The 72,089-nt window shown below is 40.0% G+C and overlaps 1 non-coding gene across 1 annotated transcript; it reads left to right on the top strand.

The window, feature by feature from the left end:
- The first annotated feature begins 50,005 nt into the window (after positions 1-50,005).
- Positions 50,006-50,143, top strand: LOC119949750. The gene has a single exon (XR_005457288.1). It is a non-coding gene; the product is annotated as a small nucleolar RNA SNORA7 (small nucleolar RNA).
- The last annotated feature ends 21,946 nt before the right edge of the window (positions 50,144-72,089 follow it).

Raw genomic sequence — 72,089 nt, 5'->3', positions numbered from 1 at the left:
ACGTTGCTTTATAGCAAAGTTGGCAGGGTTTGTTTTTTTTTTAATTTTATGAAGTCATGCAAACAATTCATCTTTATTTGGAAGCTAGCCACCTCATTTAGCATGAACAGCATTGCATTAACATAGTTATTCTTAGTCCCTGGAAAGTGTGTATTAGTGCTATTCTACTTACAGTGTGCCCGTGAGTGACTTTGATATTGCTATTCCTTAGAGAAGGAGCATGGCCTAGCAGCTAGTGCATAGGCTGGGAGTCAGAAGGATCTGGGTTCTAATCCTGCCTCCACCACTTGTCTGCTGGGTGACATTGGTTAAATCACTTCACTTTTCTGTGCCTCAGTTCCTTCATCTGTATAATGGAGCTAAGACTTTGAGCCCCATGTGGCATAAGGACTGTGACCAACCCAATTTGCTTGAATCTACCCCACTGCTTAGTACAGTGCTTGGCACACACAGTACACACCTAATAAACACCACAATGATTATTGATTGTGTAAAAATAACTTGGCTTAGCATAAGGTTATTTTGTTATTTTGCTTTATAATTCATAAATTGGGTTGATGATAATGCAGTAAAAATAAGATATTTTGAAATTAAAAATATAGGAGCTGCTTAATCTGACCAGTGATTTTAAAATTGAATCTTTAAGAGATTCTGCTTAGAACAGCAAAGGAAAAATATTTCACTAGCATTACTATGTTCCCTGGCCCACACATTTGGTAGAACAAGTGTATTCCAAAAGGTTGTGGAAAAAAACTTGAAAAGATTTGCATTTTTCATGATCTGGGTACTCCACAATTCTAGCTTTTCTTAGATCACATGATTGTAACTGTTATTTAAAACCATATTCCTTTACAACCTTCTTTTAACTCCAATCACATTTTAGTAAGTAGCCTTTCAATGCACAGAGCACTTGAGCAGGTCTCTGAATAATTTAGCTTATACTGACATTTCCATGAAAGATTAGTAGTACCGTAAAGGTACCCGCCTCATTTTCATTTTTCCCATGCATAATTGAATACTCCGATATTCATTTCAGCGAACACGAGACTCTCCTCTGCCTCTCGGCAGGGAACGAGAGGCAGCGTGGCCTAGTGGGTGGAGCACGGGCCCGGGAGCCAGAAGGACCTGGGCTTTAGTCACAGCTCTGCCACTTGTCTGCTCTGTGACCTTGAGCAAGTCACTTAACTTCTCTGTGCCTCAGTTCCCTCATCTGTGAACCCCTCGTGGGACATGGACTGTGTCCAACCTGATTACCTTGTATCTACCCCAGCACTTAGAACAGAGCCTGGCAATTATACATGCTTAACAAATATCTTTAAAAAGTGCCTACAAACTCTGCTATATTGTATTCATTCATTCAATCGTATTTATTGAGTGCTTACTGTGTGCAGAGCACTGTACTAACTGCTTGGGAAGTACGATTCAGCAACAGAGACAATCCCTGCCCACAGTGGGCTCATAGTCCAGTAGGGGGGAGAAAGACATCAAAACAAGTAAACAAGCGTCAGTAGCATCATTATAAATGAAAAGAATTATAGATATTTACACATCATTAATAAAAATACATAGAATTTTAATTATAAATGTACACCTATAAGTACACAAGTGTTATGGGGTGGGGAGGGGGGCAGAGAAAAGGGAGTGAGTCAGGGCAATGGGGAAGGGGGGAGCAGAGAAAGGGGGGCTTAGTCTGGGAAGGCCTCCTGGAGGAGGTGGGCTTTCAGTAGGGAGCACTGAATACATTACTCTGCACACAGTAAGCACTCAGTAAATGTGATTGATTGATTGATTGATTGATTATATAAGCACCAGATCCTCCTTGCAAATGTAGATGGGAGAAACCTCTCCTTCTATATAGCATCAAAGCAGTCCAAATGCCAAGGTAGGTCAAATTCCCTGCCACCAGGCCTTGCTAAGTGAAGAGTATGGGGTACAAGTGTAGGGATTAGTGCTGTCCTAAATTCAATCATATTTATTGAACGCTTACTGTGTGCAGAGCACTGTACTAAGCACTTGCACTGTACTAAGCACTATCACTAGGGCAGGGAACAGACGAGTCAAGGGTCTGGATGTACATTATTTTTCCCTCAAGCTACGTGTATGACCCAGTGCTTAGTACACTGCTTAACAAACATGATACTTAATATTATATGTTTCTGGTAAGAAGTGATGGCCAAATACTCTCAACCCCTCAGATCTTTCTTACACTACAATGACATTTCTCCTTTGTTACTGCACTGTGTTGTGGAGGATTCCTAGACCACTTGCGTTTCCTAGAACTTCCCTAGTATCCTGGCCTTGTCTTATTTCTACCCCTAGACACTGGCTGTAGGCATGAAAGATGGGGCAATTTAGGTTTAAGCACTAAAAAGTGCTCTCAAAAGGGTTTTTTATCAGAAAAACTGCAGGAGACATGGCTTAGGAATTGTCCAGTGACAGTGGTTCTGCCCTGAAATAGAGATATCATTCAGGATCTCTCCTGGCACCAGATTGTTTCCTGATAAGTGAATATTTAATTCCCAACTAAAAGATTTATTTATCTGGACAACACAACTTTACCTACTGTTTCCATGTACTATAAAGATAATTCATGATACTTAGATGTTGTTCCCATATGCCTAGGTACTTAATGAAGATAAGTAGTCTGATGCTGATACCATTTTTCTGCAGCCAAATACTTACTGGCTAAAAGGTTAGCAATAATCCTGCTCTTGTAACTGAATATCCTCATTCTGAAGTGGGTGAAAAGAAGAAATTCAAGAATAAAGTGAAGATGTGAATAGTACCGCTCACGTCAAAATAGTCATACAACCTTTTTTATGTAATAAGCTTTTTTTGGATTTTTTTTGTGGTGGGGGTAATGGATATTTGCTAAGCTACGTGCCGGGAACTCTACTAAGCTCTAAGGTAGCTACAACTTTATCAGGTTGGACGCAGTCTATGTTCCACAAGGGACTGACAGTCTTAATCCCCATTTTGCAGATGAGATAACTGAGGCACAAAGAAGTTAAATTACTTGCCCAAGTTCACATAGAAGATGTCTACTGGTTTTGGAAAGGCAAATGTTTTTCTTGTGAAAAAGTCCATATTAATCTTGACAAGACTCCATTAAGATGAATTTCAGATTCCTATAGTGTTGGACACAAAAATATGGTTATTATGCAGGTGAATTATCAGCAGTGAATAAGGTTTTTATTCCAGGAATGGACACATATCTCTTAAAACTTTACATCCTGCATATCTTTAGTGTCCTACATTTTTCTGTGTTCTTGGGCAGTTTTTATACCACATCCCTGAAAGTGATGAATAAATAATCCATGGTTTCTAAACAAGCAAATAAAATCTTCTACTCCCTCGGTCGACCCTGGAATCTTATTATTCGAGATGCTGAAATGTAATCTAATATTATCAATACATACTGAGCAAACTCTGCTTTCTCAAATGGTTTCATTTGAAATGCAATAGTTCTTCGTAACAATTCTTTCAAACAGTAAAGATGTTCCTTGTTACCATATAGCTGTATGCAACTAGAGCTTTCAAACTGCCACCGAGTCCCAAAATCATCTGATGGTTGCAGAATTGTATTTATTTCATCTTCTCCTTTAAAATAACACAAGATATGTCATGAGTTACCATATCATTACCTCTTACGAGTTATCAAATATGTGATGATAGATTATCAATCAATCAATCAATCAATCGTATTTATTGAGCGCTTACTGTGTGCAGAGCACTGTACTAAGCGCTTTTATCAGAGACCTTCAGCCGGTCAGTGGGGATAAATATTTTGCAGCACAAGGAGAGCATGGGCCTGGGAATCAGAAGGCCATGGCTTTTAATCCCGGCTCCACCAACTTCATTCATTCATTCATTCGATCATATTTATTGAGTGCTTACTGTGTGCAGAGCACTGTACTAAGCGCTTGGGAACATATATAGATGGTACCTACCCAACAACAGGCTCACAGTCTAGAAGGGGGAGACAGACAACAAAACAAAACATGTAGACAGGTGTCAAAATCATCAGAACAAATAAAATTGTAGCTATATGCTGTGTGACCTTGGCCAAGTCCCTTCACTTCTCTGTGCCTCTGTTCCCTCAAATGTACAATGGGGAGTGAGACTGTGAGCCCCACATGAGACAGGGACTTTGTCCAGCCCAATTTACTTGTACCCACATCAGTGCTTAGTACTGTGCCTTGCACTTAGTAAGCACTTAACAAATACCATAACTATTATTATGATGATGTTGGCCCTCAAGGAGCCTAATTCTCTTCTCTCGGTGCAGTAGTCTCTCCTAAACCTAGAGAATCACCTTTAAAGGCATACTAGAGGGGAAACAATGATTCAACTATGGCGATGGGAGTCTAGGGTCCCTCGGTTCTATGAGTCCACCCAAAGAGAGGTTCTCTACTTGTTAGCTCCTTGAGACAGGAATCCTGCGTACCAACACCATAATACTGTTCAGAGCTTAGTTCAGTGTTATGCACTCGGTAAATGCTCAATGATTGAAGTATATGAGCCTCTTTCAAGGAGAGAATAGGAAGTAGGAGGAAGGTTGCATTCCCTTCTGCTATAGAAACTGAAATGAAGCACCCTCCAGAACTCTATATGACAGAACCGGTCAATCAGCGGCTGATGGTAGTTCCAACACCCAATATAGATCAGTATAGATCTGGAAGCCCACGACTATTCCATAGGCCCAAGGAAGAGTTTTTGCCAGTGACCAATCTTTCTATCTCTTTGGTTCCCCAGGATGGTAGATGGCTCCAGTAGGGCTGTGGCTGCTTGAAGTGGTAGCAGCATCGGTAGAGCTCTCCCGAGAGAAGCCTCTTACTTCAAAAGAGACAAGCAGGTAGCCCATGGCTACTGCTTTGTGGTATACCACCTTCACTTTTCAGAGGCCTGACTCCACAGGCAGCTGCCTGGGACTCACTGCCCACGGCAAGCCAGGCTTTGGAAGATAAATGGATGTTTCTCAAGCCTCTACAACTGCTGAATTACTGGGTCCCCCTGAGGGAAAACTAACGAACATGTCAATCACTCACTTGAAAATATTAGCCAGACCACAGTCAATTCCAGGGAAGAAGGGGGCAAGGAGACGGGGTTTGGTAATAAAATTATGAGCTTCCCAGAGCTAGGGAAGGGGTCTTTTCCACCAGGAGAAGGTGAGCCTGTAGGGCAAACTGCCAAAGATCCATGGACAATGTGATTTAGGGAGAACTGCTACGGGAACAATAACAGTATTTTGGGTGGTTGGTAATGAGTGTTAAACCAGAGATAGGATGTGTATCTGAGGATCTAATTTAATATTCCACTGTATGATAGTGATTTCTCTTTGAAATCTGTCTACCAAATGAGTGCCCATTATCTCTTTATGCAGAAAGAGACTATTTAAATACTTTGGGTACTGTCAATCATGCTAGCTCAGAGAGACAGCCTATCTTTCCTAAGCACTTGCCCAAGTGCAAATACAGTGCTCTGCACACAGGAAGCACTCAAATATCATTGATATATCGATTGAATGACTATCGGTGGAGGGCTGGGCATTGGGCATACTTAGCAAATCTCAGCAGTAGGCTGAATCAACCAGCTGAACCTCAAAATATTCCTGGGCTTTTGGGGGCATTAAAAACCAAGTAGACATGAGGTAGTGGCATGGGGCATTATTGGGATGCTCTAGTTGGAGGCCCCAAGATTTTCTTCTCTACCGATGTGAAACTGGAGTACATTAAGACCCAGGTGTTGCATCTGGTAGTCTTGTCCTCAAAAAGTAACCCACACATCATGTAACAAAAGACCCTGGTTCTAATCCCAATTCCATCCCTTGCCTGCTGTGTGACCTCAGGAAAATCACTTAACTTCTTGGTGTCTCAGACTCCTCATCTGCAAAATGGGCATTTAGTCCCTTTACTTCCTCCCCCTTAGACTGGTAGACTTGTGTGGACAGGGACTGTTGTAATCTGATTATTTTATCTACACCTGAGTACTTAGTGCAGTGCTTGGGACATGGCAAGTACTTAACAAATACCACAATTCTCATTGTTACATTATAATCATTCCTATTATTACTGTTGTAATTGTATAACCTTATCTAGAGAAGCAGTGTGGTCTATTGGATAGAGTGCAGGCCTGGGAATCAGAAGGACCTGAGTTCTAATTCCAACTCTGCTGCTTGTCTGCTGTGGAACCTTAGGTGAGTCATTTCAGTTCTGTGCGCCCCAGTTCCCTCATCTGTAAAATGGGGATTAAGGCTTTGAGTACCATGAGGGATAAGGACCTCAAACTTATTTCATTAACTTTAGAAAGCTTCTAGGCGTGGGGTGTTTTGAGTTTCTCAAATGAAACATCCTTAAAAGTACAGAGTACCACATTTTAAGAAGCCCTGTGGTGGAAAAAGCAAAGCTTCAGAGAAAAAAAAAATAACGGGATGCTGTCTACTGAAGATAATCTCACACAGTGCATATGGCATTTACCCAAGAACATTCCAAAATGCCTGAATAGAATAATCAAGCCTGATTGGATGGGCACTGTCATGTCCTTTCAGTCACCTTACTTCTGGGGTAAAGAATGGCTCAGGACCAGATCATGCTGCAGGCTGCATCCTGACTCAGATATTTTATAGTCCACCTACTTCCTGATCAGAGGAGTTCCAAATCCATTTTCGACAACAGCTTTGCAGATGCTCTCCCCTTTCAAATGCCTTTTTAAGTAGCCAGACACAGCAGTCTGGATCTTCCCCTAGATTAGTAATCGCCTCTTCTGGCTCTAAGAATTATTGGCCACCATCAGACATTTTTATCTAATAAACAGGATTATCCTAGGGATGTTTTAAATGAAGAAAGAAATCAATGGAATTCTTTCAGATAGGTTGGCAAAAATGTGCCTCTTGTCCACTGAAGAGGCTTGGCAGTTCATGAGAGGGTTCCAGAATAGGAAGCCCATTAACAAACAGAGGAAGTATCTTTGCCCCCAGGAGTGCTTGAAACCCAGCTGCACACAATGGGAGATGGGAGTCTTCCATGGAGTAAAATGAAAGAAACTAAGGAAGTCCTGGAGCAGAAGCCCTAACTGCCGTCCACATCCCTTAAATTCTCTCCTTCACTTGGGAGGCCTTGGTGTCTGCTCTCCTTGACACTCAGTAATCCAGCTTTTGGGGTCAATGGAAGATTGGAAGGATGTTTTCCATGGGTCCCGTCATTCCATTTTGAATGCAGGGCTGAAAATGGGGCAGATATTTTAGGGGGCTTGGAGCCTTGGGAGGAGACATGTTTCAAAGAGACAACAGGAAAGGTAGAGAGCCACTATTCTGGGTCTTTACAGCCCCGATTGGAAGCACTTGAATTTCATCAGACACCTGGAATGAAGAAGGTTGAGAATCTACCCAAAAAAGCTATGGGGATCTTCACTTCCTCACCCCATCACCCATGTTGTCCACAAGACTTAGGTCAGGAAATGGTGGTCCAATTATCCAAAGGAGATGCATGAGGGAAGGAAAGAAGGGAGGCTTAGGAGTTTGTCCCACTAGACTTTAAGCTCGTTGTGGGCAGGGAATGTGTTTGCTTATTGCTATATTGTACTATCCGAAGAGTTTAGTACAGTGCTCTGCATACAGTAAGGGCTCAATAAATATGACTGAATGAGGGAAGGATTCTGTTCATTCCTCATTCCCCATTCAAATGAACTTCTCTTTTTTTGTTTGTTTTAAAACTCTTCTGTCAGGTTCCAATCATATGTCTGCAAAGAAGTAGGAGAAGATTTTTCCCAACCTTTCTTCTTGCCTTGATTTGGGTCAATTTGTTTTGTTTTTTTTTTTTGAACAGGGGTGATTATGAGCCAAAACCAGCTTTGGGAATGAATTGAGAGTCAAGGGGAATTGGAAGAACAATAAACCCCCATGTAAGATGGCTTGCACCAGATCCAAAATTACCACATAAGATGGTCTTATGTAGACAGGTGCAGGTAATTAAGCAATACATTGACAATCTTTCAGTCTCTCAGCCGGTTCCAGAGGAGCTGAGATTCTGCCATGTGCAATAGGAAACTCTTCCTAGGTGACAAAAAGAAAAGGCAAGCCTCCTTCTGGAAGGTCTAAAGTGATTTGAGCCTCTAACCTGGTCTTCTCCTTTGTTACAATTCACCAACAGCATCTTTGTGTTTTGCTTTCTTCCACCCGAAATGCAGAAAGTTACCCCCGGTGTTATTTGAGGTTGGAAAATGAATAATAAGGAATTATATTTTAGCCAACCAACCCTGTTCCAAATTGGCTGGAATACAAGTCTTGGAGAGGAGAGGTGTATTGGGGTAAGAGGTTGCCACAGTGAGAGACGAAATTCAAGGTTCCAGCTGGGAACTGGTGGATCCATTCCAATAAGGATGCATCTAGTATGCTTTGTCCCAAATCTCCTTGAGAGGAAAAAGAAATCATATGTAGATCTGTGCCCTTCTGCTATTTTTTCTGCCTTCAGTTAGTCAAAATGACTACTGGCAGGCCAGAAAGAACATGGGCCTTGGAGTCTAATCACAGGTCTGCCACTTGTCTGCTGTGAGACCTTGGGCAAATCACATAACTTCTCTGGGCCTCAGTTACCTCATCTGTAAAATGGGGATTGAAACTGTGAGGCCCACACGGGACAGGGACCGCGTCCAACTCCATCTGTTTATATCCATCCCAGCACTTAGTACACAGTGCCTGACAAATAATAAGCGCTCGACAAATACCATCATTGAAAAAAATCCCGAGTTCTGCTTAGTCAATCATTTATACATTTTTCATTTTCAGATTTTTCCACCCTAAACTACTTTTGGTGGTTTAGTTTACCATTTTACAGGTTTGCCATGGAAATTCTTATTCTGTGGCACGTTACTCACTCTTCAGGCAAACGCCAGGGAGGCGGCCCCCCAAGAACAGCGCACCCTTTTATGGACAAAAGCAGAGATGTACAAAATAATTTTGGAACCAGTACAAATTATCTCTTCTAACTCACATATGAAATCTGATCACTCTTGTCTCAGAGATTAAAACCCTGAATCGTTGGTTTGATTTTTTAACAGCAGTAAGCACTGCTGAGCTCTGTTTTCCCTTTCATGCAAAGAAAAGTAAATCTGGTTATGCCTGTGTGTGAAGGGAAAAGACTTTGCATCTCACCTCTCATCCCCGAGGTATTTGTCTTTGCCAAACTGAAGAGGTGGGTGCCAGGGTTCTTAGAGGTTCCTTATTGACTCTTTGGAGAAATCAGGCTCCTCACTTAAGAAGGGGCAATGATGGGGGAGTGGGAGGAGAGAGGATAGGACAAGGAAGTATTTAAAGTTAAGCCCTCCTGTTATCTCATTCACATCAGAGTGGATACACCTGGGTGGAGCCAGAGTTTAACAATGGTAGGTTTGAAATTTGTGAAGTGAAACTCTAAGGTGTCTCCGACATGAATAGAAAGTGTCTTTGGCAGATTTTGTGGCTCTTTATTTCACATCTTTTGTACCATTATGGCAGTATAGAATATTTTAAAAATACATTTTACCAGCACTTTAAAAATTAATCCCCACACCTCCCTGCCAGTTCAAGGATGTTTCAGTAAAAGAGAAACTGCATGAAGAGATTAAATGATTTGACCACAGCTCTACTCCTCCATAGCTGTTATGTCAGGATTAGAACTCAAGAATTTCTGACTCTCAGTTCCAGAGTCATATTGGTAGACATTTCTCTTTCTTGAAGGGTTAATTCCCTACATCTACAGTTAAAATACAACTGTCCAACAATCAGAACCCACAATTATTGTTATTATCATTGTTGACTAACGCAAGTGATATACTTTTCAGAATCTGTTATTAGTCAGAACACTGTCCACTAATTTAAAGTTAGGTAAAGGATAGAAAACAGGATCAAAAGACTAATGTATCTTTTAACCGAGCATGTTGCTATCACATCATGTTCCATCTGGCGATACACCCCAGACCAAACTCAAGGTCTTTGGAGAAATTTTTGTGCTCAAACCTTCTTATTTCTGGGACTCAGAATCCTCATCCCATCTGACTTCTAGAACAAGTCCAACAGGACCACTCTTCCACCAAGCTTATTTAACAACTGGCAAATTAACATCATGAATAAAAACCTGGAATGCCTGTAATTCCACCAACATCAAAGCAATTCTTGTTGCATTACACCTTCTGTGGGAGGGGCTTGAGGTAATGACTGACAGCAATACCTCAACAGTGGGGAGATGATTAAAAGAGGGAAGAGAAAGTCTCACTAGGAGAGGCATTACATGTAAGCACAAATAGTATTCATTCTCTGCCCTTCTCTCTCTCTTTCTCTCTTTTTGTCTCTCACACACACTTAGACGCACACATTTTAGGTTTCACATTCACTCTGATATTACTAGTACTGGATCCCAAATGGACATTTTCCTGCAGGATTTATGCAGCCCCTGGCATTTGGTAAATCACTTACCAAAAGAAAGAAGAAAGGATGCTTCTTATAGACTCTCTGATTGAATAGAGCTTCTCAAAATTTTTTGAATAAAACTTTGCTTTCCTTGTCTTTCTTCTGTATAAGATCTGATTTTACTGCCCTCAAAATTCACAGGGAACCAAAGTTCAAAAGGAGTCTACATGGCTTTAGGTGAAGAGTCACGACAACATACGGCAGCTGGAAGATCACCTGGATTTCTAGAACTGCTGATGATATCAGATGCTACTTGACTAGAGAAGAATCTTCTTAGAGGAGTCTCTCAATCAGTTTCTTTCAGTTGTGTCCACAACATTTCCACTAGCTTTATGGTATATACAGCATTCTGAGGTCTAGAAAAAATGCTATTGTGTTTTTGCTTTTCATTCATTCATTCAATCATATTTATTAAGCACTTACTGGGTGGCGATCAGTATACTAAGTGTTTGGGAAAGTACAATATAACAATAAATAGTGATATTCCCTGTCCTAAATGAGCTCACAGTTTAACTTTCCTTTTATCTAACTACTTGCTGTGCCTTTTAAAATACAGGCAATTTTTCAATTTTGGGTGACATCTATTTTGGGAAGACAACAAATGGGACAGTGACTATGTATTTTGGAATGTCTATACCAGTTAAATGTTGAGCTTAACCAGATAGCTGATATTCTTTATTTGCTACTATGATGATATAAGAAAGGCCAGGGCCAGTAAGCTCCTTGATTGCAAGGATAGAGTCTACCAACTCTATCACATTACACCCTCCCAAACACTTAGTACAGTGGTCTGCACACAGTAAGTTTTTATTGAACACCATTAACTGATGGTTATTTTCTCTGGAAATTCAGCCCTGAGGTATTCAATGGACTCACCTTTATTGCATAACTTTTGGAACCTCAAAACAGGGAAGGAGCTATTGTGTGGATAATCGGGTCTAGCATTAAGGGTAACAGAAAAAAAAAGGAGGGGTGATGGATGAGAAAGGTAAGAAAGCAGTTGATACTTTGTAGGCATTCAATGAATTATGATTGAAAACCCCTTCCCGCTCCTACTCTTCACCCTTCACCAGGGTGTACTGTGATGACTCATTTCAAAAATAATCTTTTGTTTCTTCCTCAAAGTCCAGAGGGGTGGGGAGAAATTATGTGAGTGAACACTGTATTTATGAATATGTGTGTGTGTAGAGAAGCAGCGTGGCTTAGTGGGCAGAGCCTGGGCTTGGGAGTCAGAGGTCATGGGTTTGAATCCCGGCTCTGCCACTCATCTGCTATGTGACTTTGGTCAAGTCACTTCACTTCTCTGGGCCTCAGTTACCTCATCTGTAAAATGGGGTTGGGGACTGTGACCCCCATGTGGGACAACCTGATGACCTTGTACCCCCCCCAGCGCTTAGAACAGGGCTTGGCACATAGTCAGTTTTTTTTTAAATGAGAAGCAGCACCGCTCAGTGGAAAGGGCATGGGCTTAGGAGTCAGAGGTCATGGGTTCAAATTCTGGTCTGCCACTTAGCTGTGTGAGCTTGGGCAAGTCACTTCACTTCTCTGTGCCTCATTTACCTCATCTATAAAATGGGGATTAAGACTGTGAGCCCCATGTGGGACAACCTGATCACCTTGTATCTTCCCCAGTGCTTAGAACAGTGCTTTGCACATAGTAAGTGCTTAACAAATGCTATCATTATTATTATGTGTCCCTTCCCTTCATCCTGCTAGCTCCTTGAGGGCAGGGATCCTCTCTTCACCCTCTACTGCATTCTCTAAAGGGCTACTCAGAGAAGGTATACTATCAATTCATAGACCACCCGATTGATCTCTTGCAAAACAGAAGAGAAGAATTCCTGCTTCAGAAAATGTCTGATTAATCAATCAATCAGTTGTATTTATTGAGCACTTTCTATGGGCATAGCACTGTACCAAGCACTTGGGAGAATATAATTTAAGAGAATTAGGAAATCATCAGCTATCTGAAAATCTACAATTTCTAACAGACCTCACATTAGGTTTCTCTTGCATGCTGGACATTCCTTTGTTTCTTGGGATGGTGTCCTTTTAGTATCATAAACATTTCTGCAAAGACAGTTCTTAGAGACGGATGGTTGGTTGTGCTGAGTTATGTGTATCTGTGCTCACTGGATTGAATGGAATTCCCTGAATTAAAGGACAGCTGTCTTTCTCCAGCTTTGTTTTGGCAGGGGGTAAATGGAGAAAACCACAAGAGAGAAATGATATGATTTTCATATTTTGAAGAGGCCTTATTTGCATTTAAAAATCAACAGCAATTTCAGTTCCCTTAAAAATAAATTACTTTACTTAATAAGTAGGACAATCTTTGTCTTCTTGGATGAGATACTCTGATAAGCAGCCATGAATTATATTCTTTCTACTTATCTACAGGAGCTACGTTCAACTTTACATCTGTATTTTAACCATTCCTTCTAGATCCTGCTCTCAGTGAAATAAATAATAATAATGATGATGGTATTTGTTAAGCACTTACCATGTGTCAAGCACTGTTCTAAGAACTAGGTTAGATACAAGCTAGTCAGGTTGGACACAGTCCCTGTCCCACATAGGGCTCACAGTCTTAATCCCCATTTTACAGATGAAGTAACTGAGACACAGAGAAGTTAAGTGATTTGCCCAAGGTCACACAGAAGACAAGTGGTGGAGTCAGAATTAGAACTCAGGTCCTTCTGACTCCCAGGCCATGCTGCTTCTCATAATTTACTTTCTCACACAAATGATGAATGATTTTGTGAGTTGAAGGAAAACAATTCAGTAAGGTATCATCTCATTTTCAAGCTTGCAAAGGGAGTCAATGACTCTTCTTTGAAGGAATCAACCCATTCTCAAATGTCTTTTGCTCAACTTTTTTTCATTTAGAAACAAACTAATGAACTAATGAATATAGCTCATTTCTTTCCATTACTGTCATTCTATTTTCTCCTTTTTAAAAAACAGGTAAAATTGTCAAATGAAGTAGCTCTTTTCTTTCCAGAAACAATTAACAGGTGTAAAATTAATTTCTTGCAATCTATTAAAAGATACAATCAATGAGTTGGATAGCCAAGACTTAACTTCCCTTAAACATTACAGCTAGTCAAAGCTCAGGAGGCTTAAAAACTTGTCATCTGGATTTTCTGCAAGAGCCGGGCACCAAGTAAGAAAGTGTATGGCAGGAACCATGATAGGGAACCATCAAAATCTCAAAAGGTTTGCTCATTATTAATATGGTAATTATTAAGTTAAGCATGATTAGAGCTTAACTGAACCTTCTACAAACCTCTGAGGTCAGTAAACCTGGGAGGGAAATCACAGATCCATATCAGGCTGGTGGAAGTCACTCTCTTGCAAAGTGATGGAAGGTCGATTCCTGCTTTGTTGAATTCATGGGAGAGAAGTTCCACCCTTTCTCCACTTCCCCTTTCTGCAACATTCCTGGCCCTCTGCACAACACCTTGAAATTTCCCCTGTGCCACTTTCTATTTTACATCTATTCTTGTAACTTGTATTTTTTTTTCCTATGGCTGTAACGCAGAGTTGGGCTGTCCCTGCTTTCTGGGGATAAAATGTTAGGGAAAAGGGGCACAAAGGGTGGTGAAGAGGTGGTGGCAATTGATCAATCAATTAATCATACTTACTGAGTGCTTACTCCGTGCAGAGCATCGTACTAAGCGTTTGGGAGAGTACAATGTAACAGAGTTGGTAGACACATTCCCTGCCCACAACGAGCTTACAGCTAAGAAAGAGAGGGGGAAAGACTGCCCCTCTCTCTGCTCCTCTGCTGTCACTGACCCTGATTCTCCCCGCCTCAACCTGTCCCCATCAAACCCCATCCTTTGACTTTGGCTGCTCCACGAGGTGACGACTGATGGGCCCAGCAGAGACAAGGGTGAGAGTGGCAGTGGAAGTTGTCTCCTCAGCTGTAGTAAAATTAGGGAAGCATTAGGGAGTTTGCTGCTCTCATTAATAACTGGAAATCTCTAGAGAGCTCGAGTCTAAAAGTGGCAGAACTAACAGAGGTTTTAAAAGAAAAAGATCCCAAATCATATTCCTTAACAAGACCATCGAAAGCAGCCTCATCCTCAATAAAAAGGGAAATTTTTAATGGCAAATATTTTTGTTGTACCTTTTTGAGCCATTTTTTAGTGTATGCAGATGGGGTTTATTTATCTCTAGGACTGTTTTATTCATCCATGAAATTTCTGATACTTTCATATGAGTTTATATCCTGGTATCACTGTATTCTCCTTCTCCCATGAGGTGGGAGGACAAGGGACATTGAAGCAAAGCACAACTTAAACTTTGAGAGATGCTTTGGTCTAGTTCTGATAACTATCTAACCGGTTGTCTGCTAATAATAAGATTGTTTGCACAGAATTCTGTTGAAGGACAGAGGTAGATGAAGTTTATTAGTCATATCAGTTGATTTATGAAAGCTTCTTTTAGGAAGAATGACCCCTGTGAAATTATGTACAATGTAAATAATTCTCCTGTCTGGAAAGAAATGCAAACCAAACTTCTCCAAGGAGCAGTCTTCTCTACAAACATTCAGCCCTATCATGGAATCATTATTTTGCAGGGGGATTTTAGAACAAGGTCAAAAAATAAAACCTTTCCCATTGCTTCTCATTGAGAGCATAGCCTTGTCCTTATATGTAGCATTATCAGCTTAAAGCTTTTGTTAAAACAGCAGACTGGCAACAGGATAAGAGGGGAAAGGCAGGAGTTGGAGAGGTGTAGAAAAGTTTGACGTGAGTTCTGTTCATCAGAGGAAGGATAAATGACGGCAGGGTTTGGGTCATGGTTGTGTGGGTTAAACCCTCCTGGATGTTAGACACAAATCATTTAATTTGCTTATGCTGGCAAAATTGGTATTTCCACTCACAAAGCCCTATCCAAACGATATACTTTCCCATGCAAATATGACTCTAGAATTGCATATTCAAATTTTTGGCACTTTTTTTTCAGTTACAAGAAACAAACCCAGAAATCAGAGGAAGAAAACCTTCAGACAGTGTAAATAACCATTAGAGACCACGATGATCCTGCTTTTAATTTCATAATTAGCATAATGAGAATCAACTTCTGGACTCCTTTCTAAACTTCCCCAAACCTCAGAATGACTGACCTTGAGTAAATCATGTGAAGCGCATTTTGCCTCAACTCCCCAACCTGATTGTAAATCTCCAATCACCAGAACATAACTTTGAGATACGGTGATTGCCTGCAAAGGTTTCTAAAGCTAGATATTGTTGATTAGCAAATTGCGACTCCAGAATATTCTTGATTTTCTTTGCTAGTTAAGGGCAGAGTGACAAGAAGAACTGAAGCTTAAATCACTAACAAATCTTTATTTGGCACATAGTAAGCACTTAACAAATACCATTATTATTCAAGTTCTTAATTTCCATTCATTGTCCTACCTCCAAGTGCTTTTTTGTTTGTTTTGTGTTTATTTTGAGAAGAGCATTGCCTAGTGGAAACAGCATGGGTCTGGAGTCAGTAGGACCTGGGTTCTAATCCCAGATCTGCCACATGTCTGCTGTGTGACGATGGGCAAGTCACTTCTCTGTGCCTCAATTCCCTCATCAGTAAAATGGGGACAGGGGACTGGGACTGTCTCCAACCCAATTAGATTATATCTACCCCAGTGCTTTGTACAGCACCTGGCACATAGTAAACACTTAGGAATACTACTAAACAAATAAACCAAAGGTATTTTATAGAGTTACTGCCTTTAGTGAGATGGGCTGATAAGAGCTCTGTCTCCCAGACAAAGCTCTGGCAGAGATGTCATTAAGTTTGGCTTAGTGAAAAGTGCAATGGACTGTGATTCAGGGGGCCTGGTTTTGAATCCCAGCTTCGTCACAACTTCTCTGTGCCTCAGTTTCCTTATCTCAAAAATGGGGATTAAATGCATCTTTCCCACTAGATTGGTAGCTTCTTGAGGACAGGGATTGTGTCTCCCAGCTCTTATTATACTCTATCAAGCACTTTGAACAGTGTTCTGCACATACTAAGCACTCCATAGGTACAACTGATTGATTGATTAAGTCAACCAAAGTCTAGCGGTAGGGAAAGAAGACACGGAGGAGCAAGGTATCTGAAGAAACTGAAGGTAATCTGGTGTCTCAATCAGTCTACCTCAGAAAGTTTGTTCCTCAACATAGCCTTAGCTTTGCCATGCTGTGCTAGCAGAAAGAGGGGGAGGTGGAGGAGGTTGAATGCCTTTGAATTCTGACAAGCTGCTACAATCCAAGTCAAACAAAGCTCCTGGAAAAATTCATCAGCCCGCAGTCCACACCTGACTAAACAGTATTGTTTTATGGTGTAGTCCCTCGCCAACTTTTCATGTCAGAAGATACGCCATATCAGAGCACCGTATAAATGGCGGGTTTTTCTGTTAGACTTGTGAATGACCTCCTGAGGAACTTGGAAATTAGGGGGTTTTGAGCAAAATGGCACCATTGATGCCATTGGAGGTGAAAGGTAACATTCCACACCTGCATTGAGGGAGGTAAAGCGGCTTAAGTATAAGCAAGAGAGCCCAAACAGGTTTGAGTTCCATGAATCAAACAGGATTCATCAGACCCCAAAGGCTTTGCAATGTAAATAAGGTGAACTTCAGCCTGCAAGCGTGTAAAAGTTACCAGGTGCTGATAACTCTTCAGATTAGGGAGAGTAACTGACATTTCTCTCTGAAGTCCTGTAAATATACTACCTGGCCTTCAATAGTTATTATGGCATCTGTAGAGCATGGGGCTGGGAGTCAGAAGGATGTGAGTTCTACCCAAGCTCTGCAAGTCCCTTAACTTCTCTGTGCCTCACTTACCTCATTTGTGAAATGGGGATTAAGACTTTCAGCACCATGTGGGACAGGGACTGCATCCAACCCCTTCTAGACTGTGAGCCCGCTGTTGGGTAGGGACCGTCTCTATATGTTGCCAACTTGTACTTCCCAAGCACTTAGTACAGTGCTCTGCACACAGAAAGTGCTCAATAAATACGATTGAATGAATGAATGAATGAACCCAGTACGCTTGTACCCACTGCAAAACTTAGGACAGTGTCTGGCACAAAGTAAGCTCTTAACAAATAGCACAGTTATTATTAAGCTTTCCTTGTGGGCTAGGAACATGTCTACCAGCTTTATTCAATTGTACTCTCCAAAATCTTAGTACAGTGCTCTGCTCACAGTAAGAACTCAAAAAATATTATTGAGTGCTTGACTGAATACCTGCTGAGTGCAGTCGACTCCAAGTACTGGAGGAAGTACGATAGAAACAAGAGCACATCACCTGTCTGCAAGAGGCTTACACTCTAACTAGGAAGACAGACAGAAAAATATTTACCATAAGTGACATCAGAATAAATACTTCAATTCTGCAGACCCTCAGTTTGGCCTGAAACTAATACCACACTGGTATCTAGCAGTCTCCTAGAGGACAAGCTGGCTTTCTTGATCCCTTTTTTTTTTTAACTTCCTTTCTTATTGTCACATTGTCATATGGCTGACTAGGAAAAATGATTCTATGATGGGATTTTGCCAATGCCCATTTTTGGTTGCGTATTTTCTTTTTCTGATGTAGGATGATGATCTCAGTTTTCTGTAGGCTCATTCTTAGAAGTCTGAAGCAGCTGACTGACTGCGCTATTTTCTAACTCCTGCCTGTCTTAGGGTGTACTTCTAGGGTACAGTCGTCTCGGCATAGAAACAGATTCAGAATGGATAATGTTTCCTTTTGGATAAATCAGTTCTGTCTTTGGCTACAGCATTGTTAGGAAAATAGGGAACATTCTCCTGACATCATGAGTCTATCTGGGCTGAGTGCCTTGGAGTTTGCGTGTGCACATGTGTGCTGACGTGTGTGCATCTGAATTTCCTTCATCTGGGGTTTTGAAGAAACCAAGCTCCGTGTTAAAGAAGAATTTGGTGCACTGCTAATGAAACTCTACATTTAAACCTCAATTAGAAGGAGCATAACATAGTGGAAAAACCACAGGGCAGTGGTCAAGAGACTGGGTTTCTAATCCCGACTCCAATACTTGCCTACTGTTTGACTTTGGAAAGTAACTTCTTTGCACTTCAGTTTCCTCATCTGTAGAATGTGGATTAAATACCTGTTTTCCCTCTCCCTTAGACGACGAACTTCACATAGAACAGGGACTATAAGTGGGTTGGTTGTATAGTATCTACCTCAGTGCTTGGCACAGAGTAAGCCCTTACCAAATACCACAGTTATTATTATTGAAGTCATGTGGTTTTATTCTAAAAGGGAAGTGGAAAAAACACCTTTAACCTGATAGATCTCATGAAAGTTAAATGTTACTTGGGACATATATAACGTATCACTAATACATAGTACTGATCCATATGAAAATATATCTCGAAAAATGGCATTATTACCACAGATTGCAGCTGGCAATGAGTGTAAATCACAACAATCCATTTATGTAAATTATTTGCAGTATGAGTCTCAGTCATTTATTCCTTCTTTAAGGAGGCCCAAAAAGTGAGCAACGTCTCTTAATGCCAAATACATTTGTGTTAAATGTTCAGTCATTTTGTTTATATTTCAAATGAGAAATATTATTTATACTGCGAGCAAAGGACACATGATAATTTAAGAGATATCGAGGGCTTACTGAGGGCTCCAAATAACGTGAAAAGGAGATGTCTTCCGCAGTTCCGTGGTTTTATAGTTTAGTCTTTCATGTGGTGCCTGTCCTAGAAGTGAACTAGACTCCTCTGTGACCCTCAGAGTTATTTAGTTGACCTCTTTCCCCCTGAGCCACATAAAAGTAGTGCCAACTCAATGCAGTATTTAATCTCAGTCCCACTCCTTCCCTCCATCCCCAGAGTTCCACAGTTTGGGGCTTTCCTGGCCCCTCTCCTCACACCCCAAGCTTATCTTTTTGTTTCCCCAATTCTCCCACGCTCTCTAATCTAAAGCTATTTTTACATCTTTTTTTCCTACAGCTCTAATGAAATGGACCTTCTCTAAACCCTAGCCCCCACATCCTCCTCCTCCTCTTCTTCCTCTTCCTCCTCTTACACCTCCTCCTACATTTCCCCTGCCTGCAATACTCCATCTTGCCTTGATCTGAGCCCAGCTGTCTGATTCTGCACCTCTACTGGACCCTATAGGGACTGGAAAGGTGGCAGTGAAAGAATTAGCAAAGTCCATTGATGTGGAACTGTAGAAAGGAATGAAAGTTCTATAGCTACAGAGTCAAATGTAATAATAATAATAATTCTGGCATTTGTTAAGTGCTTACTATATGCCAAGCACTGTTTTAAGCACTGAGAGATACAAGGTAGCCAAGTTGTCCACCTGGGGCTCACAGTCTTAATCCCCATTTTACAGATGAGGGAACTGAGGCACAGAGAAGTGAAGTCACTTGCCCAAATTCACACAGCTGACAGGTGGCAGAGTCGGGATTAGAACCCATGACCTCTGACTCCCAAGCCTGGGTTCTTTCCACTGAACCACGCTGCTTCATCAAAGAGGAGATGGGGTGACCAGGGAGATGGAGGGTAGGTTTGGGGGATGGGGAGGGGGACAAAAAGTCCCCAGGAAGGGGGATGGCTGGCTTAGGAAGGTTTGGGTGGGGCCCTTTCTCTGGCTAATTTACTGAAGCTGGCATTTCATCTGCTCTCATTTTGAGAAGTAATTTCTACTTGGCTAATGTGGCGGCAACAGGAGGGATAATAACATGCTATTATTCTCTAGAATGTGAGCTCTTTGTCAGGGAGTGTATCTGTTGTTGTACTGTATGCTCCCAAGTGCTTAGTACAGTGCTTTGCGAACAGTAAGTGCTCAATAAATATGATTGAATGGATGAATGAATGAATGAGCGTGCTGTGGCCTTCCGGTATATTCAGGTTACAGTATATTGTTGAGTGGGATGTCATCACAATAAACCAAAGAACCAGACTGTCACTATCAAACTGACCAGGCTGGTATATATTAAGTTGTACCTACCTCAATGTTTAGTACAAGTACAGTGCTTGGCACATAGTAAGTCCTTAATGAATACCATTATTATTATTATGAATATCATTTTCAGTAGCCATTTTCAGTAGCTGTAAACAGGTTTGTAGCAGATGCGCTAGTATCTCAAATCCTAGAGAGAAAAGGAAAGATACACAGTCTTTAAACCCAAACTGACATGTGGCATTAACATATCTTGGTCAGTTCCCAAAAATAAAAAGTCCTTTTTTTTCCATTGGAGATATCTATCAAATATTATTAAGGAATCATCCGATCTAGCCTGATATGATCAGGCAAAATTCCACCCAAGCCACCCTAAACATGAATTTCTCTTTGGCATTTATGTATCAGTCAAGATGTTCCTTGAGGGTTGGGACAGTGCTTCTTAATTTGAACAGCATATTCCCAAACACCAGGGCAATGCATGGCACCCAAAGGGCATGCTGCACATCTAACCTGGTTCAGCTATCTTGAAATGCTAACTGTTGCTCACAGAAAATGTTGGTGCCGAGCTGATGAATAACTTAAGGAACTTAAGAGATGTTGCAAGATGGTAATAAAGAAGATTTCATGATCCACTCTGCCCACATGTCCCACCTGGGAACAAGGACAAGGGCCAGATCACCTCAGAATCAATCATCAATAGTGTTTTATTGAGTGCTTAGTCTGTGCCCAGCAGTGTACTAAGAACTTGAGAGAGTACACTAGAGTTAGATATGCTTCCTGCCATGAAGGAGTTTGCACTCTAGTGAGAGAGACAGATGCAAAAAATAAATTATGGGTAGGGGAAAACATCAGAGTGTGGTACTCTTTGTCATCAGTTTACTCACTACAGTACCCTAAAAACTGAGAGATTAACTATAATAATAATATTTAACTATAATAATTATAATAATAATCGTGGTATTTGTTAAGCACTTACTATGTGCCAAGCACGGTTCTAAGCGCTGGGATAGATACAAGGTTATCAGGTTGTTCCACTTGGGGCTCACAGTCTAAATCCCCATTTTACAGATGTGGTAACTGAGGCACAGAGAAATTAAGTGACTTCCCCAAGGTCACACAGTAGATACGTGGCAGAGCTGAGATTAGAATGCACATTCTCTGACTCCCTAGTCTGGGTTCTTTCCATTAAGCCACACTGCTTCTCTAGGCCCAAATGGACCTTATTATGATAGCTTCTGCCAAAAATGATGTAAAAACCACAAATTACTTAGGTGGCTATTCACATCTGTATGCTGTTCTCATTTGTGCTGGGTGTGTTCTGAAGGAAAGTGAGTGATTTACTAAAATATAACTCCAAGCCACGTTATATCATCTCAGATCAGGAGCAAGCATTTCAATGTAAATCTTAATCTTTGCTGGAACATCTTTTACTTTCAGCTTCAGTAGTTGAATAGTCACTAGGGAGTTGTGTTTTATTATCATGTCTGTGATATACTAAAATTGAAATACAAAACAAAATCCAGCATTTGGGATCACCCTCTGGATTAATCACACCCTTTACGGGGAGTTATAACAACAACCACCACCTCACTACACTTGAATTTTAAAGCACCTTGCAGATCTAACTTTCTCAGCAAAAAGAATTGGAGTCATCTCCAAGTATTTCTAGTCTGGGAAAATGAGCACAAATCATTATTATTATTACTGTTATTATTAATAGTAGTATTATCATTACATTAAACATTTACTATGTGTCAAACACTGTTCTAAGCACTGTAGTAGATAAAAGTTGATCAGTTCAAACACAGCTACGTCTAGCAAACCCTGTACCATGTGGGACTCATGGTCTAGGAAGGAGGGAGAACAGACCCTGAATCCCCATTTTACAGCCGAGGAAGCCGAGGTACAGAGAAGTAAAGTGACCTGCTTGAGTTCACACAACATTCGGTTGGCAGAGTTGGTATTAGAACCCAGGTCCTCTAACTCACAGACCCATGCTCTTTCTACTAGGTCATGGTGCTCCCTGCCATCAAGGAATTCACAGTCAAGTCTGTGCAGATTCCCAGGCCGTAAGAGATGGAATAGGCTGACTGACTCCGGATTTAGCATTCTGCTTCCTGTCTGAAGTAAACCACTGCCCACCACACATTGATATTCAATGGCTCTATGTTTCCTCAGAAGCACTTAATAGTCTCTAAATGCTTTGAAAAAGTGAACGGACCTACTTGATTACCAGTGTGGACTGATCGACCCATCGGACCATCAATCATATTTATCGAGATTTTACTGTGTGCAGAGCACTGTACTAGGCACTTGGGAGAGTACATTATAACAGAGTTGGTAAGACAAGTTCCCTGCCCACGATGAGCTTACCCTCAGGCAGTGTAGTTGGATAAAGGAAGCATTGTATTTATGACCTTCCAATTAAGCAAGTGCCCCAAGGCCCAGTGGTCCAGTTGCACACAGAAAGTGGACCATAAATTGTCACGTACAATAGGGGGTCACTTGGTTTGGAATCACGCTCCATTAGTGCATTAATAGCTACCCATTACCTTAAAATCAGATTTTTAAAATTTGCATTTAGGATTACAGATTTTCATTAGACTGCATGATCTGTTGCATTTTACCTATATCAAGACAATGGGGGAGCTCCATTACCCAATATTACTTCACCACATGGGCCAGGCACCTAGATAATTAGACTATAAGACACTATACACATTACACTCTTGGGCACAGCTTGGGCAGTGTGATCATATCATTTCCGTGTTATGAGGCAGAGGGAGGAGATACACTTCTGCTCTTATGAAGTGGAATTTATAGATAAATCATAACGGTGAAGGGACGCACACACATTCCTTTGTCATCAATTTGAGTTTGATTAATATTCCAGTCTCAGATCTCTAAACTTTTTCTCCCTCTCCAAGGGACTGGAAGTCAGAATGTTCCAGCTGGCTTCACTCTTTAAATGCCATTTCATAATTGTTCTCGTCGCAAAGAACCTTCATTCCAGCCCTATGCAAATTTCAAAAAGTTCAGAAGTTCAATTCAGCATGGATGTTTTGCCAACTAGTAGAAGTGAATATTCACCTAATCACTTCTTTTCTTTGTCTCCATCCACTATCTCCCTCCACCTTTCCACCAACCCTAGTTTTACCCAACCTCCTGCCTCTCAATTTCCTATTCTTGGTCTCAAACCACCATCGCTCTCTCTCTTAGCTGCACTCATATGCCATCGCTTGCCTCTCTACCCTTATGCTTCGGCTATAACCTTCAGGGCACCCTGGTCCCAACGAAAGCTGAAACAGTTCAGCGGCCTGATAGTAGCAGCCGCAGGGGCTTCCTATGCATCTGTAAAAGATCTCCTAATTGAACAATCAGGGCATCGTCAATGAGTTAATAAAAGAATCCATGGGTACAGCAAGAGATTGATACCTCCCTTTGCCAAGGAGTAAGTGTGGCATAGTGAAAAGAGCACAGAAGTGGAAATTAGGCTATCTTCGTTCTAATCCTGACTGTGCCACTTGCCTGCTTTGTGACCTTGGGCAAGTCACTTAACTGCTCTGTGCCTCAGTTTTCTCTTCTGTTAAATAGGAATTGAATATCCATTCTCCTTCCCCTGTAAATTTGGAGTCCCATGTGGGATAGGGAGTGTAACCAATGTGATTATTGAGCATCTATCATAGTGCGTGGCACCAACATTATTACTTTTTTCAAGATTTCCAGTTTGGTAAAATTGAAATTTAGTTCACAAAACTATCTGGCCCAAGAAAACATTCATCCTCACAATTACTAGGTAAGTAGTAGGGCAGGTATTTACCTGTCCCATCTGCCTTGCCCTTAATGTGCAGATAGGGTAACTAAAGTAGTATATCCAGTAGAAAGAACAAATAACGAATGAGATCATTTCTGTAAAACATGTTGAACCTTTCTGAAGAGAGGTGCTATTGTGCTCTATGATTCTATTCTAGTCTATTAATTTGGGGATGTGCTAATTATTCTAGGAAGCAAATAATACTTTTAGATTGATATAACATCTTTCATCTGAGGAATTCCAAGCAGCTAACAGTACGGTGTGGCCTACTGGAAACAGCAAAGGTCTTAGAGTCGGGGGACCTCGGTTCTATTCCCAGCTCTGCTACTCTCTTGCTGTGTGACTGTGGCAAGTAACAACTTCTCTATGCCTCCATTTCCCCATCTGTAAAATGTGATCTCCTTCCTTCCTGGATGGTGAGCCCCACATGAGACAATAACTGTGTCCAACCTATTTATCCTGCATCTACCCTAGAGCTTAATAACATTTTTGACATGTAGAAAGCATTTAACAAATTATTATTCATAACAATGATTTCTCCCTCGTAATATCCCAAAGCAACTTTGAAAAGATGTACTGATCCTTGTTTGCAGGACCTGAAAGTAATTCTGATGTGTTTAATGAAAAATTAAATAGGATCTGTCCTTCCTATCTATTCCATTTTGTTTGGAATTACTGTAGACATTTTAGCCAAGAGAAAGGGAAACAGTAATCATATTTGGGGAATCAAGAGAAGGGAGAAGGATGTCATAGTGATGGAAGGTAGGGAAGGTCCAAAGGCCAAGTAGAATTGTTGGGCCTGTTTATTTTTGATAGGATTTTCTAAGGTTGGACTAAATGTTAAGTAGAAAGCAAATATTATAAGCCTTTCTCTGACTGGAAAAACTGAAGTCTCAAAACTTGAGGGCAACTATCTTGTTTATTTTTTACTCTATTGCATTCTCTCGAGAGCAAAGTACAGTGTTCTGTCCGGAGTAACTGCTCAAAAAGCTCCACACATTGATTGGCTGATAGAAGAAAAAATGGATGTATGCGTTCACTTCCAACTACGATCTCGGTCTCACCAACTGACCAGGTTTTCGTGTTTAAATTACCAGAGAACTTGAGAAATCCTCACAAACTTTGACACCTTCTTTGAAATCAGAGAACTCTGCAAAGGTCTAACTTTGGGCTAAATTGTATCACTTTTCATGCTCCATGAACCCAAGAATACTTCAATTTATTTACTCTTTAAAGGTCTTTTTTTTGGTTACAGTAAGCCTTGGATTTTCTGCCTCTTCACTGCAAAGAATGGTCCGCTTGTTATCTCTCTCATAAATATGTAACTGCCAATTTCTAAGTGGGGATAAATTCCCTGATCTCATGCCATCTGCTGAACCGGAGGAAGGACTCACGGAAGAATCCTGTGGGCGTTTGCCGGAAGTTTTGCCTTCTTTCATTCATTTTCAATAGGAGAGAGAGTCATGAAAGCTCACAAACTTGTCCACACGAGTCTTGGTGTTTCTTGGTGGGTGGAACTTTAACCAGTAATAGTCTATCATGTAAGCTGACACAATATATCATAATGGCTCCTGTATATCTTTTCATGTGAATGAGTACTTTACACAGAAAGTTCTTAATATTGAGATGATTGATAAGACACACTATAACGGCTCCAAATGTTACCGTGGAGAATGTCAGTGCAGCTGTCATCCATTTTGAAAGGTTTTAATCCCATAGTATGTTTTATTTGGAGTGCAATTTCCAAAAAAGGAGGGCAACAGGTAGATGCAGCATGCCTTGGGAGTCAGAGGACGTGGGCTCTAATCCCAGCTCTGCCACTTGTCTGCTCTGTGCTCTTGGGCAAGTCACATTTAACTTCTCTGTGCCTCAGTATCCTCAGTGGAAAAATGGGGAATCAATCACTGTTCTCCCTCCTACTGTGAGCCCCATGTGGGACAGGGACTACATCCAACCTGATTATCTTAGATCTACCCCAGTGTCTAGAACAGTGTTTGACATATAGTAAACACTTAACAAATACCACTATGACATTATTTTAGTAATGAATCTAGAATTATCCTGTCTGAGTGGAAGTCATGTTTCAAATATTACTCAAATCCAGGAACATTTCAAAATGAATTGATCTTCACATACTGAGCTGTAGATCAAACTCTTGTATAGACACAGCAGTAAAGCAACCTCTTCTAGTCTCTTCCATTTTTATTTTATTTGGTTTCCCTTCAAATTTATTTTTTGTTTTCCACATTGGAAACTTGGTGCAAAATCCCTATATACTCTATTATTTACCACAAGAAAGTGGTGAAACATAGCTCAGGGTGGGTTTGTTTGTTTTTTAATGGCATTTATTAAGCGCTTACTATGTGCAAAGCACTGTTCTAAGCACTGGGGAGGTTACAAGGTGATCAGGTTGTCCCACGGGGGGCTCACATCTTAATCCCCATTTTACATATGAGGTAACTGAGGCCCAGAGAAGTTAAGTGACTTGCCCAAAGTCACACAGCTGACAATTGGCGGAGCTGGGATTTGAACCCATGACCTCGGACTCCAAAGCCCGTGCTCTTTCCACTGAACCACGCTGCTTCTCTAAAGTGTAATCAGTAGACCAAATATGGACATATGGAAACACTCCAATTATTTGATGAAATTAGGTTTTTAAAGACCCGTGGGAGCTGTAGTTGCCAAATTTTTATGTGACTGAAAATGCAGATCTGCTCATGCTGACTTGGCATGACCTATAACTTTAACACTCTCTGACCTATCGCCAAGTGTTCATCTCTAAGGATCTCACAGAGTAATATCTAAAAGGCACAAGTCAATCCCTGTTAGGGATATGGTCTGCCCATGGGGGGAGAAAAATAGTCTTATTTTTCTGCCAGATGAATCTGATAGGGAACAACATTTCAGCTCTCTTCATCCTGAAAAGATACATATCTTGATCTCTTCCTGAAACTGTTGATATTGCAAGAAGAAATAGGCACCCTTGGTCTGTGACTCTCTGCAATCTAAAGGATGATGTGTGGCAATGCAGCTGATAAATATTGTTCATTTAATGCACCTTGGTGAAAAAAAAATATGAGAGAGAGAGAGAGAGAGAATGACAGAAGAGGGAGATGAGTGCTCAGAATGACTTACTCCCTAACCCTCTGAGATCCTAAATACAATTTGAACTGAGTGTAGGACTGAAAAGCTAGGTCAGAACAGAAGCAATGTGGCTCAGTGGAAGGAGCCCGGGCTTTGGAGTCAGAGGCCATGGGTTCGAATCCAGGCTCCGCCAATTGTCAGCTGTGTGACTTTGGGCAGGTCACTTAACTTCTCTGTGCCTCAGTTACCTCATCTGGAAAATGGGGATTAAGACTGTGAGCCCCCCGTGGGACAACCTGATCACCTTGTAACCTCCCCAGTGCTTAGAACAGTGCTTTGCACATAGTAAGCACTTAATAAATGCCATTATTATTATTATTATTATTATTAATTCAAAATCAGGCATACTACCTGAATGTATCTTCCAGAAATAGTTCAATCAAATTAACTCATAGAGCAGCTACACCTGAAAAGTAATACTTACTGTATTAATAATGCCTCATATTTACATAGTACAGGATGGCCCAAGGCAAAGGGGCCACGTTTAGGTTTATATTTCTTAATTATCAGATGTGGAGTGAAAGATTGACCTTTACTGCTTAACACAGTCCACAACTGAAAGTTAGGAATGACTTAAGAAAGTGGTTCACAATGGGTAGAATTCTTGTTCACAGCTTCAGTGCATTAATGAAATGCATTTTTAAGAAGATAAAAATGGAAAGGCATTCTTAACCTTAATCCAGACTTTTCATTAGGGAAAATGAAGCCCTTTAAATACACAGCAGTAACCCTTATCATCCATTGTGCAGCACGTGCTATTAGTTATATGGGGTTAAGGCTCAAAAATATTAATAATTGTGACATTCGTTAAGCACTTAGTATGTGCCAAGCACTGTGGTAAATACACAATAATAATACTATTGATGGTATTTGTTAAGCACTTACTCTGTGCCAAGCACTGTTCTAAGTGCAATCAAATTGGACACAGTCCCTGTCCTACATGGATTTCACAGTCTAAGTAAGACTGAACAAAATACTGAATACCCTTTTTACAGATGAAGAAAATGAGGCATGGAGAAGTGAAGTGGCTTGCCTAAGGTCACAAAGCAGACAAGTGGCAGTTTTGGGATTAGAACCCAGGTCCCCCAACTCCCAGATCTGTGCTGTTTTTGTTAGGCCATACTGCTTCTCTAACTTAATCCCACTGTGTCATTCCTGATCTCATTTAGGCATCTGAGGACAAGGTTTCTATGTCCTCATAGATTTCTGCAGGAATTCCATTAAAATCTGGGTGCTTGTGAATGAACAAACACCACAGTTATTATTATTATTATTATTATTATTATTAATAGAGCAGCAATGTGGCTCAGTGGAAAGAGCCCGGGCTTTGGAGTCAGAGGTCACGGGTTCAAATCCCAGCTCTGCCAATTGTCAGCTGTGTGACTTTGGGCAAGTCATTTCACTTCTCTCGGCCTCAGTTACCTCATCAATAAAATGGGGATTAAGACTGTGAGCCCCCCATGGGACAACCCGATCACCTTGTAACCTCCCCAGCGCTTAGAACAGTGCTTTGCACATAGTAAGCACTTAATAAATGCCATTATTATTATCATTAATGGGTGAGAGACAGTGTCTCTGAGAAGTGCCAGTTTGCTGCTCATGTCAATATTTAGAACTGTGGTTCCTGCTCCCAAGAGGGCTGCTTGGATGTAGTGACTGGAAATCATTTTTGATCTCTTCATTTTTCTAGGTGCTTGACAGCCATCTTGACAAGCTGAATGTCACCTTTCGATGTTTTGATCATACCAGTGGCTCGGGTTTGGAGCATATGAACTGATTGTCAGAGCTTCACCCAACCCCTTACCTAGCTTCTGTAATCCATATGACTTTGAAGTCACTCTGACAGACAGCGATAAAGTTAAGATGACACTTTTTAGACTGAACGCTCATTACAGGCAGGGAATGTGTCTGCTAATTGAGTTGTATTCTCCAATGCACTTAGTACAGTGCTCTGTGCATAGCTCAATAAAAATCACTGATTGTTTAGATTGGGTGAAAAACAATGTGGCCTAGTGGAGAGAGCCTAGAATAATAAAAATAATAGTAATTATAAAAGTTATGGTATTTGTTAAGTGCTTACTATGCCAGGCACTTTACTAAGCACTGGAGTGGATAAAAGCAAATCTGGTTGATCCTATGTGAGGCTCATAGTCTCAATCCCTATTTTACAGATGAAGTAACAGAGGCACAGATGAGGCAAAGAGAAGTGAAGTGACTTGCCCAAGGTCACACAGCAGACACATGGTCGAGGCAGGATTAGAGCCTATGACCTTGAGTTCCAGGTCTGTGCTCTATCCACTGTGCCACACAGGACTGAGTTTCAAGAGATCTGGGTTCTAATCCTGCTCCTCCACTTGTCTGCTGGGTGACTGTGGAAAAGTCACCTAACTTCTCTGAGCTTAAGCATCCTCCTCTGTAAAATGGGGGTTAAATAACTGTTTCCCCCTCTCCCTTAGATTGTGAACCCCATGTGCCTCAGGGACTGTATCTGATTGCTCTGTATCCACCCTGGAATTCAGTTCCATGCTTAACAGAGAATAAGCACTTAATAAATACCACAGTTCTTATTATCCGTGATGTCTTTCTCTTTTTTTGGAAGCTAAAGATGGGGTTGGTGGTCAAGAGCTGATGATTAGCTCATTCACTTTGTGAAAGTAGCCCATTCCTAGACCCTGAATGGGACAGAGCGATTTGCATAACAAGTGTTGCACCAGGATTTCCATCTCAGAGCAGTCTTCTCCATCAAGATCATAGATAGGGGTAGTATCACCCTCAAAATTGAAGTTTAATTCTACAAGTTAAAAAAAAAAACTCCAGCACATTTATTACTAATGTTTGGGTATCCCTTTCCTTCTCCCTAACTCCAAATCGAAGTTTGTGAAGCTATACATAGTAACTGGGGCTTTTTCTTATCCCTGAAATTATTTTCCCCAAGTACTGGAAACATTTCATTCTTGTCCAATTTTAGCTTCATCAGATGAATTTTTTTCCGTGATTCTCATTTAGATGTTGAAAAATCTGAGAAACTCAATTATTTCGCTCCATTAATAAGTCCTAAGTACCATCTGTGCAATGCACTGGTTTTGCTGTAGAGCCTTATTATTATCCTGCTAAATTATTTTTAGTAATCTATAAATTAATCCTCTCAAGGGGAATGGAGGTCAATACTTAGTTTATTGCAGGGAAGTATTGCATGGGAATTCAGATCAAGGATGGGTTTTCAGTGAGCATGGGGAGAAGTAATTTGAAAGAGCTCATTTGCTATCCTGGTCAGGAATGGGATCCATTTCCTTTTTGTTCTTTTTGTTCTTCCCCTTTCTGTACAGAAAATCCCTTTTGCAGTTGAGGAAATTGAAGCACAAAGCACGAAAATCTACTTGCAATAGAATTGAACCAGTCAACAGTGGAGCCAAGATTAGTAGTCACATACCATGAATCCCTGGTTGCTGTTTTACTGAGTACCTGATTCCACTTGCTTATTCTCTCTAGGCTAACTCTTAAGAAGTTTGGGGAGGGCTTCTTATCATAATCTTTTAGTATTCCTCAAGTTTGTAGTATTGTATTATCCCTTTCATTCCATAGCCCATAAGTAGATCAACAGAATCCAAAGCACATGATAATAATCATAGCATTTATTAAGTGCTCACTATTTACAAAACACTTGGATTAGATACAAGGTTATAAAATGGGACACAAGGACTAAGCCATATGGAGGCTCACATCATTTCATCCCCATTTTGCAGATTAGGAAACTGAGATCCTGAGAGGTTAAGTGACTTGCCCAAGGGAACACAGAAAGTCAGTGGCAGAACTGGGATTGTGACCTTGGTGTTCTGACTTCCAGTTCCATGACCTCTCCTCAAGGCCATGCTCTCAGCTGTATCACATGGTAGGCATTTGATTTTTGCTTACGAGTCACGGGAAAGGTAAATGTCCCCAGTATTTTCCCTTTTTCAGGGTACTCGAGGTAATACTGACAGGAGACTCATAAATGCCAACTTCCAAGCAAGGGTTTAGGCTTCTCACCTTTTGCTTTCTTCCCTTTCAAAATAATCTCTCTTTCCTCTCAAATGAAAAAAAAATCGGCATGGGTGCCAAATTAAGATTATGAATTTAATCAGAAATAAATGACAGGCAATACCTCATGTTAGTATTCAAAAGCCTCTTTTGAGGTGGATTAAGATATTACAGTTAATAGTCTAATTTATAATCCAAAATGTTATAAGTGTATAATGGAGATGAGTTAATGTTATTATGTGAACTTTAACTTTAGTATTGCCTGACATTTTTCATTTCAAAGTTGAAACCTCAAGGCTTCATTAAAGGCTCTTATTGCATTTAAATACCTTAGGCTCTATTCGGCAATTGTTACGCTCCCATGCTCCTGCAGGTTATATCCTGATGCATATGAGGGTTTGTTACCATATACCATGAGCGGAGACTATCAAAGTAAATTGGAGAAATAACAACTGATCTGTATCTTTTAGCACTTCATATTCACCCCACCTCAGCCCAGAGCACTTATATGATAGCTGTAATTTATTTTAATGTCTTTCTCCCCTCCTAGACTGCAAGTTCCTTGTGGGCAGAGGACACGGGTATCAACTCAGCTGTAGGGTACTTTCCCAACTGCCTTGTACAATTCTCTGCATATAGTAAGCACTCAAAAACTACAGCTGAATGACAGATTGATTGATTGATTGATCCAAACACTAGAATATGATGAGTAGTCTGCAGCAGAGTTGATCTTGCCTCTGTTAGCAGTGGATGATATTATTTCTTATTTTGAGGTAAGTTTCTTAGGGGAAAAGTATTCTGCAAGTTTTAAAGAATCAAATTAAATGTCCTATATTGGCACATGTATTCTGTGAGAAATCATGTTCAGAGATTAGGTCAAAGCAAATAACTCATCTATTTCTCATTTTATGATGATGAGGATAATGGAGTCTTCTATAGAGAATGGAAGATAGGCCTCAGTTAATCCATCAGTAAATCAATCAACATATTTATTAAGTACTTAGCATGTGCAAAGCACCGTCCTAAGCGTTTGGGAGAGTACAATGCAATAGAGTTGGTAGGCACCGTCCCTGCCCTCGGAGTTTACAAACAAAAGTAGGAGGCAGAAATATACAGCTATGTTTAGAAACAGAAAATAAAAGATGAAAAAGGATTGATTATTTAAGAATAATCATTACTAGGCACAAGATATATTTCTTCCAGATAGAAGTTACTTTTCCACATGGATGGTATTATCTGCATTATCTTTTAAGTTGTTTTTTTCTGAATTACTGTTTTGTTCACCTTTGATCTCACTTACTTAGGTCATTTCTTGGTTTTGGGTACTTTGACATAACAAGCCTGGAAAGATGAGTTGTGGAAGGAAATACACGTGGCAAGGAAAGCTTTAGTTGGATTTCGGTAAGTGGAAATGTCTCCTTCAAAACAATGGGATCTTGAATCAGAAATGTAATGTAATGTAATGTGAATTGAAATCTGATACCCAATTTCCTATTCTGAGGTATTTTGGACTAATTAACAAGAAAAAGCCAACAAGCAAGGATGTTAGCTATTATTCTGACTTGCCATGGCAGAAACTTCTAGCCCTAATAAATGAATTGATAGCACATTACATCTTTGTGTCCTTCCATTGATTCTGGGAAATGTTTTTAGACAAAAGAAATAGATACATAGGGTGGCCACTGAAAAACAGAAAGAGATCCAGACACCAGCCCCCTCCCAATTTTTAAGTATTTAAATATGAATAAATAAATATAAATATTTATTTGTGTGTGTGTGTGCATGAGAGTGTATAGGTCTAAGTAGTCTCTACTTAGACTGTGGGCCCCATATGGGCCAAGGATTGTGTCCAATTTGCATATCCTGTATCTGTCCCAGAGCTTATTATAGTGCCTGGCACATAGTAAGAGCTTAACCAATATAATAACAATAGCAATAATAATACTCAGTCATAGATAGAGTCATATATGCATGATTATATAGGTATGTTGTTAGGCATTTAATTATAAATTATTAGAAGATGAATATATGAAAACCCCCTCCTCAAAAGTCTCCGGTGGTTGCCTATCAACCTCCATATCAAGAAAAAACTCTTCACTATTGGCTTCAAAGCTCTCCATCACCTTGCCCCCTCCTACCTCACCTCCCTTCTTACCTTCTCCATCCCAGCCCACACAATCTGCTCCTCTGGTGCTAACCTTCTCACTGTGCCTCATTCTCACCTATTGTCGACCCTGGCCCATGTCCTACATCTGGCCTAGAATGCCCTCCCTCCTCAAATCCACCAAACTAGCATATTTCCTCCCATCAAAACCCTACTGAAAGCTCACCTCCTCCCGGATGCCTTCCCGGACTAAGCTCCCCTTTTCCTCTGCTCCCCTTTCCCTCCCCATTGCCCCCTCTCATTCCCTCTGCTCTACCCCCTCCCCACCCTACAGCACGTTTATGTTTATATGTACATATTTATAATTCTTTTTATTTTATTAATGATGTGTATATACCTATAATTCTATTTATTTACATTGATGCTATTGATGCCTGTTCACTTGTTTTGATGTCTGTCTCCCCACTTCTAGACTGTGAGCCTGTTGTGGGCAGGGATTGTCTCTGTTGCTGAATTGTACTTTCCAAGAGCTTAGTACAGTGCTCTGCACACAGTAAGTGCTCAATAAATATGATTGAATGAATGAAAGAATGAAAGCAGTTCACTAAACTTGCAAGTTCAAATTTAGAATTGAAGAAATTGATTTACATTCTTGGGACTGTTAGTATGTTCATTCACTCAATCGTGTTTACTGAGTGCTTACTGTGTGCAGAGCACTGTACTAAGTGCTTGGGAAGTAGAAATCGGCAACATATAGAGACGGTCCCTACCCCACAGCAGGCTTACAGTCTAGAAGTATGTCTTTTCCCTGGTATTATATCTGTAATCCTTCAGTACCTCAGTGCAATCATGCACCTACAGTCTCTCAATCATTCATACATGAGTTCAATAATGCCATACATTTTTTCCCATCTAAAAAGAAACAGGCACAGCTTAGATTTAGTAGTTTCGTACTGTTATACAAGCAAGCTAGTTCGGGGCTGTTTTGTTTGAACTATATGCCTAGACCTAATAAACACTTTCTGTACGCCAGTTTAACAGCTCTCAAAGCAATAAAATGGGCTCTGAAGACCCAGAGGTTACCTAGAGGAACTCAAGTGTGTAATTCTTTGGGAAGCATGCAATTTCTTTGGTTTCAAGTTTTAAAAAACAATGATTTGTCATGTTTCTTATTTCCAAATCAATATGCTTAACTCACGTGGTTTGCATCTTAGTACACAGTAAAGAGGAAGTAAAATGTCAACTTGTTTATTTCTGTGCAATTTTCTTATCTCAGAATAACACAGAGTTTGCATAATAAGATCTGTCTTCAATAACAGTCAGAGGAATTCCTTTGCCCATTGCTGTGCTTTTTACAAAAATCACAAGATCTGGAAAAGGAGGAGTTAAATCTTTTCGACAGTTTTGTCAAAACCCAAAAGAAAAAAAAATCTCTGAACCAGCAGCCTTCTTTTCAAGTGAAATAATGAATCATTTCTCATGACCTCACCCCAAACTGCACTTATTAAAAAAAAACACAAAACTTCATTGTAGATGAAAGGCACAGATAGGGAGATACACAAAAGACACCTAGAAAAGTGCACTTCCTGACCATAAGCTTTCACTTAGTGGCATGAGGAAAACTAGTCTTCTGAGATGAGCAGATGGGTCTTTCTACCATTCTCAAGATTTCAATCCAATCACTGGATCTACAAGCAAAGTGAATGGCCAAATATTTTGGTGACGACTTAACCAATGTTAGGCTGGATTTCAAGCCCTGAAGTTCTTGAGGGTTTGTGATTTTAGTGAAATTGTCAACACGTCAACCATCGCCAAAAGACAGCAAACTCTGAGGTTAAGAAACAGGTAAGTGGCAGTTGGAATTATGGCAAAGTTTCACCCTGTCTCTACCATCACCACTTAACCAATAATAATAATAATCGAATCTAAGCTTTGACTGCATGCAAAGCACCTTACAAAATCATCTGATCCCACATGGGGTTCATATTATAAATAGGAGGGAGAATAGGTATTGAATCCCCATTTTCATATGAGGAAACTGAGGCACAGAGAAGATAAGTAACCCAGCAGGTAACACAAGGTAACACAGCAGGCAGAGGCGAGATTAGAATCCAGGTCCTCTGAATTCCAGGCCCATGCTCTTTCCACTAGGCCCTGCTGCTTCTCCTATTAACTGATTGACAGAAATCCCACTTCTGGGCTCCAGGACCAATATCATTGAGGATTCTACCCCTTTTCTCCACTTTTTCTCCTCCCCTCAATCCAGGGGGACCCAAATGTAGGCAGTTCTAGGATCCTTTTTAGAAGAAAGTAAGTAAGTGTTCCATGTGTTTATTGTGTGCTTAAAGCGACATTTTAAAACAATAGTATTTGTTATTATTAATAATAATGATTAATAATTATGGTATTTGTTAAGCACTTACTATGTGCCACGCACTGTTCTAAGCACTGAGGTAGATACAAGGTAATGAGGTTGTCCCACATGGGGCTCACAGTCTTAATCCTCATTTTACAGGTGAGTTAACTGAGGCTCAGAGAAGTTAAGTGTCTTGCCCAAGGTCACACAGCAGACAAGTGGCAGAGGCAGGATTAGAACCCACAACCTCTGACTCCCAAGCCTGTGCGCTTGCCACTAGGCCATATGCTTGCTCCGTGCCAGGCATTGTACTTAGCTCTGGGGTAGACAATGTTGGACACAGTCCACATCCCACATAGGGTTCACAGGTTTTGATGCCCGTTTTACAGATGAGGCAACTGAATGACAATGCCCAAGGTCACACAGCAGACAAGTGATGGATCAGGGATTAGAACCCAGACCCTTTGACTCAAAGGCCTGGGCTCCTTCCACTAGGCCACACTCCTTCTCCGTAACATCACAAGAGTTACAGTTTTATTCACAGTTCTACAATTTGGGGATTGTGGGCTTGCAAACGTCCTTATTAAGGAAAATGCCCACTGTAGTTCTCAGGGTGTCTGATGCCACATGTGTTTAAGTATGCATGTGCATGTGAACACAGGCCATTCCTTCCATTATCAAGGCATCTGGATCCAATCAGGCTGGAATAGTCAGATGAAAGTTCCCTAATTCCCTGACAAAGCCCTAGACAAAATGGTTAGTGGAAAGACCCATTCTAGCATAAATCGGAGAAGCTGAGAGAAGCAACATGGCCTTTTGGCAAGAGAGCAGGATTGGGAATCGGAAGACCTGAGTTCTAATCCCATTGCCACCACTTGTGACCTTGGGCAAGTCACTTCACTTTGCTGTACCTAATTTCCTAATCTGTAAAAAGGGGATTCAATACCTGTTCTCCCTTTCCCTTATACTATGAATCCTATATAGGACAGAGACTGAATCAGATATTATTGTAGATATGATTATATTTACCACCACATTTGGCACAGAGTATGGGCTTAAAAAAACCGTTGTTATTTCAGTGTTCATTCACTCTGGTTTCAATTTTGAACTCTTCAATAAAATGTTTTAGGAATAACCTGAGGATACAAGATCAAAGATGCAGTTCCTTCAGCTATAATTGTTCCGTACTCCTGCATAATAGTCTCTTGATGAATTTTCATACTTAGATATTTGGATAATTTCTACTTGCTCTTGGTCCTTTATGCTTTCTATGCGTTGTGAAAGCATTTGTGATTACAATGGGATGGAAATCAATGCTCTTTTTCCTATTTTACAGGCAGAAATATAAAAAAGGGAGGATGCAAATTCATTTGTTCAAAACCCTCAGCCAAACAGTGACACTACAAAGATGCATATTTGAAAATAACTCGCACCTAATTCCTAGACTTGTTAAAGCCATAGAGCTCTTTGTTATGTTCAAACTTTGTTAGCCAAATCTAAAGGTGAATAAGGTGCATATTTTTATCTTTATGAGATAGAATTAACTACACAACATAAAAACTGAGTACAGTTTTGATGCTCAGGGGCATGGTCAGTAAATGAAAATTAAGTGTCTATTCTTGGATCCTGTATGTGGCTATATATGCAGGGAAAATAACTGCAGGCTGAAAATTCCACTAGGTACTTCACTGTCTTACAGGAATACTATGACATATGAAGCTATGAGAGCATTCCAAGAGACAGTCAGGTGGCTAAATCTACCTAGTACAAAGAGAATTAACAGTGAAGTATGAAAAGCAGCAGGAACCAAACTTTGAAGCACTCAAAATCAGATCCTAAAGCTATTATTATTATTATTTTGTTAAGCGCTTACTAAGGTATCAGGCACTGCTCTAAGCACTGGGGTTGATTCAAATTAACCAGGTCAGACACCATCTCTGTCTCACATGGGCCTTAAAGTCTAAGTGGGAGAGAGAACATGGAATTGAATCCCCATTTTACAGAGGAGGAAACTGAAGCTCAGAGAAGTTAAGTGACTTGCCCGAAGTCATATAGCTGGCAGGTGAAAGAGTCTGGATCAGAACCCAGGTCCTCTGACTCTCAGGCCCACGGTCTTTCCACTAAGCCAGGAGTTTCTATTTGATGCTGAGAGAAATGGCTAGCCATCGTGGTGTGTGAGGTAGTGATGTGTTCTGAATGCGATTTTAAAACGCTGATCTGAGTGTCAAATCAACCAGACAGGGGAAAAGCTGGAAGCCAGGAGAACAGAGAGGAGGCTGATACAGTAGCCCAGTGGTGAAGAGAAAGGGGTGGAGCTATGAAAAGTGATAGTGGAAGAAAGGGCCAGATTTAGAGATGGTCCGGGAGTGAGAGGTGACCGATGCTGTCGAAGTGCTTCATGCAGTGTTCAGCACTCAGTAGGCTCTCAGTAAGTACCACAGATGGATTGATTGACAGACTCAAAGATGCCACCAAGGCCAGCCGCAGCACTTTCAGACAACTGCAGAATCCACCTCCCTCCACCAGAGAATCTGCTCTTGGAAGCCAATAGGTTAGCGATGGTTTTGGGTTACAATTGGCAAATGTATTTCTGTTCCCAGCAGATTATAAAGTGAAGCCACCTCAGCCTAAATGAATCTCGGCTCTGCCGCTTGTCTGTTGTATGACTTAGGGTGAGTCACTTAACATTTCTGTGCCTCAGTTTCCTCATCTGTAAAAGGGGGAATTAAATGTCTGTTCGCCCTCCCATTTAGATTGTGAGCTTCATACATGATAGAGACTGCCCAGTGATTGGTGCATAGTAAATGCTTAACAAATACCACAATTAGCATTAGCATTATTTGAGGTCTGGAAAGAGGGCACTAGATCAGATCCCAGCTTGAAGTAGGGAAGGGGCAGTAAACATCAGAACTATGTGTGTTGGGTCCTATCAGGGTTCAAAGACTTCTTCAGGGTCACTGATGACCTCCTTTGAGCCAAGTTTAATGAGCTCAAAGCTGTCCTAATCCTCCTCAGCCTCTTGGCAGCCTGAAACACTGTTGACCTCCTTCTTGAAACACTATCAGTCTTCGGTTTGCTAACGGACAACTTGCCTGGTTTTTCCCCTACCTTTCTGATCACTCCTTTTCAGTTTCATGAACTGGCTACATTTCCCTCTCTTCCTCCATCTCTATTGCAGAAATTATTTTCCACTGATGAAAAATAACCCTGTCCATTAAAATATTTGCTGATAACCCGCAAACATAGTAACATTTTTTTGTCAGAAATAGTATCAGACAACCCTCCACTTTATTTGCAGCTTGGCAACACAAGATGTGGTTAATTGATTTTATATAAGTAAATTTGTATTCTTGCCCTTTTGACAAGGACCTGCTATTTTGCAAATCCAAATACTCTCTTTGAACTGTTATTAAAGTTAGCATTTCCCTATTTTTCCTATCCAAGGAAAGTTGGATAAAATTGATGTGCCATTGGGACAAATTAGTTTCATAAATGAAATACACTAAGCATATATTAAAATATATAGACATTTTATAATCTAATACAAAGAAAATTGGTAATTTCAAAAGAAATTTCAATTCTGAATATCTGCCTTGCTCTTTTGTTAGGTAGATTTCTTTTTCTATAATTCTTTTAGCTGATATTTAAAATACTCAATGTATTTATGATAAGCTAGTGAAGCAACTTCTGGGCTAGCTTTCATCACTTTGTTATTATTGCTATTCTGCATTATTGAATTATGTTATCAACATTGAACAAGTGTGTAGTATTCTTATTACACCCAGATGCTAAATGAATCCTGTCAATCTAAGTACGCTTAATAGGCAACACCTGGAAGTGTACTGTATGTATTGACACACCATTTATTGATAGATTCAGTGTACACCGTAAATCTATAAAGTGATGAGATACACTGTAATTGCCTAACAAAGAGAGAGAAAGCAAGAAATGAGGCAGCTTTAATTTTGTTTTACAGAACAATCATGTTTTTCAGATAAGATATAAAGCCGACTATTATTTTTAACACATACACACACACACACACACACACACACACAATATACACTAATGTAGCGAATTCTAGTACCGTACTAGCTTTACAGAGCAACTACTGGTGCCTCTGTCCAAAAAGCTTATCAGCCTAAACTGTCACCTGACTATTGAGAACAGCCTGAAGATTCTGCTTTCAATTTTTATTAAAACTCTTCATCGTCCACAGTTAATTTATTTTAGGCCTTGGCCTGAGATCTTTTGGGCTCTGTGCCCATTGGCCTACATTAATTTACATACCTTAATCGATTCTAAATTGCTTTTGAAACATGGCCCAAAGCAAAGAGGGTCCTGACTTACATTCTGTAGCCCAAGTCCACTAAATCCAGAGTTACATGTATTTCTTTTGTGTCATTATTCCACATCTTAAGTGAGAATTGGAGAACAATGGCTACAGAGTAAAAGTCTAACCAAGGCAGGTTTGAATTTCTCCTGTAGATTTCGAGTTTCAGGGAATTTTCTGGCGCAACAACAGATTGCCAAAGGCTGGAAAGGAACTTGGAGTTTCCTTGGGCCAATCCCAGGAACACTACACAAAACCTGAATATGTCAAATGATACATCCAACGTTCACTTGACTGCTTCCGCAGATGGCTGCACTTGGTAAAAAAATACAAGGGATTTGATTTAGAGAATTTCTACATACTATTTCTGATGTATTCACAGGATTTCTGATGTAGAGTATTTCTCTTTCTAAACCCTGATTTTGAATATCCTAAAGTCCTAAAGGCAAATCATTAAAGTTGTGAATATCTCTCCTAAAAGTTTTCAGCCCAACTGGTTTGCAAAGGAAATATCCACTGCAATAAGTATTTTGATAACTTTTCAGATACGAGTTAGCTGGGTGATTTCCAAAATGCAATTTAAAGAAGCGTGTTTACTGGGCCTTCTAAAGAGAAGGCTAAAGGAACCTTAAAGATGATTTGAAGTTTAATGCTACTTTAATGATAACTGAATACGTTATCATTAATTAATGATAACTGAATTAATATGTTTGGTTTTGTTCTCTGTCTCCCCCTTTTAGACTGTGAGCCCACTGTTGGGTAGGGACTGTCTCTATGTGTTGCCAACTTGTACTTCCCAAGCACTTAGTACAGTGCTCTGCACACAGTAAGCGCTCAATAAATACGATTGATGATGATGATGAATACGATCACACTATAGATTGTCCTCAAAGATGTTTGCCGTAAAAATCATTGTACAATAGGAATCCAACACATCCATTTCAGATTTACTATGCAGGATTAGTTTATAGTTTAGAATCTCACTGTAGACTAGTTTGCATGCCGTGAACAGTGTCCTGTATGTATCGTTTAAGTTGCTAAATTCCTCATCCCATTTTAGAAATGGGTAAATGCACTACAGTTGCAGCTCCGTAATTTGTTCCATCCTAGTCCGATTAGACTCTATGAAAGGAGGAAACCAGGCTCTCAGAAAGTAAACCTACTCCGCAAATTCGCCCAAACTGGGTAATACAAACAGGCTGGGCTTTCAGGCCAATCCACATCAATCTGAGGTAATGGTTCGCAATGCTGTAAATATTCATTTGATACCTTTACCATAGCATAAACAATTTCTAACCGCTCTCATATACCTCTGAGGTTTCCAAAATACCACCAGGATTTATTTACTTCCTGTAAAACAACAGGAATCCTTAATCCTGTCAACAGATTCTTCGGGAAAAGAAAAGAAAGGGGATTGTGTAGGGGGAGGATGGGAAGGGGGAAGCCAGCCATGGCCCTGAGTTCTTTGTTGGATGCTGCCATCTACGGAGACCGGGGTAGCATTGCTTTGTATGGCAAGGGGAAGGAAAACCACAGTGCTGATTACTCCACAACGCGGTTAGTTCAGTAAATGAAGCGGCACTTGGTCAATAAACAGGAATATAAATTATAGTTTTGGCTGGAGCGTAAATGTTGGAAACACCGAGCTGGCATCGGTTGTTACCACAGCTATTGCTGGGGTAAAAATGTGCTGCACTAACAGTTCTCTGCTGAAGCTTGATCTACATTTTCTGTAGTTTTCGTTCACGAATTCTCACACACGCATGCACGCACACACACACACATTCTACTGCTATCACCACCATACATACCCTTGAATTTTGCAGCCTTACAGAATTCTAATTCTTTACCCTATTCATTTGTGTAAACTAAGTCTCGGTGCATTTTCGTAGCTTTTCATTGATAGAAAGCAGAGCTATTTTTTAAAAACCCAATCATCATCAATCGTATTTATTGAGCGCTTACTGTGTGCAGAGCACTGTACTAAGTGCTTGGGAAGTACAAATTGGCAACATATAGAGACAGTCTCTACCCAACAGTGGGCTCACAGTCTAAAAGGGGGAGACAGAGAACAAAACCAAACATACTAACAAAATAAAATAAATGAAATCCCAATGAAATGGTCATTTCCATATATACTGACAAAAACAAAGACAATGACCTACGCAGAAGGTTCAGAATTGAGTGGAAAAGGGGGATATTAGGTTTCCTAACCTCAGTCCCTATATCAAAAGTGTTAGCATGGTTTTTTAAATCAGGATCTCAGGGGTTTTGATGAGATTTCCAAACCTCTTCTTACTATACATAATTAGTGGAGAATCTGTTTTTTTATAGCATTTATTAAGCACTTACTATGTGCAAAGCAGTGTTCTAAGCGCTGGGAAGGTTACAAGGTGATCAGGTTGTCCCAAGTGGGGGCTCACGGTCTTCATCCCCATTTTACAGATGAGGTAACTGAGGTGCAGAGAAGTGAAGTGACTTATCCAAAGTCACACAGCTGACAAGTGGTGGAGTTGGGATTTGAACCCATGACCTCTGACTCCAAAGCCTGGTCTCCTTCTACTGAGCCACACTGTTTCTCTGTTATAATGTATGCTGTGGAAAAATTAACTTTGAAAAGTTATTTACCACTAGAAAAAAAAGCAGGGATATATTTCTTTCAGAAATTCCTATTTGAAGTGCTTTTTGACTAAAAATCTTAGATTAACTGACAGTGTATGTTTTACATAATGCTATATGAAATTCTTGAACAGAATTAGCTGCAGATTAGAGCAGCGATTATCCATGATATCCTCCTAAGGGTGGTCTAATTTAAAGAGTCACACAATATAGAGCCCCACAAAAATACTATAGGGGCAACAGTTATATTTGAATGAAGGATACTAGGCATGATACTTTCTGAAGTCCACAGAAGATCATGTGCAAATCTTATACGATTTCCATGAGCTGGAAATAAAAATGGAGTGTTTGAGATCTCTATAATAACCATTATCAAGATACATTGAGTGCTTTTTGAGGTAAAAAGTATATTAAAAGAAGGAAAAGGCCTAATGCATTAACAGTAGGGGGAAGGACTGGGAAAATACCTTGATTGAAACAGCATAGATTACACCCTATTCTTCTCCCAGTGGCAGTTCCAAGTTTCAAACCACCCTGCACTGAAGAGGTTCATATGAACTTTGGATGATCACCAAAGATAGCCTGAGTCTTCAAAGTTCGTTCTCTCTTTCCATACCATTGTAGCCTGCAAACTGAGCAAAATGGATCAGCTGTCTTCTGAAATAATAATAATAATAATGATAATAGTACATGTTAAGTGCTTATTTTGTGCCAAGCGCAGTTCTAAGTGCAGGGGTGGATACAAGCAAATAGTGTTGGACATAGTCTCTGTCCCATATGGGGCTCACAGTCTTAATTCCCATTTTACAGAAGAGAGAACTGAGGCCTAGAGAAGTGAAGTGATTTGCCCAAGGTCACACACCAGACAAGTGTCAGAGCCGGGATTAGAACCCGGGTCTTTCTGATTTCCAGGCCCGTGCTCTATCCACTAGGCCAAGTGTGGGATCAAACACAGTGTAGACACGGTGATTTCGGAGTATGAGCCTACATTATGTGGAGCTCTACAGGAATGCAACCCTCACTTTATGGAAAAGGGAGCATCAAATGAAAGACTAATCAGGGAAGCCTTCTTGGAAGAGGTGTGATTTCAAAAGGGCCTTGAAGATGGGGAAAGCAGTGTTCTGCTGGATGAGAAGGGGAGGGAGTTCCAGACAGAAAGGAGGGTGTGAGCAAGAGGTCAATGGAGAGAGAGAAGAGAATGTGGCACAATGAATAGGTTGCCTAAAAGGAACAAAATGTAAGAGTTGGGTTGCAGTGGAAGAGGACGTGGAAAGAGTTAATACTGTGGGGAAAGAGTTGATAGAGTTCCTTGAAGTCAATGGTCAGGAATCTCTGCCTGATGTAGAGAGGAATGGCCGACATGCACAGGATGGAGTTTTAGAAAAAAGATCCAGTCGCACGGTGTAACATCACATATTGATATTTTGCGTGCCATTTTTTCAGAAGTACGCCAGGAGCCACCCACACCAGGAGACCCTAGACTCCCCCCCTCACTCAAGAGCCATTACATCTTCTCAGGACCCGTTGAACCCAGATGATGCTTCTGAGCCACAGAACTGTGACAGAACCAAGCTGGAGGATCAGACCTGAGAATAAAAATAGCATCGAAAGAAGTGTCCTCTCCCTACCTGTAGCAGGCAAGGGATGGGCTAGTTTAATATCAGGCCATCCATTCAAAACCAGATAACGGGCTACTCTGAAAACAACATTTTGTAAATAAATTTCTTCAACATTTGAATAAGGAGCAAGTTTCCAATAATCCTTTGGTATCATTTTTCTGTGCTTGCCAGGTTTTCATGTGGATGACGTTTAATCAACGAAGCACAATTACCTGTAGGGATTACAATGAGAGAAGAGTATTTAAGCAACACATAGGGAAGATCAAGGTATTTGGAGAAGGCCTAGAGGCTGAAGACTGATTTTACTTAAAAAAAGCTGTGTTATATTTCTCTTTTTTTTTGAGGTCACAAAACGCTCCTTGTGCTAAGTGGAGATTTAACTGGACATACCTAATAGTGTAGCCTCTTCTTTGGCTTTTGGTAGCTATTAATCAATAGTAGCTACTTATTGAGCACTTACCTAGGTCAGATCACTGTCCTAAATGCTTGGGAAAGTTCAGTATAATAGAGTAGGGGTAGACAATACCTGCCCACAAGGAGCTTACAAACTTGAGGAGGAGACAGTCATTAAAATAATTTACAGGTGGATATATTTGTAAGTTCTGAGCGGCTGGGGGAAGGGTGAATATAATAATAATAATAATAATGGTATTTGTTAAGTGCTTACTATGTACAAAGCACTGTTCTAAGCGCTGGGGAGGTTACAAGGTGATCGGGTTGTCCCATGGGGCCCTCACAGTTTGAATCCCCATTTTACAGATGAGGGAACTGAGGCCCAGAGGGGAACAGACTCAAGTGCAAAGATGACACTGAATTGAGGCTTAGACGGGGATGGAAGGACTTAGTTGGGGATGTCTTCTTGAAGGAGAAGTGATTTTAGTAGGGTTTTGAAGACAGGGAGAGGGATACAAAAAGGGAGAGAGTCCAAGCAAGAGGAAGGATGTAGGCAAAGAGTTGTCTCCAGGAAAGATGAGATCAAGGTATAGTGAGAAGGTTGGTATTAGAGAAGCAAAGTGTGCAGGTAGGGTTGCATTATGAGATTGGTGAGGTTAGATAGGAAGCGGAGAGCTGATTGAGTGCTTAAAAGCTGACAAAATGGAGCTTCTATCCGATGCAGAGGTAGATGGGTATTGGTAATTGAGATATAAAACTTTAGCCCTTCCAGGTTTTCCAATTTGCCAGCTCACAATCATAATCACATACACTAGGCTTTTATTGCTTTTAATTCAGACTCCTCTGAACAATGCTAGCACAGATATTAATGCCTGAGTTGTAATAAATGTTGCAACAAAAAGTCTGAATCTAGTTTAATTTGTGAACTTGTCAGAGGTATTTTTCACTTTTCATTTAACTTTTGAGATAGTAGTTTTATTATTAGTAGTCATAATAGTAGTAGAAGTAGTTGTAGTAGTAGTAATACTATTTATTAGCCACCTACTTTTGTGCAGAGCACTAATCTAAGCACTAGGAAAAGCATACATGGATGAGAATTAAACGCACTCTGGTCCTCAAGGAGCTTACAAGTTATGAGTTTGAAAACTGTCACTATATAAAAATAATAATAGTGATAGCATTTATTAAGCACTTACTATGTGCAAAGCACTGTTCTAAGCACTGGGGAGGTTATAAGGTGATCAGATTGTACCACGTGGGGCTCACAGTCTTAATCCCCATTTTACAGAGCCCCATTTTACAGATGAGGTAACTGAGGCACAGAGAAGTTAAGTGACTTGCCCAAAGTCACACAGCTGACAATTGATGGTGCCAGGATTTGAACACATGACTTCTCACTCCAAAGCCCGTGTGCTTTCCACTACATCCTCACAGGTCATCTGATCTACCTCATCCTCTTTTTATAGATAAAGAAACTAAGGTCCAGAGAGGTTAAGTGACCTATCCAAGGTCACCCAGGAGGCAAGTGGCAGATGTAAGATTCAAACTCAGGTCTTCTGTCTCCCAGGTCCTTGCTCTTTCCACTAGTGCATATTGCCTCCCAACATCCTTTAATGTTCACAAATTTAAAATATTGAATGGCTCCAATTTTTTATTGGAAACATTTGGGTCTTTGTTTTTATATAAATGTATATATATAGAGAGAGACTTTAAGTTAGTTGTAGACAGGGAACGTTTCTACTAACTCTGCTGTATTTCACACTCCAAGAACTTAGTACAGAGCTCTGCACACAGTAAGCTCTCAATAATTACCATTGATGGTGATATATGTTGTCAATTTGATTATTATATATAAGAAATTATGTGAAATGAAGGTATCTATGCATTTTATGAGAAAGAATTATAAATATATACAATTGGGTGGATGTATTCATATAAAGATACATATAGATACATATGTATAGAAAGATGTATAGATATTAATATACATCTATATCAAGTACATATAAAATTATATATATATAGTATATCTACACTATAGATGGCATTTACTAGTCCATTATTTGTTTGTTTATTTATTTATATTAATATCTGTCTCCCCCTCTAGACTGTAGGCTCACTGTGAATAGGGAACATGTCTACCAAACCTGTTGTACTCTCCCGAGTGCTTAGTACAGTGCTCTGCATACTGTAAGCATTCAATAAATACCATGGATTGATTGATTACGCTATATAATTATAACTATATTATGCATTAAATGAATTATATGTATATAAGATTGTTATAATTTTAATGTATGTATGTGCATATGTGCAATTCTGGAAAAGGGAACATATCCAATTTTATTTCCAAGAAGCTAATACCGAAACAGTCAAGATTTTGTCCTTGGTACTGTGAACAAGGATGTGTGTCTTCTTTTGGAATGCAGATATCACACACCTGCTTTTAGACATGATGCACTTTTTTTTAGCAGCAAGGTTGAGATGAATAACCATTTCCAACACTGTTTTATTGGACTCTGGTTTCCCACTCTCTAGGCTAGACTCAATTGTCATAGGAAAATAAAAAGAAAAAAAACTGAGATGAAATACCATCAAACTGGAATTTTCAATCTATAGCATAAATTAAACAAAAGTGGTTATGCAAATCCTGAGTCAAATTCATGTTTCAGTTTTGGTTTAGGTGTTTTTCTGAAGTCTTAGAGTTTACATTTTCCACACACCCGCCTTTTTGTTTGGTAACTATTGCTTGTGCTGATGATATAACACATGCTGACACCAAATATCAATTCTAGGTAAATCCAATTAAGCCCAGAAGCAAAACAGCTGGATTAGCAGTTCACTGCATAAATTATTTTTCTTCCATTTACTTTGTCTTTTTGCAAATGAGGCTTTTAACATGAAAAAATTTAGCTATCAGTTTTCCCATACCTTATTAATCTCAGAATTCTAATTGAAGCCAAAAAAAAGTAGGGCTTGGAGTTTTGTTTTATTTTTTTAAGCAGCTAATGTATTTATTATGATTAAGGCTCTAGACTAATCTCTTCAGATGACATATGGACTTCCTGTTTGTGCAGGAAGGTCATCAGAGGCACACTTAATGTGGTCTCCTAATAAGAAATTTCCCCCCAAAGGCTAAGCTGCCATATAATTTTTGCTATTTAAAATCCTTTGTTTTCATTCTCTTTCCACCAAAATACAGCTAATAAAGCAGATGAAAGCAATTTAACTGGTGAGGTATTCTAGTTAATGCGCTCATAGCTACAAAATCAAAATAACACACTCATGCAGAAAGAGGTTATTTTAGGTCTGTTTTTTCAGCCAACCTCCAAGCTTTGTTTGATCTATGAAACCAACATGCTAATTATTGTACATAGTTACATTCACAATTATTGATGAGTTCTAATAATCAGGATTTGGGATTCATAAACTATATATTTTTCAAGATTTCAATTGTTATTAAAGAAGGACTACTATTACTGTTGTTATAATGAAGAAGGAATTTTCCTTAAAATGACTGTCTTCTTTTGAGGTCTCTTTCTTGTCCTCTGACGTGATCAGAAGACAAAGTTTGCTAAAAAAAAAAACCCCATAGTTTGCTAAAAAGAAATCTGTGGAGGAGTAAATCTGTGGGGAAAGGCCTGGCTATAGACACATAAGAAAAGATGAAAGAAAAAACACACTTAGGTAGAAAAGATATGTATCTTCAAATGTAGAGATGATAAATCAGTTATAAACCAGGTATTTCCCGAATGAGGAAAAAAGAAATGTTTGGAAAAAAATTGAGAGCAGTCTAGCCTAGTCAAAGGACCATGGTATCAGGAGTCAAGATGTTTAGGTTCTAATCCACACTCTGCCATTGGCCTGTCATGAGGCCTTGGGCAAGTCATGCACCTACTCCATGCCTCTGTTTCCTCATCTGAAAATCAGAGATGCAGACACTAATGCCTATGCGTCTTCGATTATGAGCTCCAGTTGGGATGGGGACTTCATTTGATATCATGGCCTAGTGGATAGAGCACAGGCCCGGGAGTCAGAAGGACCTGGGGTTTAACCCTGACTCTGTCGCATGTCTGCCGTGTGACCTTGGGCAAGTTACTTAACTTCTCTGTGCCCCAGTTAGCTGTAAAATGAGGATTAAGACTGTGAGCCTCATGTGGGACACGGACTGTGTCCAACCCAATTTGCTTATATCCACCCCAGCACTTGGTCCACTGCCATTATTTTATTATCATTATTATTATGACCATCATTACTATTTTCCAACTACCCTTGTTCTTTGGCACATAATGACCATGGAGTCTCCCAACAGGGACAATGAATGAGTCTGTGTCAGGAGACTTCAGGATTGATTCTAATGCCAATGGTTTGTGATGAACCACTCCAATTCTCTTGTCCTGCCTGTTGTGTTCCTGCTGGGGCAAGGAGTGCTACAGATGAAGAAACTGAGGCACAGAGAACTTAAGTGACTTGCCCAAGGTCACACAGCAGATACGTGGCAGTGCCGGGATTAGAACCCAGTTCACCTGACTCCCAAACTCGTGGTGTTTCTCATTAGGCCACACAGCTTCTCAAGGGTGAGGAGTGGGTTTAGCACACAAAATTCATATTCCATAGGATTGACTCCCTGAGCCATTGGCCACTAGAAAGAAGTTCACTTCATTTTCTGAAAGTGATTCTTAAAGTGCACTGAATACTGCACTTGGTTGTTTTAGGTCAGTCATAATAAGCCATATGTAGACCTGAATGGCCCAAATAACAAATAGAGAACAGTGATCAATTGCAATATTTTTAACACCAGAACCAGGGTAATGGCAGACAATAGGAAAACAGCAAACTACTGTCCAAATAGGAAGGCTGCGTTTGCAGAATAAACTCTATCATTAATTTGAATAATGTTCCAAATTTCCATATAATTTTGAAGCTTGAACACAGCTTAGAACAGAAAAATCACCTTTTGCTCTAAGAGTCTGTGTCAGCTGAGAAGAAATGACTGGACTTCACCGTGGAAAATGTTGCAATAGATTCAGAAGCATCATCTGTCACATAATGATCCCTATAAATGGAACCTGCTAGTGTTGCACAGATCTCCACGCCAAGCCTGGACTCTGTTCTATTGCAACTGTTTATTAAAAAAAATCTTAGTGGAGAACATTTGCTGCAAATCTGCTTTTATAATACAAATAAATTAGATTTATAATCTAATGAATCTGTATTTCCCCTCTCAGGATCGCACCTGGAGAGTTTCCAGTACTCTCCCAGCCTTGGTTAAAGGAGGGAGAGTCAAACAGAGGCAGACTCATTCCATTCCTAGCTTGGGCAGTGGCTAGTGAGTGGAAGGCAATCGGCTACAAGTCAAAACTCCCCTGTGCTGCGCAGTTCCTGAATGGGAGAGAGTAGAGGGTGGAGACTCAGGTTTACTGTGGGGAAGAAGGCTAGGGTAAACCACTTCCATATTTTTACCAAGAAAACTCTATGGATATGCTACCAGAATGATTGTGGATAAAGGTGGGGCGTTCTGGGAGAGATGTGTCCACAGAGTCGCTATGGGTAGGAAATGACTCAATTAAGAAACGAAATCTGTATTTATAATCTAATTTTCAAGCTATCATCCTTTCAGTCAACTCTAGCACTAATCAATTTATTTGCACCCTCCTTAGTAATTAGGTTGATGGTTAGCTTTATTTGCTTGTTTTTAATCCCTCTACTTGTAAAGATTTTTTGTTAGCCTCCATCAGTGTATATGTCATTCAGATAGTCTGTACTCCCCAGACACCTAGTACACTGTACCAGTGGGTGCTCAAAAAGTGCCACTGCTACTATTTCTACTACTACTACTACTACTACTACTACTACTACTACTACTACTACTACTATTTATACAAGATGGCAGAAGAGAATGTATCATGTGATGTTGAACTTTCCTGCTTCTCTAGATCAGAGAAGCAGTGTGGCTCAGTGGAAAGAACCTGGGCTTTGGAGTCAGGGGTCATGGGTTTGAATCCCAGCTCAGCCAATTGTCAGCTGTGTGACTTTGGGCAAGTCTCTTCACTTCTCTGGGCCTCAGTTCCCTCATCTGTAAAACGGGGATTAAGACTGTGAGCCCCCCGTGGGACAACCTTATCTCCTTATAACCTCCCCAGCGCTTAGAACAGTGCTTAGCACATAGTAAGCACTTAATAAATGCCATCATTATTAGTTATTGTAGAAGCAAGAACACTGACCTGGGAGTAAGAGGATCTGGATTCTAATTCCACTGGTAAACTTGAGTCTCCACTCTAAACTTTATCCTATGCCATTGCTGCCCATCATAGGTGAGTTTTGACTTGTAGCAGATTGCCATCCATTCACTAGCCACTGCCCAAGCTAAGAATGGAATGGATATGTCTCTGCTTTTGGCTCTCTCCTCCGTAGTCAAGACCGGTAGAGTACTGGAAACTCTCCGGTTGCGACCCTGAGTGGAGTCCTTGGTACATAGGAGACACTTAATAAATATCATTATTATTGCAACCTGTTGGGATTCTTGCCCCACTGGTCCTACCTGAAGGCTGGAAAATGATTCCAGAGAAATACTCACCCTTATGATTCTCTTGGTAAAAATGAACAAAACACCAGCACACTCGGTGGTTCAGAAATTATAAAGAAAAATTGTTAACATGGAGCAAAGCAATAACTTTAATGTACTCTTGGTGATTGTTGGCAATTTGAAATCAAATGTACTTTTGAAGAGGTTCAGCAGTACTTTTAAATCTAGTAAAAATCTAGGACACAAACCAAACCACATTTTGGTTATATAATCAGCCCATTCCTGTCTGACTATAGCAGGATGACATAGTATCAAAGCATAAATGTAGTTTATTTGTTCATATTAAAATCTCTCAGTATGCCAACCTGTGATATGAGCCTAGATATGAGCTACTAGATGATAAACAGGACATACAAGAGAAACAAAACCTCATGTTGCTGCTCTGCTATCAATCCAATTTCCCCACATTCTTTGCCACTCTAATTAGAAAAACTATTCTCCCTTCAAATATGCATTTCACATAGCAGTACAATGTACAGTGTAATATACATTAAGGAGATTCAATTCTAGCCAAATCAGCATACACTATAAAATTTTGTATTTCTGAAGGACAGAATTTAAAATCAGTGCTGATGTTTTACTATCATAGGATTTATGGGGGGCTGAAAATATCAATAGGCTCAAGAAGGATAAATTCATTCATTTTGGGTCAATGTTGGGTTACTATATCTCCTACTCCAGTCCTTAGCGCAGTGCTTGGTACATAGTAACTGCACACTAGGAGAAATTAAGACAAATTATAAAATTAAATTAGTTTTTTGATAGATTTATAGACACTTTAGTGGGATAATTTAGAGGAAAATTAGGTAACTTAAAAGGCTCATCTTTAATCCTGAGGATTATTGAAAAGGTGGCATCCTTCAAACCGATCCTCAATGTAGCCTTTGGGCTACTGAGACAACCGTAAACAGAACTCTGAAAAGATCATATTCTCATGTTCATCACCTCAGTGGCGCTTTCTGGAATTGCTAGTCAATTAGTGTTTAACTATGCAAAATTAGGGTTCTTATGTTAACGAGGGGGAACAGGAGCCAACAAGAGTGAACCACAGTCAACCAATTTTCCCATGCCTTGGTTTCTCCTCCCTTTCCAGATCTCAGCTTCTCTTATATTTACAGTCTCTAAAACCAATCTTCTCACTGTACTTCAATCTCATTTCTCTCACTGAAGACCTCTCCGTCACATCCTCCCTCCTTCGTGGAACTCCCTCCCACTTCATATCTGACAGACTCCTTCGTGGAACTCCCTCCCACTTCATATCTGACAGACTCCTCCATGGAACTCCCTCCCACTTCAAATCTGACAGAGTACCACTCTCCCCATCTTGAAAGCACTACTAAAATCCCATCTCTTCCAAGAAGCTTTCCCTGACTAACCTCTCATTTCCCCATCCTACTGGCTCTCCCTTCTGCATTGCCTCTGCACTTGAGTCTGCACCCCGTGGCTCAGTGGAAAGAGCCCGGGCTTGGGAGTCAGAGGTCGTGGGTTCTAATCCCGGCTCAACCACTTGTCAGCTGTGTGACTTTGGGCAAGTCACTTCACTTCTCTGGGCCTCAGTTACCTCATCTGTAAAATGGGGATAAAGATTGTGAGCCCCACTTGGGACAACCTGATTACCTTCTATCCCTCCCAATGCTTAGAACAGTGTTTTGCACATAGGAAATGCTTAACATCATTATTATCATTATTATTAAGCACTTTGATTTTCACCCCACCCTAACCCCACACTTATTGTACATAGTCCTACTCTCCGCTCCTTCCTCTTTTTGCAATTTATTGTAATGTCTGTCTCCCTCACTAGATTTTAAGATCCTTGAAGGAAGGGACCATATCTACCAACTTCATTTTTTGTTATCTCGCAAGCACTTAATAAAGTGCTCTGCACACAGTAAACACTGGATAAATGCTATTGATTGTTTGATTAATCCAGCTTGATGCCACAACTGAAAGACAGAAATTGGTCTTCAAGTGCCATTCTGCTGTCATTTTCTGCCTGGTGGGAGGAGAAAGGCTCAGAATCTGTCCACGCTTGTTGGATTTTTATCAGGATTGGCTGAGGGTGGGCAGCCACCCTCAGTTATTTAGATTGTCCCAAATCAGAATCCCTGAGCAGACCTGGTCAGTATTGACCTTCTGGGGGCAGATCCTAGTTTGATAGTCTGTAGAACTATAAGGCTTATTTTCCCAGGTAGAGAGGATGGTAATAGGGATGAAGGAGATATGAATGGCTCTGGAAATCATGGTCAGACTGAGAAATAGAAGGAAGCAGATGGCTGGTGGAGAGCTTGTCTACTCGTTTTGTTCTCTGGCTACTCCTCTCACTCTCATCCTCTTACCTTGGGCATCTCCTAATGCTCTGCTCTGGGTCTTTAAGTTTGCTCACTTCATTATCATTATTATTACTACTACTACTAGTACTACTACCACTAATAATGATAATAGCATCTGCTCAATGCTTACAGTGTGCAAAACATTGTTCTCAGTAAGTATTGGGTAGAAGCAATTTAACAGGTCAGATACAATGCCTGCCCCACTTGGGGCTCGCACTTAAATGGAGGGGGAGAACAGGTATTGAATCCCCATTTTATGGATGAGAAAACTGAGGTACAGAAAAGTTAAGCGTCTTGTCCAAAATCACACATCAGGCAAGTAGTCGAGCTGGGATTAGACTTCTTGGCACAAACACTTTCCACTGAGCCACGCTGCTTCTCATCTCCACACTGCTCTCATATCAGATGTTCAGATGAGTGCATTAATTCTTTACTTCACATTGTCTGGTTAAGCTAAGAAACTGATTTTACTCAACTAGGTCATACTTGAACAAGGGCGAGAAAATGTGTGGATTTCTAATTCCCCACCTCCTGCTCATTCCTTCTAAAGCCAAATACAAGATATTCTGAAAACCCAATTCTTGGTTTTTGATTGAAAATAATGTCAATGGCTAGACTTTGTAGGCTGGAAAATATTTAAGACAACATTAAATATATCCCACATTCTGGCAAATAGAAGTTTAAAAATTCTAGAGGAAGCAATTGAGTTCAAGTATTTAGCAGAGAATCAATTTTCCAAACTAAATCATAAAAAAAATTGTCTTCGAGTTGTCACGATATATCTTTTTTTATGCAAGATCAAGTCCAAAGTATTGGTGATGAATTTGCTCTGAACCTTTCTTGCATGGCCTGCACTTTCAATAAATGCTTTTGAGAATCTCGTTCTGGCAGCTCCCACAGGATGTGAAGGCCAAGTTATGGAAAATCATCCAACTTTACATTGAAAACCATTGGAAACCTGCCCATTTCTACTACCAATGTGATAGAATGCATCAAAACTACTGCTAGAAATATGGTACATGTGCAAAAGAAATGTCAACTCCACTTTAACTAAGACATATGTGGAGTTAGAGCATGCATTGCAGCAAGCTCACATTGACCCCTGAATAAATCAATGGTATTTATTGGGCGCTACTCTGCAGAGCACTGAATTGAGCATTTGGGAAAATGCAATAGAGCTAGTAGACATGTTCCCTGTCCACAGGGAGGGAGCTCACAGTTCTTAGGGGAATGTCTCTCTTTCTTAAAAGTGAACTTCAAAAATTCAATCTTCCACCTAGATTTTCTACAACTTAGAGTTTCATTGTATAAAGCTCCATATCTGACAGATTTAAATATAATCAGGTTTTGGGTATTGATTTTGTGTGTGTGTGTGCAGTAACGTGTAGAAATGTGTTTATAATAAGTTGAGCCACTAAATCCAATACTGAAAAATCATAGAACATTCAGAACCTCAATTAACAGAAAAAAAATGAGAAAATAACAATACCTATCTATCTCTTTAAGGTACTGTGATGCTTAATGAGATGGGGTCTATGCCATGCTTTCAGTTCCTCAGTGGAAAATAACTAAACAAATAGAAATGATAAAATGTCCTTCTTGGCTTTTATCAATACCACATAACAAAATGAATCATTTGCCACATAAGCTTTGTGAATTTTCCAGTGCCAAAACATGGATTCTGTTGCTGCTACAAATTGCAATTCATAATTAGAATTGGTGGGTTCTAGTCATATTTTCTGCTGACACGATGTTCGGGAATGACGATTCTGACGGTAAATTGCCATATCAGATAACATCAGGACACTGATGGCTGAACTGATATAGATCCTATACCTACTTAGACTCCAACTTTAAAACTTGTTGGTATGTCCAGCCTTCTATGTGGCTTTGAGACTTAGACCTACCTGAGGCTCTGAAATAATGCTCACTTCACAGCAACAGAGCTCCAGTGGACGGCACATGTGAGGAGAATGTAGGGTGACAGGATACCAAGCAATGATTGTGCAGAAAGGAGACACACATAAGGCAAGCAGATACGATAGTTAGGTATTTATTAAATGCCAAATATGTGCAAAGCACTGGGATAGATAAAAGGTTAGATCGGACACCATCCCTACCCTACGAGGGGCTTACAATCGATCCCACCCCCATTTTTCAGATGAGGAAATTGAAGCCCAGGGTGGTTACAAAACTAATCTGAGATTACCTAGAAGGCCCATGGCAGAGAGGGGATGGAAGACGGGTCTCCTGATTCCTAGTCTCATGATCTTTCCATTAAGCCACACTGTCTCCCCCAATGAAAATCAAGGCTCCTATAAAAAAATCTGCCCACCTTTTGCTTTCTTGTATTTCTTTTTAGGGACTGCATTTCCCTGTGTTCCCTTTTAGACAAGCAGAGACATAATAATAATAATAACAATAATAATAGCAATTCTTATAATTATACTTGTTAAGCATTTACTAATGCAGTGTTCTACACACTGGAGTAGATACCAGTTAATAATAATAATAATATTGGCATTTGTTAAGTGCTTGCTATATGCCAAGCACTGTTCTAAGCACTGGGGTAGATACAAGGTAATCAGTTTGTCCCACATGGGGCTCACAGTCCTCATCCCCATTTTACAGATGAGGAAACTGAGGCCCAGAGAAGTTAAGTGACTTGCCCAAAGTCACACAGCTAACAAGTGGCAGAGCTGGGATTAGAACCCATGACCTCTGACTCCCAAGCCCGGTCTCTTTCCACTAGCCACAGGCCCTATCCCACGTGGGGCTCACACTTTTATCCCCATTTTACAGATGAAGTAAATGAGGCCCAGAGAAGTGACTAGTAATTATTCTAAGCGCTGGGTTAGATACAAGCAAATCAGGTTGGACACAGTCCCTGACCCAAGTTGGGCTCATAGTCTCAATCCCCATTTTGCAGATGAGATAACTGAAGCATGGAGAAGTGGAGTGACTCCTTCACATGTTGCCCAAAGTCACACAGCAGACAAGTGGCAGAACTGGGATTAGAACCCATGACCTTCTGATTCCCAGGCCCGTGCTCTATCCACTACACCATGCTGTTTGCCCAATATTACACAGCAGACGTGTGGCAGAGCTGGAAATAGAAGTACAGTATTATTACTATTACTGGTAGTAGCAGTAGTGGCAGTAGCATTCACTGAGTGTCCCCTTGGTATGGTAAACTGTACTAGTTGCTTGGAGAGTACAGAATGAAGATGTGACAAGAGGAGGGAAGAAGTTCCAAGCCTAGGGAACAATATGAGAGATGAGGAGGAGGCAGGAAAGTCAAGAGGAGGGACACTTATAAGCTTGACTTGGGAGTAATGAAGACAGTCAGGTGGGAAATAGCAGAGAAGAGAACAGGTAGGATGTGAAGTCCCATGTTTCCTGAACTCCTGGAGACCGCAGGGATACAATCATCTCAGCAGTGGGAAAATACATTCAAGCAGTATCTTAGAACCTAATGAAAACAAGTTCACTTAAGTGCATTTAAGTATCCAAATGTAATGTTTCATCTCTGAATCAATCAATCAATCAATCAATCAATCATATTTATTGAGCGCTTACTGTGTGCAGAGCACTGTACTAAGCACCTGGGAAGTATAAGTTGGCAACATATAGAGACAGGCCCTACCCAACAGTGGGCTCACAGTCTACAAGGGGGAGATGGGGAGAGGGGAAAAGTATTTCCCCTCAACTCTTCCCCAAACCAAGAAGGAGATCGAGGTGTCATAGAAGGGAGAAGCCACCAAGGATTTAAGGTTTCTCTTTTTGATTTGTTTGCCTTTGTTTTTTTTCAGGCCACTCAGAATTTAACCAAAATTGGTTGTACATTTCCAACTGCTGATTCCCGAGAGGAAAGTTAACAAAATCAAAAGTATTGGGACATTCATTCATTCATTCAATCGTATTCACTGAGCGCTTTCTGTGTGCAGAGCACTGTACTAAGCGCTTGTGAAGTACAAGTTGGAAACATGTAGAGACAGTCCCTACCCAACAGTGGGCTCACAGTCTAAAAGGGGGAGATGGGGACAGGGGAAAAATATTTCCCCTCAACTCTTCCCCAAACCAAGAAGGAGATCTAGGTGTCATAGAAGGGAGAAGCCACCAAGGATTTAAGGTTACTCTTTTTGATTTGTTTGCCTTTGTTTTTTTTCAGGCCACTTAGAATTAAACCAAAATTGGTTGTACATTTCCAACTGCTGATTCCAGAGAGGAAAGTTAACAAAATCAAAAGTATTGGGACATTCATTCATTCATTCAATCGTATTTACTGAGCACTTTCTGTGTGCACAGCACTGTACGAAGCGCTTGGGAAGCAGAAGTTGGTAACATATAGAGACGGTTCCTACCCAACAACGGGCTCACAGTCTAGAAGGGGGAGACAGCCCCTCCACTGTGAGAGCCCACTCCTAATGACAAGAGTTCACACTAGCACTTTGTGTAAATATCTGTAAGTATTTACACACAGTGCTATATATTTTAATGTGCCTGTCTCCTCAGATGGAGTGAAAGGTCAGTGTAAGTGGGAAATATGTCACTTTTTTTAATGCTGTGTGCTGTGCTTCCCAGACATCTATTACAGTGTACTGCAACAAGTAGACACTCAATAAATACCCTCCCTAATGCTCCCTCACTTCAAGATAATGCCGCAAAATTTATCTTGGTTGAAGCACTTCTCTTCCCCTCCCGTTGCATTATTGGAGCTGCTCAGTCAAGAGATCAAAGTTATTTCTATTTTACACCTGACAATAGCCTATTTAGCATAGATAATGGATGATGTGCTAGCACAAGGTGTTGCCTTTCCTTGAAAATATGTGAAACATAACAGTTTAAAGGTGAAATAATGGCTTTATATATGTTCACAAAAACCTATATCTCAAAGTTTTTGAAATCATTACTGGTACAGATTTGCAATACTATTTCATAAGGTACCAACATTTATTTGTGTTTTAATATATTGAATATTGTTTTGGTCAATGTTTCAGGTCCTGGGAATTCATTTAGGTACTTTACATTCTTTCCCATGGAAAACTATACACTTCACACTTTTTCCTTTAATGCTGTATGTTCACTGAATGAATGAATGAATGAATGATAGTGCTGAGGTATAGCACTGTACCAGTGTGTAACACTTTATACTTGCCAAGCACATTTTCATTATTCATTCATAATCAATCAATCAATCGTATTTATTGAGCGCTTACTGTGTGCAGAGCACTGTACTAAGCGCTTGGGAAGTACAAGTTGGCAACATATAGAGACGGTCCCTATCCAACAGTGGGCTTCAATTCGGAAACTAAATTGATAAGGCTCTTTCCAGGCTGAAAATGGCATTTTTAAAAACTCCTCTCTCCAAAGAAGTTAAGATTAGCAGTCATCCTGTTCTTAGAACATTTCATTTTTGGAGAGTCATCATTACCTTGATCTTAAGTACTCCCCTAAGTAAAATAAACAGGTGATAAGCAGCCGGAAAACTGTGATTAAATTGATATTTTGATGAATTTGATTGGACTTTCTGAAGGAATAATTCTATTTTAATTTTCATCCTTTAAATTCAAGTTTTATCCCATTTCTCAAATATTTTACCATTAAGCTGGAGGCTTTCTCTTTTCTAAAATTTGCACTGTGGTCTATAGTTCCTGACTATTTTTGCAGGCCTTTGATCAGAATTTCCAGTCACCCCACTCCCTCAAGATGGAAACTGAATGGAGTATCACTGATACTATGGAGTACAACAAATATCAAATTTTCTAATCATATGAGAATCAGCATTCACTGTCAATTAATTCAAGAAAATGCTACCTAGTGCCAGAGGCAGAAAATCAGTTACAGTATATGAAAAGCCCAAGGAATTTTTTTTTTCAGAGGACTCACACCTATACAGTTTGTAACAGGGAAAAATTCATAGATGGGAAATGGAAGAAAGAGTACATTTACCTGGAACGTAACAGTGTGAATGTATCATAGGGAACGTCTAAAACAATGCGCTGAATCTAGCTTTAAAAAGTTAAAGAAAAGTTGCAACATCATTATATATCCATGCCTCCATTATCTATCCATAGCCGTATGGAAAATAATAATGAAAAGTAATAATAGTGTTATATTTTTTGTCCTAAAAAAAGAAGAATGTCTCAACAGTGAGCCTCACAGTCTTAATCCCCATTTTACAGATGAGGTAACTAAGGCACAGAGAATTCAAGTGGAGAAGTAGGATATCCTAGAGCACAGGCCTAGGAGTCAGAATGACCTGAGTTCTAAACCTGGCTCCACCACTTGGCTACTGTGTGACCTTGGGCAAGTCATTTAACTTCTTTGTGATTCAGTTACCTTATCTATAAAATGAGGATTAAAATTGTGATCCCCATGTGGGACATGGACTGTGTCCAACTTGATTAGTTTGTATCTACCCAGTACTTAGTATGGTATCTGGCACATAGTAAGAACTTAATAATAATAATAGTAATAATTGTGGTATTTATTAAGTGCCTACTGTGTGCCAGCACCTTTACTAAGCCCTGGGTGGGTACAAGGAAATCAGGTTGGAAACAGTACCTGTCTTGCAAAGGGCTCACAGTCTTAATCCCTCCCTTCCCCACAGCACCTGTATACATGTATATATGTTTGTACGTATTTATTACTCTATTTATTTATTTATTTTACTTGTACATATCTATTCTATTTATTTTATTTTGTTAGTATGTTTTGTTTTGTTCTCTGTCTCCCCCTTCTAGACTGTGAGCCCACTGTTGGGTAGGGACTGTCTCTATATGTTGCCAACTTGTACTTCCCAAGTGCTTAGTACAGTGCTCTGCACACAGTAAGCGCTCAATAAATACGATTGATTGATTGATTGATTAATCCCCATTTTACAGATGAGGTAAATGAGGCATCTGGAAGTGAAGTGACTTGCCCAAGGCCACACAGCAGACCAGTGCCATAGCGACAACAACAAAAGAGTGGGGATTAAATACTCATTCTCCCTCCCCTTTAATCAATCAATCAATCAATCGTATTTATTGAGCGCTCACTGTGTGCAGAGCACTGTACTAAGCGCTTGGGAAGTACAAGTTGGCAACATATAGAGACAGTCCCTACCCAACAGTGGGCTCACAGTCTAGAAGGGGACTGTAAGCTCCACATGGGACAGGGTCTGTGTCTGTTATGATAGGACAGTAGCTAGCCCAGTGCTTAGGATAGTGCTTGGCACGTAGTAAACCTTAACAAGTACCATAATTAATAAATACAGTTGAAAAAATTAGGAGACTTGAGATGCAACTGGTAAAGGTTGCTGGTAAAAATGGGCCAAATATATATCTATGTACAGCAATGAACATAAACTTGAAGTACCAAATTAAACTAATTCTAAACACTGTGTAGGGAAATTGAAAAGAGACATTTCCCAGTTATTCCTTTGATGAATGCAACTAGTGCATTTTCTGGAAGAAACAATACTCACATTATGTAGCATTGATAACAATATTTGACTGATGCCCGGAAATTTCACTGTGAATCAAAGCAAAAGAAATGACACCTTAACAAAAGTCTATAAGAAAATTTCTAACTGGATTTCTGTCCTTTCTTTAAGAAGCTTCAAAAAAAGAGAAAGAAAGGCGCCATGTGTGAAATTAAACAGCATATGTCATTCAGAGGTGGTTGGGGTTTTTTTTGAGTAAACCAAGCCATTTCAACCACATTTTCATTGCCTAATTTGAAGCTTTTCTGTAGATTTTTTTTTTACTCAGAAATATATTATTGTTCATGTCACAGTGCCAAGAAATCTGGTTAGTAAAAATGCCAGATTCTTTTATTTGATTTTATTTGATTTCATTAGGGACCATCAGCCTAGCTGCTTAAGTGCCCGACTACTGTTTGCAGTTAAACATTCATTAGGGAATCCCCAGTGGGTTCATTTGTTTCACTGAGGTCCAATTACAGTGCCACAAAAGCAGTTTTTGCAGCAATTAGCTGATTTTTCCTGTTTATGTTCTGTCTCTTTAGGAAGAGGACTAGTTTGTAGAGGTCAGATTTTTAATTAGGCACAATTTAGGGCCAATAAGAAAACTGATAATTTACTAAATGACTGTGGTGGACTTAACTGCTCAGAGCAGAGGTAAATAACACAACAGGGACACCAGGAATATGTTCTCCTGGTGTGCACTGCTCAGAGCCCTATAATGTAAGGAATAGATTATGTGTTAAATGGCTGTCATGGACTGGAGTGTTTCTAGACTGTGAGCCCGTTGTTGGGTAGGGACCGTCTCTATATGTCGCTGACTTGTACTTCCCAAGTGCTTAGTACAGTGCTCTGCACACAGTAAGTGCTCAATATATAAGATTGAATGAATGAATGAGTGTACAGAGCAGCTCACCAACAATTCAATATCATCAGGTGTCATCATTTACAGTGATTCCATTTGAGTAGGTTTGTTTTACACTACAAGGTTTGACTGTTAGTGGTAACCAAACCCAATTATTACTCTCCTCACCTTCAAAGCCTGATTGAAGTCACATCTCCAAGAGGTGGTCTTTGACTAGGCCCTCATTTCCTCTTTTCCCACCCCCTTCTGCATCTCCCTGACTTGCTCCTTTTATTCACCACCCGGCCCCCTAGCCCGATAGCAGTTATGTACATAACTGTATTATTTATTCATAATAATGTCTGTCTCCCCGTCTAGACTGTAAACGTGTTGTGGGCGGGTAACATTTCTGTTATATTTTTGTGTTGACCTCTCCCAAGTGCTTTATACTCAATAAATACAATTGATTGATTGACTGTCTGGGAGAAAGAAAAAAATCAGTCCCATTCCCTGCCTTACTTCTCAAGGTGCAAAAACTCATCTGAGGCGTGATGATAGAATGGCTATATGTGAAAAAGCCAACCATTTGTTCCAAGATGACTGTCCAGGATAAAATTCTATCTGGGATCCAAATCTTAAGGGAGAAGCCGAAGAAACATCATGTGCTTCACCTCACTTTATTTGGAATTGTGTCATTTGTAGAATGACAAGCTACACTTAGTTCTTCTAGGATATGTTAGAAAGCCCAGATAAAATGTGGAATTTTAGCCCTATGTTGACCAAACGGCAACTTCAAAGTTACTAAGAGCTGCATATATATTTATTTCTCCTTCAGAGCTGTGGCACTGTGACTTCAAGTCAAACATCTTTAAATTCCTCCTGTTACAGGAAATCGGTGAGAAAGACCAGAAGGCCAATCCATTCTTTGTGACAACCTTTGACCTGGCACCAAGTTTCTTAGTCCAGCTGTCAGCATAAGTTTTCAATACTTCACTCTTGCTATTCTATCTTTGGTAGGGTTTCATGGCATAAAATGTATAAAAAAGGGAAAGGATGGAATGTTCCATCATTTCTTTGGAAAGTGACCATGGATAATGCCTGGTTCGGTAGGGTTCAGTTCTCTGCAGGCCCACAGAAGTCAAAATCACCAACGATAAGGTCCAGAAACACAGTCGCTCACGAGCATGGAGTTACTGCTCAACATAGCACAGTTTAACTGGACAGTACATATGTGTTTCTCTGAGAAGGCATTTGTGGTGGTTCATCTCTAACCCACTTCTGACCTGAGAAAGAAGGAAAGAGAAGGGTAATCTTCCTGACTCTCCTCCTATTATGGCCCTTAATTTGCTCCACTACCCCAGCTTGGTTTGCTGCACAGAATACCACCAAAATGGGATGTTTGAGGACCCAAAAAAGACTTGGATTAATGCATTTCTTGATGAGTCATGATTTAAATCAATCAGTCAATTTTCTCAATGTTTTCTGTATAGAGCACTATACTAAGCACTTGAGAGAAAGTGCAATATAACAGAGTTGGGAGACATATTCCCTGCCCACAAGGAGTTTACAGTCTAGAGGAACACTACTATTACTAAAATAATAATAATAATAATGTTGGTATCTGTTAAGCGCTTACTAAGTGCCAAGCACTGTTCTAAGCACTGGGATAGATACAAGGTTATCAGGTTGTCCCACTAGGGGTTCACAGTCTTGATCCCTATTTTACAGATGAGGTAACCAAGGCACAGAGAAGTTAAGTGACTTGCCCGAAGTCAAACAGCTAAGTCACTAAAGTCATTATTATAAAAAGTTACTAGAGGATAGTTACTCTGAAGAGTTACTATTTAGACTGTTTTTGTTCTTTGCCTTTATCACTTAAACAGGACAATATAAAACGAAAATGTTTATTTTCTGATGAAATTCAAGAATGCAAGAACTAGTTTTAATATGTGTCAAGGGCAGAAAAACACCACATAGAAAGAAGCACAGTCCTAGTTGTTAATTAGTGAATTTAATTTGGAGTACAGCTTCATTTAAAATATATTCAGATTGATAATTATGAATAATCAGAAGTGATTTTGAATAAATGATAGGATAAGCTATGTTGTTACCTGTAGAACACCAACACACAACCCACAGAGTGAACTTAATTGTCAAAAGTAGAAAAGCAGTCACAATCACATGACTGAAAAATTGTGTTCTTTCAGATCAATTCTGACTGCTTTATTGAAGACGTAATTTAGGTTACTTTCACGATCAAACATGCAATATTTTTTTCTTGGGGCACTTTGGCAATATTGTTTTTTGATTCAGATGGAAAAATTCCCTTAGAAAGTAATGGTTTTGCTAAACTTGTATTTAAATTGTGATATTGAAGAACCCTATCACTTTGAGCCATCTAAAAGTATTTTTTTTATTTTGTTTGGTTTAGGATTTGTTTAAAAAATCTTCTACCAGTTCTTCCGGGATGCAAGCAATCCAGTTTTTAATCTGTGACATTATCTCTTCAAGGGGGTTAGTTGGTTAACAGAATCTCTTGTTAGGTTTTTGGAAATGTTTGATTGATCATCACTCATCCTACCCTTCTTCCCAGAAGTTCCAGAGGGGCCGGGAAGAGACGAGGAGGACCTGGGATGCTGGAGGAGAATAGATCTGATTTGCTCTGTCTACAACTGAATCACTTTTTGGATCTGACGTAGGTCAGCTGAACAGGATTTCCCATGGCTGGCTCTCTCTATGGCATTCATGTACCACCTTTCCTAAGTTCTCTTAAAGTAATAATGGTATTTGTTAAGCATTTACTATGTGCCAGAAACTGTACTAAGCGCTAGGGTGTATACAAGCAAATCGGGTGACACAGTCCCTGTCCCACGTGGGGCTCACAGTCTCGATCCCCATTTTGCAGATGAGGCATCTGAGGCACAGAGAAGTAAAGTGACTTGCCCAAGCTCACACAGCAGACAAGAGGCAGAGCCGATATTAGAACCCATCACCTTCGGACTTCCAGCCTGTGCTCTATCCACTATATTCATTCATTCATTCAATCAATCATATTTACTGAGTACTTACTGTGTGCAGAGCACTGTACTAAGCACTTGGGAACTACACCAGGTTAGCTGCCTCCAATCAATCAATCAATCAATCGTATTTATTGAGCGCTTACTATGTGCAGAGCACTGTACTAAGCACTTGGGAAGTACAAATTGGCAACACATAGAGACAGTCCCTACCCAACAGTGAGCTCATAGTCTAAAAGGGGGAGACAGAGAACAAAGCCAAACATACCAACAAAATGAAATAAATAGGATAGAAATGTACAAGTAAAATAAATAAATAAATAAATAAATAGAGTAATAAATATGTACAACCATATATACATATATACAGGTGCTGTGGGGAAGGGAAGGAGGTAAGATGGGGGGATGGAGAGGGGGACCTCTATGTTGCTCTGACTATAGCTCTAACTGTGGATCTCCTTTGACAGGGCATATACACTTGAATAGGCTAATCAATTTCCTCCCTATGAAGGAGCCATCATTAACTAAATATATCTTCCTGTCATCACCATTTAATCAATCAATCGCCTTTATTGAGCACCTATTGTGTTCCAAGCACTATATTAAGTGCCATCTCCTCAGCTCATTTCCCTTCCTACTGGACTGCCTATGCACTTGAGTCCTCCCTTTAGAAGTTCACCTTTGAACTCCTCTCTTCCACAACACTAATGTTAATATCTTAATACCCCACTGCTATGGAACAGCATCATGTATTTTAGTGTTTATCTCCCCCTCTGGATTGTCAGCTAGCTCTCTTCCTCCCTTCAAAGCCCTACTGAGAGCTCATCTCCAGGAGGCCTTTCCAGACTGAGCCCCCTTTTTCCTCTCCTCCTCCCCATCCCCACAACACTTGTGTATATATTTGTACAGATTTACTACTCTATTTATTTTACTTGTACATGTTTACTATTCTATTTATTTTGTTAATGATGTGCATATAGCTTTAATTCTATTTGTTCCGACGACTTTGACATCTGTCTTCATGTTTTGTTTTGTTGTCTGTCTCCCGCTTCTAGATGGTGAGCCCATTGTTGGGTAGGGACCGTCCTTATCTGTTGCCGACTTGTACTTTCCAAGCGCTTAGTACAGTGCTCTGCACACAGTAAGTGCTCAATAAATATGATTGGATGAATGAATGAATGAATAAACTCCCTGAGGGCAGGGACCAAGTCTAGTAACTCTATTGTACTCTGGCAAGCACTTAGTAGATGCGATTGATTAATTAAGAACTCCTACTTGTATCCTTGATAGACTTCTCTTCCACATACTTAGAGGGCAATTTGGCAGGATGCTGTTTTAGAACACGGATTAAATAAAATTTGACATTTGAAATCATAATTAAACCCTACACTTTGATTTCTGAAAATCGATCATCTAACATATTCATATTAAATACATAAAATCTCTTTTGGAGACTATGGTAAAGCCTAATTAAAAAATAAGGTCTAGAAGACATTCTGTTAGTGCCCTAGGTTAACGAAAATACTGCAGGAAAATTTGGAGTTATGCCTTGTTAGATAAAAGTATCTAACAAAAGCTTTCCAACTATCAGAAAGCAAGGGAGATCATTAATGTTTGCAAGGAAAACATTCCCATTCATTGGTGAAGCTTTGGATCTTATATTTGATTATACCAATCAAAGCAAGAACCTAATCAATTTAATTTAAGTTTTTTCATAAAACTCCATCTTTCTCACACAAAATTTTAATTTAATGTCTTCTTTAATAGGTGGGATGTGTGCCATGAAGTTGCTAATATTGTTGTTTACACCAAATTCTGTGAAAGTAGTTCACGTCAATTTTAAAACATGATTAATTCTGAACGTTTGACACATTAAATATAAATGACCTAAAACTGAATTTCTAGACATAGATATTAAGATACTATTTGTAAGAGCAAGTCTATTTTTTTTTCAGGTTGGAAGGAAAAACACCAAATAGTAGCCAAATTATCTAAGTTTTGGCTGCAAAAACAAAACGAGCCAACTAGCAACCTGTCCCAGAATTGACATGTGGCTTTACCCACGCAGTGACTTTGATGCACAGAGCTTTGTTGAAAGGCAGTGATATTGCCTTGATATTAGAGATGTTGGCAATGGAGGAGGATAGGAGCAGTCCCCAACTTCCCTTCCCATACTTCTTTTGGGCCAGAAAGAATGAACCCTCCAGTGCAGTAACCGAGTCAATATTTGAGCCACCCCTGCTACCTTTATTCCCTGGAACTCCTCAGAACTGAACGTGTCAGTACTATATCAGTTGAAACTTCTCAGAATTAATTCTGAAGCAGAGGTCCTCGCCCTCCCTTCCTCCTCTCCTCCTACCTCCCACCTCCACCCCTCCAGCCCCATCTTCCAGGCCAAAATCCCACCCAGTTCCCAGTTAGAAATAGCAATCAATTGTATATACTGAACACTTACTGCATGCAGAACACTATACTAAGCACTTGGAAAATTGTCATACAAATAGTGTTGTTAGACATGATTTCTGCCCTTAAGGAACTTACAATCTAGGTGGAAGCAGGATGGCACAGTGGATAGAGCAAGGGCCAAGGGCTCAGAAGGTTGTGGGTTCTAAATCTCAGCTCTGCCAACTTGTCTGCTGCATGACCTTGGGCAAGTGACTTCACTTCTCTGTGCCTCAGTTTCCTCATCTGTAAAATGAGGATTAAGACTGTGAGCCCATGTGGGACAGAGACTGTGTCTAACTTGATTTGCTTGTATCTACCCCAGCACTTAGTACAGTGCCTGGTGCACAGTAAGCACTTAACAAATGCCCTAATAATAATAATTTTTATTAGTATGAAGAGACAGATATTTCTAAAAATTATAATTAGGGGAAACAGCAGCGTAGAAGGATAAATACGTAAATTCTGTGGTTATAGGCTTATGAGACAGGGAGGATTCTGGTGTTGCCTATAGTGGTGGGAAAGTTAGATGGAAGACAGGGTTTGAGTGGAAGGTAAGGATTTCTGTTTTGGACATGTTAAGTTTGAGGTGTTGATTCATCATCTGAGTAGAGATGTCCCGAAGGCAGGAGGAAATACTACAAAGAAGGAGAGAAGTCAGGGCTGGAGAGGGAGATTTGGGAATCATCCAGGTAGAGGGGTTAATTTAATCCATGGGAGCAAATCAGTTTTCCAAGGGAGTGGGTTTAGATGGAGAATAAGATGGAGACCCACAACTGAGCCTTGAGGGAGCCCTGCAGTTAGGAGGCGAGAGATAGAGGAAGATCTTTCTAAAGAGACTGAGAAAGAGTCACCAGGCAGATGGAAGGAGAACCAGGAGAGGACAGTGTCAGTGAAATCAAAGTTAGACAGTGTTTCTAGGAAAAGAGGGTGGCCCATAAGGTTGAAGGTAGCTGAGCAGTTGAGGAGGATTGGATAGAGTTATGGCACTGCATTTGGATAGAAGGATGTCATTGGTGACCTTAGAGAGGGCAGTTTCCATGAAGCGAATGGGGCAGAAGCCAGATTGAAAGGGGTAAAGGAGAGAATTGGAGGAGAGGAAGTTGAGGCAGCAGATGTAAGCAATTTGGTCGAGGAGTTTGGACAGGAATGTTAAGAGGGGGATGAGGTGATAACTAAAGGGTGCCATGGAGCGAAGGGAAGAAATTTTTAGGCTAGAGGATACATGGATGTGTTTGAAAGCAGTGTAACCAGCAATTCCAGAATGCACCAGAAGGCAGAGATTCAGGGAGGAGTCCTTGAGGCCTTGCCTGGTCCCTCCTTTCAGACCTGTTTCTTAGTCGCATGCATCACAAATCAATTTTCAATCAATCAATCAATTGTATTTATTGAGCGCTTACTGTGTGCAGAGCACTGTACTAAGCACTTGGGAAGTACAAGTTGGCAACATAGTTGGTTTCAGTACCACCAAACCCTTTGTAAGAAACAGACTGTGTACTAATAATGTGTCTTTGTTGCCTGGATTGGATATAGGGGAGAATGAGAGCTGTATCAGGGAAAAGAATGCTGTTTTATTTTGATGTTAAACTAACACCATATATCATTAAGTAAGTTCAATTTAGTAGAGGATAATCATAACAGGCATTGACAGGATTGCTGGGATTCAAGTTACTACAAGTTGTTTCATTTGATAACTAACCTGTCCCCAAAAGACATGGAGAAAAATTAGTCCAGGCCCCATCTGTACCAAAATAAATCCTGATTCCAAGCCTGCTTAATGAATTTTGGAATGCATCATCATATCAAACTGAGCTCTCTTGGCTACCCATAATTTTAAGAAGCAATTTTAAATGCCTCCTGCTGCCTGCAGTTGTCTGCTGTGATCGTGAGTGTAAATGGGGCACTGGATTCTTATTTCAGAGAATTCTGGGGCAGAGTATTTTGGGTTCTCATGAAGTTTGATAATCTGGCTCACTAGCTGATAAAATCAGAATTGCAAATATAGTAGCGAGAATTCAAAATCACTTATTTCTGTAACAGTACGAGGTGCTTTGTTGGCTTTGTCTTCCTGTGATAGTCAAATTGAATTAGCAAGTTAGCTCTTAGGAGAATCTTTATCTTGTTTATTAAAATAATACATCCTGGAAACGTTCCTCCTTTCCCAATCCTATGCCATAAACACCAGATTAAGTTATCAGACAATAGTTGTCGAAGTCAGCTAGAGCAAATAAACCAGTAGAGGAGAATGTGATTCTATCTTCCCTGATAGAAACTGTATGTCGAGTGTCCAGAAGTGTCCAGAATGGAGAGGCCACACCTTCTGTTTTTTGCTGGAGATTTGGGCAACCAGAAGTAGCTGAAATGCGAACAGTTTGGAAACTATAATCTGTCAAAATTATCTGCAAATCCATTAACCCCAAACTGTTTTCTTGAAAATCAAATCAAAATCAAATTTTGATCAATGCAACATTTATGAATTTGGTTAGGTAGAGACTTGCATAGAAGTCAGGGATAAGTCCAGGTGACCTCCAAAATCATCCCAATTCTGTGATTTTACTATGCAATATCACTGCTATTTTAGTAAGCCCATACATAATGCAAAGCACTTTATATTTGACTATGGTGCAACAAAGGAAAGACCAAAAATGTTCCCTGCCCTCAAGGAGTTTACAGTCTACATGGCTTTCAAAGTTCCTCTCTCTCTTTCTTTCTCTTCCTCTCTGCTTTACTTCTCTTTCCTTCCCTCATAAAGACACGCACTATCAATCTTCATAGACGATGGCATAATGACAGTGGTGAATGCCCTCCCTCCACACATCTGCCAAGCTAGCTCTCTTCCTCCCTTCAAAGCCCTATTTATTTTACTTGTACATATTTACTATTCTATTTATTTTGTTAATGATGTGCATATGGCTTTAGTTCTATTTGTTCTAACGACTTCGACACCTGTCTACATATTTTATTTTGTTGTCTGTCTCCCACTTCTAGACAGTGAGCCTGTTGTTGGGTAGGGACCGTCCCTATCTGTTGCCAACTTGTACTTCCCAAGCATTTAGTACAGTGCTCTGCACACAGTAATTGCTCAATAAATATGATTGAATGAATGAATGGTAGGGGGAACCCTTCAAAAAGTTCTAACTTATACAAAATGAGTTCAAAAATGCAAAATCCAGGAATCTACTAACTGGAACTGTAGGTTTGCAAAAGGCCTTTTCAGCTTCTAAGAGATGGATCACAGTGGCTGGGATGCCTTTATTAATATGAACTTCATTAGCAGACAAAGCATTTAAGTACTCCAAGGACTTTTATAGGGGGTGGGGGTGGTGGATTAAATTTTGGATAGAGTCCAAGGAAGCAGCCTGAAGAAATTTGAGTGCCTATCGGTACCTTTCTCTGAAGAGTTTGTTTTTCTTTCTCGCTAGTTTTATACACAGGTCAGCAAATCAGTAAAACAAGAAGTAAACAGAGTGCTGTCTCTGATTACATCAGCCTCACCAGCCATCTACAAAACAAACATCAGTCATCCAAGGAAAAATAGAACTATTACCCATTACTGGATACGCGGATGCTTAGCCTGACCGCCTAGTAATATAGTTAATGAATCTACTCATTTCTAATACAAATAAACCAAAGAGGAAGTGGTCAGCAAAGAGAAATCTGGAGAGCCAGCAAGAAGGGTGAGTTAATAAAAACCCTCTAGGCTGACATTTCCTCTTTATTTGAGACATGCTTTTCTTGCAAATGACCCAAATTTGTCCATATTATTCAGCAAGACATGAGCTTGTGTGAGTTTTGAAAGTCCCTACCAATGTTACTGGCTTTGCAAAGCTTTCAAAAAGCACCTTTGAGTCTCACTGTGAGCAGAGAATGTGTCAATTCATTGTTACATTGTACTCTCCTAAGCACTTAGTACAATGCTCCTCGTGCAGTGAGTGCTCAATAAATATGATTGACTGACTGAGTCCATACCTTGAACACAGTGTCTACATCACTATTTTTCAGCAAAGAGTTCAAAGGAGCTTTGGTCCCACATTTCTGAAAGGATAGAGGTAATAATAACAATATTATTGTTAATAATATAATATAATATAATATAATATAATATAATATAATATAATATAATATAATATAATATAATATAATATAATATTATATAATATAATATAATATAATATGATATAATATAATAAAAAATATAATATTGCGGTATAATATAATATAATATAATATAATAATAATATAAAAATGGCATTTATTAAGCATTTATTAAGCACTTACTCTGTGCCAGGCACTGTACTAAGTGCTGGGGTAGATACAAGCAAATCGAGTTGAACACAGTCCCTGTCCCAAGAATGCTGGTGATTTTGTTTTCCTGGCACAATGTCTATTTAATTGGGCTTTGAATTATGTGTTCAAAGACTTCAGAGAGCAGAGAGGGGACCTTCCTCACAGAACTGAAGACAACAGATTGAGTCTAACTATTGGTCTTTTGTCAAGGGATCAAAAGAGTCCATTACCTTGGGCCCATCACAGGTCAAAGATCTACACTCTTGATGGCAATGAGAGTCTGCTCACATTGCAGTCTGGTATTTTGAGAAATAGGCTTTTCATGACT

The sequence above is a fragment of the Tachyglossus aculeatus genome, chromosome X2 (genome assembly GCF_015852505.1).
Source record: "Tachyglossus aculeatus isolate mTacAcu1 chromosome X2, mTacAcu1.pri, whole genome shotgun sequence".
Taxonomy (NCBI): domain Eukaryota; kingdom Metazoa; phylum Chordata; class Mammalia; order Monotremata; family Tachyglossidae; genus Tachyglossus; species Tachyglossus aculeatus.
This window is presented reverse-complemented; position numbering and strand designations above follow the sequence as displayed.